At 42.1% G+C, this 72,089-nt stretch overlaps 1 protein-coding gene across 1 annotated transcript; it reads left to right on the forward strand.

Annotated features, from left to right (window-relative positions):
* The first annotated feature begins 10,667 nt into the window (after nt 1-10,667).
* tox3 (TOX high mobility group box family member 3) lies at nt 10,668-49,191 on the forward strand. Its single transcript, XM_047581332.1, has 7 exons — nt 10,668-11,511; nt 32,232-32,297; nt 39,050-39,301; nt 45,686-45,949; nt 46,078-46,308; nt 46,479-46,559; nt 46,779-49,191. Exons 1-7 carry the CDS (start codon nt 11,410-11,412, stop codon nt 47,634-47,636), a joined length of 1,854 nt encoding a protein of 617 aa, XP_047437288.1. The 5' UTR covers nt 10,668-11,409; the 3' UTR covers nt 47,637-49,191.
* Nucleotides 49,192-72,089: the final 22,898 nt, after the last annotated feature.

The following is a 72,089-nucleotide window of genomic DNA, read 5'->3' on the forward strand; positions in this document are numbered from 1 at the left end:
AACTCATCAACCAAGTCACCTTGCCAGGTCGTCTTGCATTTCCATCGCTGCTTTTCCCTCTTGCACGGTGCTGATGTGTGTAAATCCAACACAAATTAAATAGAAAACTAAAAAAAAAAAAAAAAAAAACCTGAGGAAATCTGAAATTATTAAAAGAAAACTGAAGCATATAATGTAATTACTTCCCGGGTTTAAGGGAACGTCAATCAAGGGCATATCTTGGAATCGCTTAATGGGATATTGAAATATCCTCTTCCAGCATGTGGCATGGAAGGCAAGTGCTAATTAGTATGAATGACGAGTGCTAAGATGACTAATGCTGCTGAGGACAGGTTTTAATTGAGAATAATATAATGAAGTGTCCTGCAGATTTGTCAGTGTGCAGTCTTTCTTCCTTACTAGTGCACACAAGGCACTAACTGTAATAAAATACACAAATTTAGCAAATTAAGACTGCTTTTCCTGCACGTGTCATTCATTAGTTTGTTCAGGATACATGTCAGTACATTTAGGTTTTGTGCAAATCTTAATACGTTCAAAACATATTTAAAATACTTATGTAAATAAACATGTGCATTTTATGATTAGGAATTAGGAATCTAACTACACAGCATGCAAGAATAAAAACAACGCTTCTTTTAATACCTTTTAATACCTTCATCATTACAGATGACCATAATGTATACGGTGTTGGCAAAAGGCCCCAAGGGCTCAGCATAAAAGAGACTCACAGGGGTTGGAGGAAGGGGTACGAGATGCTCAGATCCAGCACGGTTGTTTTCCTTCCAAGACAGCATTAATACACCGTGATCACTTAAGGGACAAGTGGAACAAACTGTAAATGCAATAGAGATTATGCCCACATTATACAGCTGGTGAAAGGAAGACAAGTTACTTAATTACACAGAAAAATTTGTGTTTATTTTAATAGATGTTTTAGGTTGCAGAATAAAAGGAACCCAAATCCAGATGGCAAGTGCAACCAGCTAGTGGCTACGTTTTTTCAGCACTGCTGTCGTGGTAAAATCAAAAACTTTATTATCCCCGCTGACATTGTTGTTAAAAATTATATGAATGACTTTTGTGCTTTGCTTATTTTCTCAATTTAAAATCTGAAGTTTAAAACGTTTGATTAAAATGTTTTGTTTTACTCTTCAGATACTAAGTGGAGTATTTGGGCAAAGCAATATTTAAAGTAAATCAAGTTGGAGAGCAAGGCATTAAACCTTTTAATACAAAGGTCAGACTGTAAATGACCATTTTCCATAATTCTGTGAACAATAGGGCACAGTGAACGGTGTTGATTTCATCGCTGAGAAGTTAGAGGTGTGCCGTCAGTTGTTTGCAGCTCCTCATCTAATAGATAACTGTAGTGACATCTTCTTGTTCCATTACTCCCTGCAATATTTTAATCTTATCCACTGTAAATAATTGTTTTATAGACAAATATTTGACAAGCAGTAGCTTTTGCACACTAGCAACATTTCCATTTCCATTCCATTTATATTTAACTAAAGATCAATGTAGTGATTGTTCTAAAAAACAATCAGTTGCTAAAGGATGAGTAGCACTGCAGCTTGTGATTCTACACCTCAGTGAGTTTGACCTCTTTAATTTTACATATTACTTATTTAAAGTGTTTATTGCTGCAGCTTTAAAGACTGGTTCACCACCCGTGCTTAAGTTTGGGCTGATGTGGCACATTAAAACTGCTCTGAATGAGCTGATTGATCACTGCACTCTGGCTTCAATGTTATATTTTCAGCAGTAAAAAAAAAGCTACATGGTGTATTAAAGCCAGACCTTATCTTGGTGCGAACCTCTCTTCATAAAAAGCAGACCTCCTCTTCATGATCATGTTGTAGCTATTATCATTACTTAAAGACTCGATCCAAGAGGGCAACAGAAGGATAAGGCGGATGTGTAATGACTTAAGGCCTAAAACCCATTCTCTACAAAGAGACATGTTCTCTGACCTACTAAACAGATTATCACTGCTGTAACACCATTGATTAGGTTTTATTGCTTTTTTCCCCTTTCAACCCTCGCAGCCTTTTAATATTTCTCATAAAACGTGGATTGTAACCGAAGAGCATAATTATTATCATATTTTATATGGGACGTGTATTCAGAGCAGTAATGAAAGTTGTAAGTGAGTTTCATATTGATTCGCTGTGAGGTTTAGAGTATGTTATCTCCTCCTGTATTCAGTGTCTAGCTGCAGGCCACTGTCTATCTCCGAGAGGGTGTCAGACTGAAATTTGTCAGTGATGAGTGTGAGTGTGTTTTTAAGTCTTAGCGGAGTGGCTGTTCAGTAACACTCCACAGAAGCGGGCGTGCAGTCTTGCTGCCATTTCACTCTTGTAATGGCACGTATGATGTTTGTCCAAGACGAGAGCACTCTGAATTCTGTCACATCTTTATCTGCCTAGGGTGTGCCGTGCTTCTTGTATGACAAGCTGCCAATTACTTCCTCATAAAAAAAAAAAGACCTTTTAATACCAGTCACAAGGAATAGATAGTAGCAATATTTTCTCTGGAACAAAACGTGTTGTTGTAGAAGACGTTAATTAAGCCTGCTTGACTCAACAGGGAATATGCAACGTTGCTGCATATCAGGGTTATGTAACAGCAGAACTCTTCATGTTTTCAGTGCAGCTCAAGTGCAGTAAAAGTGGTGCATTTCAGTGTAATTTTGAGTCAGGACAGTGTCCGTTTTGACAAAACCCCATAAATTGCATATTAAAAAGCAGATTTATAAAAATGGTTTAATCAAACCGGAATATCCTCATGTGCAATTTAGACTCCTGTCTTTCATTTGTTCATAATTTAACACATTTTAACTGCTCTCATTGCAACAATTCAACAGAAAACTCTCACTCTCAGGTTAATGGTTTAACTGCTTTCAGCCCCAGCGGACATATGAATTCATGTTAAACCGAACGCCGCTCATACATCCCAACCCTCGACATTCAAGTGACATTTCAGTTGCTTCCAGTGGTACGCTGACGTTCCACTGCTTTCATGTCGTATTGTTTTACTACGAGCATGGGAAGCTTAATTTATATCTCAGTCTTTCTCAAAGATTAAGGTCTTAGCTCCCTTCACCGTTTCCAGTTCAACTTCACTCAGCAATTCTTAGCTTGCTGGCATTTTTACACTTATCTTTTATATAATATCTTATAATATGTTAGATCTTAAAATGCTCCTAATAAGCGTATGGCACACTAAAATGTTAAAAGAAATCCACCAGGTGATCCAACTCAATCTTCAATTCTCATATATTTCTGATAAAAATCTGACCAATAATTATTCAGTCTGAATAAAATGATTTGCTGAGCTTCCTGTCGCCATGTCCCTTCTTGTTGACTACCGCTGTCACCTCTCTGGCAGACACAGAGTGTATACTTTGTGACTATATAAGAAAAAGTTAAGAGAAAAAAAATGTTGAAGCTAAATGTCTGACAGTTAGGCAAAGTTAGTTCAGCTACCGTTAGCTGTGCAAACAAAACAGCTGAAACCACTCCTAATTTAATGACGAACGTTACTAGGACACTTCTGGCAAGGTAAGATGTTACGCTGCAGCATTTTTGAAATAAAATATGTTTGAATTCTGCCGAAAAATTATGCATTTGACTGTAAATAAACAGATGCTGAAATGCTATAATTACAATATGGTAGTTGGTCAGATTATTGAGGTAACTGAAGTTTATGAGGGTATTTATTATTTTATATTTTTGAATTTGATTTAATTACTGTTTTTCCTTGCCTCTGAATCTGACTCCATTGACTCGCCCTGTTCCTCCACCTCTACCTTCACTTTCCCACCAGAAGGGGAGGTCAAAGGTCAGGCAGGGGGAAGCAGGTGGGACTTTGGAGGCAGGCCGAGTTGTTCATGTTCAAATTTGTAAGTGCTGTGAAACACGCTAGAAAGATAAGAATTGTTTTAATGAAAAGTTTAGTGACTTTTTGAAATGTCAACTTCTTTCAGCACCATTTTTATTGCTAATTTAATCCATCTGACCAATGCCAAAAGCCCAGTGCTCTCAAGTCTCACGCATTGACACATGCATTTCAATAAGTTCACGCACTCTTGCGTCACATTTGACATTTTGCAAGCTGAAAAATGATAAAATTCGCTGCACATAGACTTTAAAAGAGATTGGTAATCCATGAATAGATGAGGCGAAGGCAGCTGTTTAATCAGCGACCAATCAGCCAACCAGAAAATAGTATTTGCTGTTGCCAGGTGAAACAGGAGCGCCCTAACCACGCCTTCCACAAATGCAGGAAATTTGTGCACTCGTCAAAGAAGTCCGTAATCTGGTAATCACTTCATCACTTAATTTATTAATTATAATTATTAATATTTTTCTACAATAGTTTCTTATTGTAGTCTATGAACTAGGAACTATGAATAATGGTAGGTAGTTTCAGTATTTACGTGACTGACGTGCACCTCCCTAGAAACGTAACTATGCGCTGCTGGTGACGCAGACCGCCAGAGCTGTGATTGGTAAACTTGGTAGTAGCGTGTTTCCGCTTTAATTTCTTGCCGCTTTTGCATCTCCGCGATTTGCAAACTGATCGCTTTGATCAGTAAAGATGGAACGCATTGAGGGAAGGTTAACCGAGGAGGTTCAGGGATACAAACATTTGTATTTGTATCATTAAAATTTCACTGAAAGTTTCAGTTGCCATTGTTGAAAGTGGAGCAGGAAGTGGAAACAAAAACCAGTGAGTGACTATGAACGCCCAAGTAATCAACACACGGTTAAGGCAGTTCATGAAATAATTGCAGCACTTAATCAGTTGATTTGTGGATGCTAATTTCCTATACCCGACCACATATTTATGCGTATGTAATGGATAGAAAGTGGGAGATGTATATCCAAAGTCACAAATTCAATTTTTATGGTGCTCATCTACTGATCTCTCCTTATATGTTTGCTGTTTAGTTTTTTTCTGCTTAACTGATAACTGGATATTGCCTGTTGCATTCATGTCTCTGTAAGTGTCTTCCTGTAAATTAAACACCTTTTTTTAGCTGCATGGGTGACGTTATTAGAGCTATTGTGAAAAATCACAATAGCTCTTAGCATGACAAGTACTTCAGGCTGACTTTAAACATGACTTCAAACGACAAAAGTGAGACAGAAAATGTGTTTTTGTATAACACATGGGGGAAAAAACTGTCTTCATTCGAACTTCAGTGACAAACATCAGCACTTATTTTGGAAGGTGTCACACGTTGATGGAATCACACACTTAATATGAGGGGGGTTGTGCATTAAATAAAGACTATTGGGTTAATTAATTATTTTGCATTTATTACTCTTTTGTATCTCCATATAATTACTGTGCACCGCTTTAATTGAATCTGAGAAGGAGCCAGCAGAAGATAATTTGCTTTCACGTTACCAAATGGTTCCAGTGTTGCCAGGCTGAAAGGAAATGACATATAGTAGAAAAGCATAATTCATCTGGCTGAGACACTGATACCCAACCATCAGAAAGGAAATTAATTCCGCTCCCTGGCTGCACAGCCAAACAACATTAAAAACAGGAATAAATAACAACAGCCACCAGGCTGAATTGGGAAATGTAGTAGAGCTTTCTTATCTGATGTGTGGTGTGTGGGAGACTGCGTGGGTTTTCTTTATGTGTCTGTAACGTGCAGGAGTGAATGAGATTTGATTGGTGGGCGTATCAGTGTGTGTAGTATGTGAAGGCATTGCTTCGTTATGCATGCAGGAGCCGCTATCAAACAGGAACACGACGAAAATGCAGTTTGCATATGCATCAATGTGTCCATAATTACAAAGTAGATTTCCTGGCGACTATCATGGATTGTTGACCATCTCCAGGCAGGCACTGGAGAGTGTTCAAATGAGGATTATCTCCTCCAGCACAGCACAGCAGAGTTTAGCACTGTATGTCATTGATTAAGCGTGCGCATATTACATGCCAGCACACATCCCACTTGCGTAGTGTTTTCCCTCTGTCTCATAATAGTGCTTAAAAGCACCACCATCTAGGAAAGACAAACCCACATCTCGCATGAAAAAGAAATCCGGTATGATTTATTGTATATACAATGAAAATATTGAATGTATTTCATAGCTATAATGTACACATAATTTAAATAACATTGCTCGCTGATATTTAAACTTTGCTTGTCTCTTTTTCGAAGCAGCAAAATGATGAATTACCCTCTGATTGAGATCAGGCATGTTCCTGACCAGTTCCATCTCCTCAGATGACATGGCCAGGGCGCTCAGACCTTCCAAATCCATTTACAGGAATGTCTTGATCACCAGTTAACTGTCCCACAACTTAAGCCTGGTCAGACTATTTTCAGAAGCACATTACCAGTCTACAACAGTGACAGTCACTGAGAGCTATTCTTATACTGCGCTTGAATGAGACGGCGAAAAATTCCTTTGTTTCTCCCTTTGGCGGTGCTTTGTGCGATCACCACCCGCGACTTAGATTAATGTTTGCCAGAGTAATTTCACCCAAAACACGCACAAAGAATTTTGGAAATAAGAAGTAGAAGTTATGTCTACTCATTTTAAACCCTCACAGAGTGGTGTTAGACGGTGTTACTAAACACACACAGGATCACACATTACATGATGGAGAATGCTTTCCATACTCGACAGTAGTGGATGTTCACCTGAAAATCCCAAACAAGGAATTTCTGAAACAAGTAGTCACGTGTGCTCATTTGAACCTCCACATTTGAATCTTTCAGAAGGTGTAGCAGTGTTATTAAGCGTACACCAGGATCACTAATAACATCATTGGAGAGTGTTTTATTATACTGAAAAAATGTTCCCTTGAACAAAACTAACTGCTGACCGGCAAAATCTGACATTTGCAGACAAATTAGACACAACAGTAGAACTTGGCTTGTGTACTCTCATAGCCAGTAGCATTGATTGTGATTTCCTTTTCTCTCTGGAGAGCTGAATGTGTCAGTTGAACAGAAAGACTTTATGTACTAAACTTGTGTGCACTACTCAGCTACTTACATCCCTTAGTTCTCTATTTACTTATTTTGTGTATGCTGATATTTGATATCTTTTCATTTAGACACGTCTTAGCAGGAAAGGTGTAATTGAAAACAACAACATTAGTTATGCCTGCATCTCTTCCAAAATATTGATATTGTGCATGATAACCAAACTTACAAGGACAATTGTCCTGCTATGATGCGTCCAGTGAAAACAGTTTGCTTTAGAAAGTTCAACTGATGTACATCTGTTGTAACATTCCTCACAACACCACCTTTTTATTTACTGCACCCAGCCCCACTTACAGGACTTTGCTTTCTATTTCTGTATGACATTCCTTTTACACAAACCTTTCAGCCGTTTCACTGGTAAACAATAAACTATTTTTACGTCTTCTCACAAATGCACTACAGCCACCCATAAAACTGCTCACATCATCTTATAGGTGGTGGGCTTCTATGCATCCCTCGTGTGCATATAGGCTGCCCCAATAATGTGTTTCTACTCAAAAGTATTCTCTCTGATCCAAATAACAGTTTGAAAAGGACCACTTGCAAAATCTTGTCTTGTCTCTGACGTAGAAACCGAGAAGCGTATTGGGAGAACTGTACTGTACACTAACTGCAAACACACTGTTGAAAGAACATTAAAAGTGGTGAAGTGCACATGATTGTGCTCGGCGGTTCAGTTTTTTTGTATAGACAGTAAGGAAAATAAATTAATTGCAGTTATTATAATAAGACAAGATCCTCTCTCTTAAAAAGAATCAAAGGCACCAGCAAAATGATCTTTGACAAAGTCACATTTTATATTGTTGCTTATTGTCATATCTCTTGTAATCTGTTCACGATTAAGTACAGTAGTTTAAACCGTCTCATTCAACCTCTTTCTTTGTTTATTTCTCTTAAATGTTATGGATGTCCAATTAAATGTAGAGTTAATAAAAACTCTCTCATTCTCCATTCAGGCCATTCTCCCATTGTCTTTTTTATTCATTTTGGTGTACAGTGGATTTAATCAGTTTTTCTTTTGCTAGTGCTGTTAAACTAATTTTCAATCAAAGTCAGCATCAAACACACTGGCATTACATGTTGGCCATCTGGTACTGCATTTATGTTTGCCTGAAATGAATAATACATCAGTAATAGGACTGACAGAAACCACTCAAATTGTTTTGCAAGTGTCATGTTGGTAGGGAGATTCCAAAACACAAGTGTTCATGTTGGAGAAGTTCAAATAGGGGTTTCTATTACCACAGTTAGCACAAGTATAGGGTGTGTAGTGTTTTCTGCTCTGCACCACCACCTCCACCCTTTCCATTAGCTGTGGTGCTGTGTCATATTTTCCCTTTTTTTTTTTTTTTATTCATAATTACTAGATAGCCTATTGCTATAGCATTTGAACAGTGTTTATACATGGTGTTTGAAACACGTCTGTAGATGGGGCAAATGTCTAACTCATGTCTGGTTTGTGTCTGTACACTTGAAGCAGTGGGCAGCACAGATACATGTATGTGTGCATGTAGAGTAGTGCAGACATGAAGTGGCAAGTGCAGCGAAGGTGAGATGAGAGACAGGACACCAGGCAATAAATGAAAGTTTGCAAGCCAAACGATAAAAACACAGACAATTAATAGCGATGATGCTAATGTAACTTAGCAACAGTTCAAACAACTGAATGTATTCAGTAGCTCCAATCCAGGTTTCTCATAGCAAAGCCCTGGGAAGAAGCTACAGTTTTATGGAGGTGGTGCTCTTACATTTCCAGTTTCTCGAACAAGGCTATGTAATCACAAGGAAAAGCCACAGAATGATGTGACTCCCCTTTTTTTCAATTTTCAAAAAAACAATCAATCAACCGAGTAAATAAACTGTAGTGGTAGTCCAAAAACATAGGATACCATTCTGGAAAGCACTAGAGTTGATTATTTTTTTTTCTTTGCATAACTGGTTTCCCCCAAATTGCTGTTCCCATGTATTTGTGCAGACCAAGACATAAAGAAATACAGGCTGTGGAAAAACGATGTCTAGACTCTGAGGTGCAGCTGCTAGTGGTCTGAAAATAAAGGTGTGTTCAGAGGGAACATAAAGCAGCAACCGGAGGTAAACAACAGAAAGGAGTGGAACTTTGAGTTGGAGTGTGATCCATCACGTCAACACAAAGAGACACAGGGATGCTGTAGCACAGCAGCCAACATCCAGGAAGCTGTCAGTTTCAAATCAAGTTAATTTATATAGCACCTTTAAAAACAACCAAAACGGACCAAAGTGCTGAATAATCGAGAAAGAAGAAAAATATGTGAAAAGAACTGGAGAGGATAAAAGCACACAAGAACAATTTGTATAATAAAATAGTAAAACATTAAAGCCACTAAGGGCAACAAAAGGCCATTGAAAAAGTGTAGTATATCTTGAGATGTATGTTTCGAGGACACTTCAGTGAAAGAAGAAAGCTGTGTGAAAGCTTTGGGGCCACCTTAGCCTTAATGACTAGGCTCAGTCATTTTTGGTGGATAAATAGACATTGGAAACACTGCAGTGGTAAAACTGAACTGAAGAAGCGATGTTCAAATTTGAGGAAGAAAATGTGAAAACAAAAAGCTCAGGAACAACATTCAAAAACACTGTTATAAGACAAAACTGGCAACAGCAAACTATGAACATTAGCATTGGTGATATAGTGTTGCATTTACCATACTTACAAGCAAGTCACAATGAATGGGTCTCTTTTGTGGTATACACAACTTTGTAGGTACAAATATCCAAAAAGGTCAGTTCCCAATTCATGATGTGCTTGCTGCCAATTTTAGAATTGATGGCAGTTAATAAACTGTAATTTATGGACATCAAAGACAGTGGCAAAGCTAAAGTGAAATAGCAATGTCAAAATGCGGAAACAAACAGGACAGTAACACAAATCAAAAACGGCACTGTTCTTAGTCAAATGCAACAGCTCCGTGTTAGCATTAGCACTGGTAATATAAGGTATAGTCAGCTGTTAAGCTGATTACTAGCCTTATCATTATCATTGGATAAAAATGGACATAAAAAACATCATGTGGCAATACCAAACTGAAAAAGTTATGCTAAAGTTAGTGAGTAAAAAGACAATATTCACAGACATAAAGTGACATGAACAGCTCCCCCTTGTGGTATAGATGAAGTGGCAAGGGCAAATTTCCGAAAAGGAGTTGCGAAGTCTTTACTGATATATCTGGAAATGGTGGAGGTGAATGGTAAATTAATATATTGTAAATTAGTTGTAGGCTTAAATGTATTTTTTAATGAATCATATTTTTATAATATGTCTGAAGAAAATGTTGTTCGCAAGACCCTCATACTTTTGTTGTACCTAAACATTTCCTACATTAAATCACCCAGGCCTTAGCTTGTTATTAAATATGAAGGCAACACTATGCTCCGCTATAGCCTGCCATTGACTTTGTAATAATCATAATAATAATAATAACAGTTTGATGGGAGATAAGATATGATGATGTAGCACAAAATAATTACACACACATAAACACACAGACGTGCTAAAAAAAAAAGACTCCTAATTGTGATTAATTATCATATGCCAACATGTCACATGGACTTAAATGCAGTGTTTTCATGGGAGTGGCTTCGCGTGTTTGGGGAGTGGCTGGCTTGTTCACACATTTCGCCTTGTTCATCAGTACGACAGGCAGAGCCGAGGGCTGACCGGGGGGATACTCAGTGTACTACATCGGTCGCTAATTGCTCCATCTGTGGACGGGTAGTAAATTCTGCTCCTGCGCACCGACGCCGTGTGTTCGGGCAGAGCGGACATCTCGCTACTCCTGCTCCAACTGCCTCACCAACTAGTTTCCTAAGTTGGAGAAATTAAACTTGCGAGGGACAACTCTGAGGATACGCGCGCACTCTTTCGGCTCATTTTACGCGGCGGTTATTACCACCGCCACTTTGTTAAATATTTTATTTCTTTTCTCGTTTTTTTTTTTTTTTTTTTTTTTTTTTCACCCTGCGCGTAAAGGAGGAGGAACAGGAGGTGGACCCACGCTCAGTCGCCGGTCTCGTGTCTTCTTTGTATACAGCAGCAGCTGTGTGTAAATGCATGGGCGCAGCGCGTCTGCTGCTCTGTGAGGGACAGCTTCCTGGGCTCAGTCCAACCTTCATGCGGGGAGGAGAGGAATATCAAAACTTTACCTGTTCCCCGCTACCTTAGAGTACATCGCAAAGCTTTGGGTCACTTCCACCGCCTCTTTCTCTCCCACTCGTCCCCCCTCGCTCTCTCTCTCTCTCCCTCTGTGTGTTTGTGTGCGCTTGGATTGTAAACGGCAGAAACAAATTGAGCTCCGTGCAGAGCAGGCTACAAGCTACAGCTGCGCGACTCCCCTCCACACATCATGGATGTAAGATTTTATCCGACTGCTGGAGGGAATTCTATTCCCGGAGACCCTCCGAACCTGGATTTTGCCCACTGTTTGGGCTACTACAACTTCAATAAGGTGAGGGGGTCTGTTTTCTGTCTTAGCCTTGTTTTGTGCTGTGAGACCGTCGGGAGGGCTGATCTAACCCTAATGAGGTGAAACTCCAACAACATTAAGCCAACTGCATCCACTTACTTCCTCCCCTCCTCCAGTCACATCTGTCTTTCTAAAGTTGCCTGATTAGAATCCACACTCCCCTCCCTTGCCACAAGCCTGTGTGTTAGCGCCGAGAAGAAGAGAAAGGGGGGAAGCGCAGGACAAGTGTGGCTACTTTTTGTCCAGCTCAGACCAGCCTCGGCACTGGTGAACTCCTCTCACCGGTGTGGTGTGATCCACAGTCACGGGGGGGCTCTGTAGCCCTCATCATGCTCCTCAACGTCACTGCATCAGCACCTTACATTGCGTTTACAATGTGATGAAAATAGGATACAGTGGATCAAGTGTCAGATGAACTGCTCTTCCTCCCGGTGCAATCAAATAGCACGTTGTAGAAATGGCTGTTTGCCCTTTGCTAAATTGCAGGGTGTTAAACTTTATTTAGAGTGTTTAACTAGCTGCGAGACATTCTTTTGATGGCCTTTGCAGACTGTGCTTAAAGCTAACTCTGTGATTATCAGCGATCAAGTTTAATTAGAAAAACATGCACACGCCGAAGGAGGCAGCTCGCTGTATGTCTGTGCAGTATGAATGCGTTCATTGTCGACTCCACGCTGGGTTGTGCACTTATCTCACACATGGCCATCGTTTACGTCCTCGGAGGTGTCACGCCGTGAAAACACAGTCCCGTCCACTCGCTGCCCGATTGAATAGTGCGTTTTCCCGCATTGTTCAGTTGCTCTAGTCGCTCCGGCGTATCTGTAAACATGAAAGTCTGTGTCAGAGCTGCAAGTTTATGAACTCTTAAAGATGAGGCAGCGCTCGTGTGGAGCACAGTTTGTGATATTGTGTCGGTGATGTAACACTTGAGCTATTAGGCCTGTGATCCATCAGCAGTTTGACTCGCATGTTCCCCGGCAAGAGGGAACATTATTATGACAGATAAAAATCACACAACTCCCGCCTGCAGTTTTTTCGAAAGTCAAAGCAATGATACATCCTTCATTTCAAACCCCCCACCACCACCCACCCCCCACTCACACACATGCACACAAATTATTCAGCCTTCTAGTGCGGCTCTGTTTGCAATCTGATGCCGCTCAAAACAGTTACTGGGTTTGTCTCACTGTTTCATCAGCTCTTTTGTCATGTGGCCAAGTTGTCATATGTGCCCAATTTCATCATGTCTTCATCAGCCTTGAGAAACTTTAACTACATTGCTTTGAATCGGTGTAATAGTCGAAGTGTGATTTTATTCCTGCTATTAAATTCCCCGGGTCAAGTGAAATTTTCCATCTGTAACAGTAATTGGCCGCAATGCAAAAGGAGGCAGAGGGCGAGAGGGAGGGTGGTGAGAAGGTGCTTATCCAGTATCTCTGGTTGTGCTGGAGAGAAAGGAGAGAGGGAGAGAAAGAGAAGGAGGGGGGGAGGATAATACAAAGCATGCATTTCATGCTAATTACAATGCCTTTCCACGGTGAACAAATACGCTCTTTTGCATGCATCTTTCAAATAAGCCTTCAATTTATTTGAATCAGCTCGCTGAAAGGTTGCACAATGCAGAGCGGTTAGTCATCCAGAAGATGTGGCATGCTTACAAGTCACAGGGAACTGAGGCTTTGCTTCTTTAATCTGTTCATAAGCTGTCACAGCACCTTTTGCAAACGGCGAAACTCTCACCAGATTCACAGTTTTGAATTAAAAAACGGGGCGATACAAACTCAAAGCGCCGGCGCAGTAAACGCTCAGTTTTAATGACAACAGAGACAGACGGGCCCAGAGGCACTTTGAAAAATCAGAGATTCTTTTTAAATTTACAGAAAAATCCAAACGAGTTGCACAAACTTAATTATGTGCTGCAGTCATGACTAATGAAGCTGCCTGGTATTTTGGCACCGAGATGAAGGAGAAACAGAGGTGCCGGGGAGAAACTTCCCACAACTTCATACAGCTGAATAATGCACGTGAAATCTGTTTGGTTAGAGACAAATCTTTCTGTAATCTGGTGAAATTAAACACAGCTCGTTTATCTAAATGCAAAGGTTTACTTCTGTGAGGTTTGAACATGTGCTGCAGAGTGTTTGGGTGGGTGACAGGGCTGTCACAGCGGAGTCCATTTCTCTTAAACTACCTTGACTTGAGGTTGAACACGGATCAGCTATGCCCAGGGGCAAACCACCGAGGCTCCTGCTTTTACTGATTGGTTGTTACTTCAGTTTGCGTTGTTTTCAATTTATCTCATAATGACTCTTGGTTTTCCTGCCTCCTTGGCTTCTGCTGAGAAACACCTGGTTGTAGTCAGCAACATTTATAAAAGCTGCCTTTTAAAGTTTGGAAAACTTTAAACCAATACACGGGGTTTTATGCATATGTACATCTAGTTCTCATTTGTCTAACTTTTTATTTTTAGAGATGCCAGCGGTGTGGGACGGATTAAGTTACGTCATGCTCAGTGTCAACCAAAGACAAGGAGCTGTTTGGATTTGACTGCTTTTGCTATTTGTAAAACTCATATGTGATTGACTTTAATGGCTTCATGAAAGAGACCCAGTGTTATTTCCATATTTATGGCCATCTGGTCTCTTTTTGTCAGGGTTTAATAATGTTTCAGATACAGTATCCATTTAGTGTGGGCTTTCATTGCCTCCAGGCGCAAAGAAATCACCAACAGATGTTAAGACAAACTCTTCACCTGCAGTGGTGCTAACACTTGAAGTTTATTTGCAAAACTAATCCAGACCCACTGAGATGTCATACTTTAGTTGGGAATGGAGAATGAATTGGAGTATTTCAATGGCCCCACTGCAGATGTAGGCAAACATATTGACAAATAGCCTCATATCTTAACTGAAGATGTGAATGTGGAGACTGTAATTGCCTTTTAGGACTACTTTCTGGGCTTGGCAAAGAGTTATGTAGTACACGGTAGGTTATATTAACTGCATTGGAGTCTACTTATGAACAAAACCAAACAATGGTCATGTTATACCATTTTAAAAGTATCTGATTTAGCTGTGTAATTGTTGTTGACAGACGTCCTGATTAAAACATGTTCATTTGTCTGCCTGCTTGCACTGTAAACAGTTGCAGCAATCTGTGGCTCTGTTAGTTGTTGTGTAAAACCACCGTGGCTGTTACCACTAGTGACCACAAGTCACCAAATCACAAGTCAACCGGACTAAACTATTAAAGACTGCGGCTTTAAGTACTGCAGTAAAAGTCTTTTCTGAGTATCTATCTCTCACAAATTTAGACACAGAACATTGATCGCCTCCTCCGTATTTTGACGTGCACTCACCTATGAAGTGAAAGCCTAGCTGCGCTGGGGAACCAGTGATTATAAAGTTCAAAACTTGACAAGATGACGTAGCTGTAATTTACCAAAGGGTGTGATTAAGTCTGTGCAGGAGGTGAAACAGGACCATGTTTCTGGTTCACGTGGGCCCCTGCTAACTTATACACTGCGTGCAGTATGTGAGGAACAAAGATTTAAGCGCCGTGGTTACAGGATAGGTGGAAGTCTGTGTTCTCACAGAAACAAACTCGAACTGCGCGAACTTTCCTTGTTATTTCCAAACCATCTTTTGTCTGCCTCTTCTGCTTTATTGGGAGGGAAGGGGTTAACACTCTGCTCAACCAGGAGGCCTTGTGCATCCCTCCAGTGTACACAGCTGGTGCCATTTCATCACACACATTCTAAACATATCCAAACACAACTTTAAATGTGCATGTGTGCGGTAATGCTGCGTGTGTGTTTGGTGGGGGGTAAGACCGTCTGCTTTGTCAAACTCAACAGTAGATGGATATGACTCAAAGGTGCATGTTAAATGTTTAAATGTCCAAAACGTGAATGGCTGGTGTGTGTTTTTGCCCAGGCTTTTAATTGCAGCTTGTCAGGAGATGTTGTTCAGCAGATTTATTAAACACCTAATTTTCCCACTGAGACCACAGAGTGTTATTTTTAGTCAGCCTGGCTAGAAGATGCTCTCCAAACTCAGGGCTGCTGCCTCTAAGAATGACTGCTCTGTGTGACAGACCGCACTACGTCTACATGGAGCAGATGTTCACGTTTTGTTAATGCACAGCTCACCACTTCCTGCACGGTGTTCCTTCGGAGCTGATTGATGATTGTTGCTATGATCCTACCAGGATGCAGCAGCGGTTTAGACATTTATGAGCGAGAGGAGGCCCAAACTAGAGTTTGAACAGCCTCTTGTCAAACTAAGAGCTTGATAGTTTCTGATCTCCGTGGCACAACGTTATCACAGCTGTCACTCTGTTTACTCTGTTGATCACAGTGAGACGTTGACATAGGGCGCGAGCTCAAAGCGCGTGCACGTCCAGCTTGTCCTCGTGGAATAATGGGACGATCAGAACCAACAGTCTGAACCTGTGGGTAACGTAAGACCAGGCTGGCTGTTTTGTTTATGAGGTGGATATGACAAACGCTCTGAAAACTTAGACAGACATAGACCATTACCCAGATCAGCACTCGTAAAGGCCTTCTGTAATCCTGCCATCACTGCTCATAAATCCACTTCATTACATCTCCCCGTGCATTACTCACCGTGGTTCATTTGGGCAGACCTCACACTGCTTGTCAAACGATGGCTTGAGGACCCACAGTGCACCACGTGTCGCCCTGACATGGCAGCAGACAAAGACCACGTCGGTGCACTGACTTTGCATCAGTGTGTGATCTCATGACCAGTTACAAACAAGAGCTCCTCTGTAAAACCAGTAAACTAATCCGCGCTCGCATGTTGAATGTGTTTACACACTACGCCTGCTATGCGCACATAATGCCATGTTTTCCCTCAAGGATTAACCCTGGAAGTGTTCGTTTCCCACCGAACTAAAACAACATTGTCTCTCTGGACTATTTGTAGCTACGTGGCTGAGTCAAAAACATCTCTCAGAGCAATACAAAGAGGACAGATGTACAGGAGAGTCACATTTGCTGCCATGTACGCGACGTCACTTCACCATCCATCAAACCCTATGAGTATCTAAAAAAAAAAAAACCCTATGAGTATCTGAGAAAAAATAGCTTATGTGTCACCCAAAGTCATGAAAAAGGAGGGTTTTCAATTTATGTTTCAATTGCTGGAATAATTCCTGAGCACTACATTACGATCATTTGCTCGAGCAGAACTTGTTTCTTGCTTTGCTACTTTTCTCCCAAATATGTATTTATTTGGTGCTTCATTAACCTGTAAATTGAACATGGCATTAAACAAATAAAATAAAGATCTATTCCCCTGACCTCCAAGTGTAGAGCTGTGTAAAAAAGAAAAACACACACACACACACAAACATGTTTCATAGCGTGGTTGTTCTATTCTGTAATCACTTAAAGTGGAGCATTTTCTTTTTGTGAGAACATCCACAAAGCCATAAAAGCCGAGCCCACTGCAGGAACACCCATAAATCACAGTTCCACACAGACACTGAACTCATCTACGAGACAGTTGTTAACCTTATCTACAGTTCCCTAAACCTGGAAGGAGAGATGACATCGTCCAGGTCAGCGATGGTGTGGGGTTTTAGCTTCAGGATTTGCTGATTTTTAGATAAGATGGAGATTCTACTGAACTGAAAAACCAAAAGCACTTGGCCATCAAGACTTAAAGTTAAGAGAGACATACGTATATATATGTGCGTGTATATATATGTTTTGGGAGTCATTTCGAAGGAGTCATCTCATATTTCTATGTGCCTGTCCGCCCCCACAAGAGGTATTTTTCCACTGTGATCAACAGTTTTTATCTGGTTTTGGCTCGCTACGTCTTCGACAACCTCAACCTTGCTGACTTATTAAGAGGACGGGGGCAAAACTCCCTCAGAAACCTGCTTTCACTGTAGTTTCAAAAGGACCAGTCAATCTCTTCTGATTGGCTGATTCGATAAGTGTTGTGTCCCTTTGGTGGTTAGCCTCGCTGTTAAGACACATTCATTTTTAAAGCTTTCCAGAGAAGCCCGCAATGCCATGTTTCATAGATCTAATGTCCAATTCTCTTAATGGGCTCACAGGCTGTATCCAAACATTCAGCCTTGTTCCTTTTAACTTCACTTGCTTGACTTAAGCCCTTGGCTCTTTTCAAGGAGCACAGGCCACTGATGGATGTCCTCCATCTCGCACAGTTATGGGTAATGTTTTCTACTTGGGACCAGTTGAATTCATGGGACTTCTTTCCTCCAGCAGTTCCTGATATTTACTCCTAGTTGGGTAAAGTCTGAAAGAACAATTTTGAAAATGAAAGCGTTATTCCTTAAATGCACAACTTACTTTTTCTACCTTTGAGTTATTGTCTGTGGTGGTGTTTCTGTCTTTAATGTAGCTGCAACCACTCACTCTAAAGCAGCCCGCTCATAGAAATATTACTAACACGTGTTTGTGTATCAGCGTGAATGTCTTTCTCATTATAGGAGCACGGGCTGCAGGTGTGTAGTATTGCATGTTCCACAGTGTGATTAATCCTCCCTTTTTTTTCCCCCTGTCCCACTTACATCACACATTCCCATAATGCAGCGTGTTGCCAGGTTGCACTAAAAGGACCGACAATAGTAGCAGGTGTGCAAATAACCCTCAGACCCGTTGGACAAAGAGCTTAAATAATGCGGGCAAATAAAACTTTTATTTGAATGGTCAAATAGATGGCATGTCGGCGCAAACTGCCCAAGGTTCACGGCAGGCTAACTTTAAACAGAACCTGTTTATTACTCAGGGAACATGTGCACGCGTAATTTTAACCACATCTTTTTAAAAATAAAGCTAGCATTTTCTAGTTTAAACAATAACCTCGGTCACAGTCTTCAATTGTGATTTACTCCTTCTCAAATATAAAGTCTACTAGCTGATGATGTCTATTATACAGTTAACAGAAATGACCACAGCAGCAATACTTCATGTTATAAACCTGATCCGTTCTCTGAATAAGCTTTAATAGTTTCCCAGAATTGGAAAACTGCCATTCCACCCAGCAACAGTTTGAGTTAATCTTTTACACAAGAGTATAGGACTGATAAGAATTTTCTGACATGCCATTTATGCCGTAATTGTTCCGTTTCATTGATATCCAGATTTCACTACAGAGCACTGATAGAACGTTGTTTAGTTCTTCTGTTAAGTCCCAAAGGAGAATGTTTTCGTTATTCTATCTTTCATACTTTATCAGAATTGTCTTTGTACCAATCTTGTGAGCAAGAGGCATTTGAACCTTTCTCACCAAAGAACTCTAATGTTTGTGCATATCTGAAGCATGAGACATGATGCACTGAACTTTCTTCTGTATTGATCTTGGATCCTAATCTTTTCCTAACCCTCAACCAATAGCTTTATAATAGCCGCCTAAAACAGCCATGAAAGAATTAATCATGCTTTAGCTGTCAGGGCCGTTGGGAAGACAAATGAAAGATGTTCTTCATTAAAAAAGCTCAAAATAAATGTTGACTCATCACTCTCACACATTCCTTTGGCTGTTATTGCCCATCAGTTGTCTTCATTTGAGCACATCTTTCAACACGTTAGTGAAATATCACTACTTTTAGAAGTCTCCCGAGACATTTTCCATGTGGCATAAATCATGCGGCGTTCATGAATCCATCGACCGAGTTTTTTTTTTTTTTTTTTAACTTTTTTATTCTGTTACACAACCAATAAGGAACAATGGACACAGCCTCGGCCACATAATAAAGGACCGTTCCCTAAAACCTCAACCGGGACCATGAATGGGGTCCATGAAAGTTTTGAGCCAACTTAAAATATTTTCTTGGGTTGAAGTGGAGGCTCATTCACAGCATGTTCTTGTTTACGGTGATTTGTGTGCATGTGTGTGTGCGTGCTTGTGCTGGCTCGTGAGCTCATGTGGTCATGGTGTGGGATGGCAGAAGTAGAAACAAGATCAAGGTCTGCGAGGCCTCGGCATTGGCAGGGCTCCCCTCCCTGGATAGCCACTGACGGTTCTTTCAAATGGCATTCCTTCCATGGAAACTGATCTAGTTTCTCGTCTTTGCAGGTTCTGACTCTCGGTGTTACTGTTCAAATACCTGCACAACCTTGGGAAACTGATCCTTTCTTTCTCTCTCGCTCTTGAAATAAGCTCAGCTACATTTTTTTTCCTCCTCTCCTGCTGATAAACAAGAACAGAAACTGAACGATTACACTGTTTCAAAGGCTGTTACAGGCAGCTGATTAAAGTGTTAGGTTGGAGTTAGCCAAGGTTAACCGTCCATAATGAAACACTTTGAAAATAATGATACGCTGCGTGGTTTTATGAAGGCTTGTGGCTGCTCAGCTCAGCAGTTGTGACCTTCAACAGTTCCACGAGCTAATCGTTGTGATCCCGCGGCACCCCTGTAGTTTTGAGACTCCATTAGCTTCTTGATATGCATCCGGGGCTCGCGCAAGGTCTTCCTTCGCAACCGTCCCCGTGTCACTGAGGTGACTGGCCATCCTCACTTTCAAGCCTAATCATGCGACATGTCTTCAGCGACTGCTTTGATTAGCGACTCCGGATACGCGGGAGCCGCAGCAGGCTAAGACGAAGTTGTCAGAAGTGAGCGATGTGTGCATCACGTTCTACGTTGGAGCTGACATTGAAACTTAAATGGCTTAAAAAAGTGGAAGGAACCCATCGTGTCATTGTAAAAACAGCCACATACTGTTTATATGTGGGTTGTCGGTATTACACTCTACAACCATCTATAAAGAGAAACAACATTATTAGCTTTGGTTTACATGTGTAATAGCTTTGGGATGTTACGGAACACACGTAGACTTCCTGGTATACACTGAACACAGTTCATCTATTTGGAATGTGCTGGGTTCCTCATTAGTGCACAATAATAATGTTCAGTTTTCTCCTGTGAACCATGTATAATACTAATACATTAATGTACTTAGTGGAATTTATTGTTTAGCCCTGCGTTTTAATAGATAAAGTCATAAAATAGTTTTTCTAGATGTGCATCAGACTCAGAAGTCGGAGAGACGTATCAATAATTGACAAATATGTACTCTTGCGCTTATGAAATTCTCTCGAGCTGCTACAGTGTTTGCTGTTAATTACGGATTTAACAGCCAGTAAATTCTGTTTGAATACCGCCGCTATTGAAATAACACTCCAAATAAGTATTTTTGCTGATCTGCGCTATTCCTGTGACGCATGGGTGGGGTGGGCAGAGGGCGATGCATGTAAATTGCCGTATTATCCTGCCGGCATGCTCAACACACACACAGACAAATTCCTATCAGCCTTTAGTTGATTTAGCAGTGAATTTCCATCAGTTGTAGTCGGAACATGTATGAACGCGCACCCGGCTTAGATGAAGTCCGTTGTCTCCTAACATAGTTGTTGACATAGGTGACACGTAAAGGCGCTCAACTCTGTGTTCGCCTTCGGAAAGCTGTTGATATTTTTCTGGAGAACACATCCCCGACAAGAACTAATTATCAAATAAGAGTAATTGCCCGTTTCTTTGATTCATCACCACATTCTCTCTCATAACAGGCAAGCTTCAAGCAGGAACAACAAAGTAGTGCATAAATCAAAGTAGTTTCCTTTGCCAGGCCAAAACCCCCTGGGAGGTACCTTGGTGCTTAATTAAAATCCAGAAGGATCATGTTTTAAGTGTAGGTGAGCGAGCACTGAATAACAATGACAAATCATGCCCCAGAGCATTAGTGGTGTGTTTTGGAAAAAGAATAACAGCTACTGTCTTTCTTTCTTTCTTTCTTTCTTTTTTTAACCTCCAAGTTTATATGAAAAAGAAGAGGAAGCTGTTTTTAGTGCATTGTGGCACAAAGGCCGTTGTAAATATAACCATTCCTGGCTCCACCACCTGCCAAAACCGGGATTGACATATTAATCTCATAATTACCCGTACGGGATTAGAATGAAATGGCTCATTATTAGACATTGTTCGATGGCTTACCCTTTCAGTGTACTGTTTATCATCTCCTTCTAAGCTCTGCAATCTCTCACGTGTATAAGCCGGCAGCAGTATATAACTTTACTTTTGTTAAAATGCCACGGGCCGTGACCTGCATCGATGTGTGTATTTGTCTCACAGGTCCAATAACTGGAGTTCGAGAGAGATTTTCATTAAAATGTTGCCTTTACCCAAGTGTGGAAACATTCGCAACATAATGTTTAAACATACCATAAAATAAATAGAAGAGTTGCGGAGCTCTGTGATATAAATTAAAAAATATTAAAGCTCGCTAATATTAGCTGCCGCGGTCATGCTAGACAAAGCAAGGCTGTTTCAGCAAAACCCCTGAGTGCATTAAATTGTGCAGCGATGCATTTAATTACTTGTGAGTTTAACTTTCGCTGGCAAGGAGGAGAATGTGTTATTTCTCATTTCAGTCATTAAATAGTCACTCTTGCACTAAAGGAGATTTTAGGATAATGAACCCTAAGGATCCACTTCACCAAAAAGACTACATCTACGGTGGCGTACGGTGAAATTTAGAAAATGGTTTTGTAATATAGATATTTGGATCTCCTTGGTCACAGTGTAAGGCTTTGGCTGTCCCTGATCTTTGAGTTTCCAGATGACGTTTCTGCACTGACTGGTCTCTGGGCTGCAGCCAATGATACAGCGGGAAATGATCGGATGAAACATGATGTGGAATCACATTTTCTAGGGGCAGCGGTCGGAATATAAACTGTCCTACTTACTGCTGTTTCTGCACGCGTCATAATTCTGATGTGCAGTGGCTCTTAGGAAAAATCTAAAAATGGAACAAGTACATTAAAAAGTGAATGTGTGTAGTTATCAGTGGCAAAAAAAAAAAAAAAAAAAAAAAAATCCTCGAGTCAAATCCGCTCAATTACAGAGGTCTGAAGAGCTATCCCCAAGCAAGCCCTCCACTGGCCAATCAGTCACAGCAAATTGCAGTGGTGAATATTTCAGACTCGACAGATTTGAATAAAGACATCATGATTATTTCTCTGTTGTACGGTACCCTCGAATACTTTTCGAGGTCTTCAGCTGGAGAGTAAACTGCGCAACTCCTGGTTTAAGACGGGGAGCGGAAAAAGTCCAGGGAGCAAAGCAAACACAAGGGCTGTCAGTCAATGTGGCAAGCTAATTGGGTCGATCTCTTTAGCGAAGATGAATGAAGAGATTAACTCTCCCTATGTGTCCAGTGAATCTCCCCCTCTGGCTCCAGGTAAATTAGCCGATGACAAGTTGACAGTGGGAATTCTGTTCCTCACTCAGACTTAAAGCTGCATCCAGTTATTTTCCAGTTATCCCTCCCCTCCCCGTTCAAATCACATTTTCTCATTACGAGATTTGTTTATACGTGGATTTGTGGCATTCATCTAACAGGGTTTGTTTCGCTAAATGGACCTGACTGACTAGAAAAACCCTTTAACGTGGATTTCAGCTAACAAAATGCACTCACCCCTGCAAAAAAGCATGAAAACAAAATCAAGATCTATCAACATATTGAACATACTCTCTGCACACTCTCTACTATATAGATGCGCGCACACACACACACACACACACACACATATATATATATATATATATATATAGGCAGAGAATTGTAGAAGCAGGTCAAATGGATGTGATGAAGACAGATGAAGAGTGACTGGAGAACATGTGCGCAGGAAGGTGTGAATACAGAGCACGCTGTGCCCTGCTCTCATTTATTTTAGTAAAGATCCTCACAGCATGGTCCTAAAATAGAGGTCAAGGCTCAAATACGGAAAATGTCAGTGACCGCCCCCCCTCCCTTTTTTTTTTTTTCTTAAATCTACCTGGGCTGGAGAGATGGTATAAAAGTGCTCAAAGAGTCGCCGTGGTCAGGGCAGCAATCGATAGAGCTGTAAAGGGGGCATGTTCAGATACAAAATAAATGTATTATTTTCACTTGTAAAACGGGGCGTCCGACTCAAGGTTATTTGCTTGTACGCTCTCCCATGCTGGCTTTTTTTAAACTCCAGTACCAGGGTAAGATATATATGACTCTTGGATGTTTGGTTTCCTGATAGGACTGATAGGAAAATTCGGTCTGGAAACGGTCACACACTGACCAGTGTTGTCAAACTGAAATGTGTTTTACATGCAAGTTTCGTTTCTTTTTTTTTTCTCCCACACGTGCGAGCACTTTGCCAAATATACCTACATTGCTCCATCCGCACACACACACACCACACACACCACACTTCAGCTCTTTGCTCGCCTTTGATCCCCGAAACCTGTCATTTTACACCGAGGAAAGAAACTGTTTTTTTTTCTTTTTTTTCTTGCGTTACAACTAAAAGACGTGTAATGCGTCTTTGTTCCGAATCTTTATAAATGTCAGCGCGATGATATGGAATCAAAGTTGAAGCTTAGTGTTTGTAATTATTCAAAGCCGGTATCTTAATCTCACGCTGCTTTTGAAGTAGGGAAATGTTAAAGTGACATTTTGAGTTTAAATACTGTTAAAAACACTAGTGAAGCACTTAGCCTGATGGTGGCTGTCAGGAGAAAAACAATGTCTGCGACTCAACAGCTGTCAGGTTTGCTAATGATGTCCTGGTGTGCTGTCAATCTAACAGATGAACGGACAATAGTATGCCAAGGAGAAAATGCTCGAAACAGCTAATTGCTTCTTAGAGCTCACTCAACCATTCTGTAACTACTATGTGTTCACAGATGTCTTTTCCAGCTGCTGTTTCTTTATAAAACTCAAACACATTACAGGAGCAGCGCACTGACTTTCTTTATGAGTCTGTTTTGTTGCACATCAGGCCTTAATGATTATGGAGACATTATTACCGTAGGAGGAAGAAGACAAAGGGGCCGCGTGCAGGAACGACACAGCACCCATATATCTCCACCTTCAATATTCTTCACCTAATGTGCCCCCGCCATTTTGTTAATCTCTGCCAACTTGTTGATTGTCAGTTTTGAGACACATTTCTGGAGAGGAGCCCGAGAGTATTTGCAGCCGGACCTCTGTCAGTAGCGCCAAGCAACACAGCCACAAATTGGAATGTGGTACAGTTCTGGGAAAGTAGCCAAGATTTAAATTAGACAATAACCTCTGCTCTCTCTATATTGCCTCTCTTTTCCAGCTGCAGGCCTAGCCATTTGTTTAATACAGTCAGCCCTGTAGTATATAATAGACTGATATATGAGTCACCGCTCAGCAGTTTGTGCTCTTCAGATTTATAGAGATTGAACAACTGGCTGGTTTGTGCTTACTGTGGTCTTCGGTTAAGAATAACAGAAAAGACGCAGGTTGCTCACAAACTTGGAAAGGATTTAAAAATCTGTGTCTGGGCCCAAGAAATTTTATTTGAAAGTGCTTCCAAGAGGTAAAGAAACTCATTCTATACAGCCACACAAAGGCTAGCTACAAGTGAGATTCAGTTGGCTGCAGAACTTGATTTTTTTTTTTTTTGTGTGGACATTTTTAAAAGAAAGAAACATGTTTGTTATCAGTTGGGCCAAGCAAGTCACTTTGACAGCATTGTTGCTCTAGTCCAGTTATCACGTGGTTGAATATCTTTTACATGGTTAAATGTCATGCAGGAGAGCAACGCCTCCTTTGTGGCTTTTGTACCTGCGCTATAAATGTATTGTTTTTAATCCGCAAAATCAAATATATTATTTTCTGGCATTAGCAGATAAGAAACAGAAGACTGTCGCGTCCAGCACTAAAAGCTCTTGACTGTGCACATTCCCAGAGCCATTTATAATGAGAGTATTAGCCAGTAGCGGCACACGGGGAATAGAAAAATGCATTTGTGCTGGTAGAGCAATAAGAGAGGACTCCGCTCCCAGCAGCTCTCAATAGAGCTTTATGCGAATTCAAGTCCCAGGGCTCATAGCCATCTGACAAACCAAAAGAAACAGCTCAGCCATCACCATTATTGCCACCAAAAACAAGCCTGTTTCCAGTGGCAGAAAGCTGCTCTTCTCCTGTGTGACATTTAAACATGTACCTCTTAGTTATTAGCTTCCTTAACCCCACAGCAGCCTCTTGCTCCGTAGCAGAAGAATGGCAGGCGGAGCAGAGTGAGCTCTGGTTAAAATCCACACCTCTGATACCATCTTGAGTTGGAGTTGCATCAAAGATGCTGAGAGTAAACAGCCCTGAGACATGGCTTAGCAGTAAAAGCAAGACAACACCAGCGAGCCAAGCCTTTCTCATGTTGCTTCCTCAAGAGCTATGTGTGCATGCGGCACGGCCATTGTGAGAAAGCTACACCATGTTTCTGAGGCCCTCTCCATCTCCTAAGCTCCTTTGTGGCTGTGGGCCAATGGCTTTGCACCCCGCCAGATCAAAGATGGAACCCCATTTAGCTTGGGCTTTCTTTTAGGATTTGCTCTTGAGAGTACAGAGCGGGCTCAACGGCTAGGAAAAAAAAAACCTGATGTTGGATGTTGACCTGCTCAGTATTGAGACTGCTGGGCTCATACTAGTGGTCCATTATGACAAATGCCGACACCATCTTTGTTTTGGCAGCATTTGTGAGCCTGAAGCCTCAGAGAGAGAAAACCAGTAGCTATGGTGATGAACGGCCACGTATTTAAATCATATTGTGCAACGTGGTGGCGTTTGTTGTGGCTTTGGTGCAAAATTGGGGTGTTAATGTGAAGTCATGTGACTAGAGTTTACCCTTAAAATCTGCATTTATACATAAAACTGGATAATAAAGAAGACTTAGACATAGAGGTATTATTTTAAGAGAATGCGTATGTACTTAAAAATCAATTTAAATTCTGTTTAAAATGAGAATTATCCTATTTTTTTTTTTTTTATCTCTGTTGAAGAGTCGGTTCTCTCCTTTAGTCAAGACTTAACCAGCTTAGTGTTGCAATTGTATAGATACGTCCATGGTCCCTAGAGGACGAATGCCGGTGATTGAGATGTCTCTACGACTGTTGGATAGCTTATACACCTTGCACATATCAACTCAGTGTGTGGCAGGAGTTTACTTTTCACTTACTGACCGTTTCTCGGCCGTAACAAACGTATGAACCGATGCAGCAAACTCATCTTATCTCATTCACAAATACTTAAGAAACCCAAAGATCTTGCAAATGCTTTCTTCACCCTGGTCTGTTTGTGCCTCCATGTTATCGCTCCCTCACACCGTGTCTGTGCTGAATATAAATTTAGCCCGAGGAGCACGCTGAACGCACCAACCATAGTTTGCCTTTTACTGTCTTTCAACACTGCCATAATGACTGGGGAGCTTAAAAAAACATAATACATATTTGGTGAGCTGTGAAATCGCTTGTAAGTTTTTCCTTTATTTTGATAGTTAAGCTTGTCATTTTGGTTGGGTAGGCAAACTTAGTTTTATGCACCGTGACAGAATTATAATGTTCCTGTACCATGGTCTGAGTAATCTGAAGAACAGCGGCTCTGCTTTTCGCTTTGCTCCTGACAACCCCATCTGGGACGCATTGCTCTTACATTTTACTGACTTTAGTGAGGGCATTTAAAAAAGGTAACAAAAATGCGATTGTTGAATCTTAAATACATGTTAAACGTTCTGTTGTTCTGTCCACTGTTGGAGGCGAGCAGGAAACAGTCATTTTGTGGGAAGTTTGATATCCCTGCGAGGGTTTAAACAGTTCTTTCAGGTCAGTGTTTACTAAAGTAACACAAGCCACGATGACACTAGTTGAGGCCACAGTGGTTTCTGGGGGTGTGAGCGGGGAGATAATCACCGCACGGTCTGAACAACACCATCATCGGCTTGATCCAAATCTCACAAAAGACTTTTTCTCACGCTGGATCCTCTGCCCGTCTGCATATGTCCCACACTGAGAGGCGAAGGAAGAGGGAGCTGCTCGCAGTGAACTTCCCCTCGGTGCTACCTTACGTAGTTGAGAACTAGCAATCTTAATAGTGGAAGACAGTGCTGGGCTGAGGGAGTAATGATTTTAGCTTTAAACTGAATTACCAATCGATTCGGCCTGCAGATCAGAACACAGCTTGCGCGCCGACTGTGCGGACATGCTGTGTTGTGGAGTCGCTTTACAAATTGACTGCTGCACACATAGGAGGAAATATATCTATATATGTCAGCTCTGCGCCGCATGCGCAGCGGCCCGCTGGGCGTGAATAGGGCTTGTGATCACCAGAGAGGCAGCTGCAGAGTGTTTATGCTGAATTGGGTTGTAAATGAGAACGCGTTTGGTGAGGAGGACCTCGGGAATCAGAAGACGACTCTCTCAGATGCTACAAATAAGCCCGAGCAGGACGGCTAGAGAGGAAACAGAGCTGCTCTTTTTAGTGGTCCAGTCTGCTTCACTCAGTGAGAAACTCAAAGCTGGCGTTGGGCCAAGCTTTTAAGGAAATTGCATAAAATAATACACAGCAAATTACAGCGGGTTTCTCAGCACTGGAGGTTGGGTCTTAACTGTGGTGTTTTTCGCCGTCTTTTACGGGGACCACTGGAGAACATATTAGCACAAGTGTCATGTTCCAGAGAACACATGCTAGGCTGTGATTACTGGGCTCAGGCTGAACTGTAAAATCACTTGTCAGCAGTTGATTTGTCTCTGGAAAAGCCGGGGCTCCTGATTGAATTAGTTTGGTGGTTTTCAGTGGGGAGCAAGAATGTGTCCAATTTAGTTACCTGCTGACTGACAGCACCGATATTGTGACTTTTTGATCGTACTGTAAAACCAGACAGCTGAGTCTGCTGAAGCTGATTTGCAAGCACGGAGTGAAAGTAAGCACTCTTTCAATTTTGTGCTTGTTTTATATAATACTAAAAAATGTTTTTAAAAAAAAATGGTCACATTTTCCCAGTCATGCCTTCATTTAATCACCAAGCAGTGTTCGATATTTGGATAAAAAAATGTACGCACATTTATTTTTTCCCCCCTTTGAGATGGCAGCTGTGCTATCGGAGGCTCTTCAGTCTGTGGATTTTGCTCGTCCAGTTCATGTTTACTGATAAGATCTGTGTGGTTACTCCATCATAGTGGGTGTGAGAGGGGGTCATGTTGGTGCAATATTGTGTTCACCCTGAGGTTGAAATAATTTTGTTTGCTGTAATAGCTGTAAAACACCTTATTTCCCACTGGACATTCTTCCATACAAATATTCCTGCTCTGGGATTTAGAAGGCGCGGGGAGGGGCGTGGGGGGGAGAATCTAGCATCAAAATTACACTGGCTTTAGTTGGAAAAAATAAACCCATGATTGTTGCCTTTCTGCCTGATAATGAATAATCAAAACCATTCACGGGGATTCAAAGGAAAATCTCAGAAGTGTTATATTGACTGAAAAGAAAAGCCGTACTGTACATTTGATGGAAAAAACCCCTAGAAATCCATATCCATCTCATTCGCTGCAAGGCTGCTTGGTGTTTCTGTTCCGTCCGCCTGCGATCGCGCAGTAGACAGTAGAGTCTTTTCACGTCGGGATCGGGGTCCATGTAAGCTCTTAATTCTCTCCTGTTAAACAGTTATTGAAGAAATGTGCTGGTGGTGCAGAAGGGGAAATAAAAACACAGAGTGCCCGGCGCTTGCTCTGCCATGTAGCCATGTCTGACTCTTAGCGTGGCTCATGTTACGGAGCACCTTTAGCCGCGAATTCATTCTGTTAATAAAAGCCTCCAACCCCACAGCTATTTTAAAGCACCTCTTTATATGCCTTGCCAATAGTTCCCCTCTGCCAGAAGAGGCGAAGCCCTGAGTGTATGACTGATTCCTTTTTTTTCTTCCAGAAATGGGTTTAAGTGAGATGGTGGTTTCTTGAATGCATGTAACACCGCTACCCGGGCTGTGCCTATAGTGCTTTACCAGCAATTTAAGTCCACTGTGATGTGTTTCTTGTGTCCCTGTAGCATTTATCTACTGATGCCACTGGTCAGATTTCCCCAACTTTTCATCTGTGTCCATTTCCAAAATGGTTGTGCATGTGGGCACACACACGCACACACACACTTACTTGTTTGGCCCTTCACATGGCAGCCGCAGCCCTCGTCTAGCTCGTCACATCATTTTAATTACAGAGCCTTCATTGTCTGCACTGACCCATTTTAGCGTGCTCCCTTACCGTCAGCTGCACGGACCCTCCAATCACACTTAATTTCATCTGGCATTTGACTCAATCGGCACTGCCGCAAACATGAGCGCCGAACGCCACCCCCCGCCCCCCCACCTCCAACCCCCAGAAATGAATTGGGAATCACAATAACAATCTCCACTGCTCCCTGCTCCCGTCGTCCGCCGAGGCCTCCGGCCCCCGACGCGGCGCAGCTTTTAATGGCGAAGATTGATACCGGTGGCTGGGGACGTTTCTTGGGATGTTAGTCACAGTTCTCTGAGGAGATTTGAAACTGCTCTTAAAGGGCTCAGGAAACACTATAAAACATGACTCATGGAGACAGGGCCCGGGGACTTTTGCGCCGCTAATTGGCACTTGGGCTTAACTTGATTGTGTTTTCGCTAATGAAGCTAATGTGATTCAGATCAATGTCCGCGGTTCAGCCATACCTCGCCCGGTGATGTTTGTGCTAATGACACACCGCTTCCTGATTCGCAAACACTTGCAGTCCTGCGAAGTTGTCGTCCGCGTTACCCAGCGATGTGCAGCGTGGCGAGTAATTGAGCGGGGCGCGATTATTAATGACGGCAAGAAGTTTCGTGTGGAATCCAAAACCAGAGCTTCTGCAGAAAGCTCCTCACAGCTCGTTTTCCTTTGGTCAGATTTTACCGAGCAAATTCTCAGGGAGCTATTTAGAATGAAGAGTATTTGTCAGCTCACCCTTAAAGTCTTATTCCCATCCTGGGAGACACGGGGACAGAAGAAGCAGAGAGACAGCCCTGCATGAAGCCCTATCTGCCCCCACAATCAGAACAATGTTCCTGGTGCTTGAATAGAGAGGGATATCTCTGAGACTTCAATTTATTATCTAAGAGAAAACGGGGGATGGAGTAACACTTTTGAGATAAGCCCGCATAAGGTTAATTACTAGCTGAGTGGTTGACATAACCCAGACATGTCATGTCTAGGAGTTACACACAGCTGGGAAGTGAAGGAGCTCAAGCAATTGACAGTTGTTTTTCACCGGAGGCCCATGAGTCTCCGCGCTCCCGCGTCTTCATACATTTGTATTAGCATGTGTGCAAACATGCAAACCCCAGCGCTCGAGTCAGATGTAGTTTAGTGGGGCAGCTCCAGGTAACGTGGCACCGGAGAACGAGACAGCTCGAAACCACCTGCTCAGGCGACTGCTAGCAGAGTTCCCTCCTCATTGGTGCGTAACACTGTTAACATTGCTGCTGACTCCCCACTCTCTCTCCAGGGCATAGACTAATTAATGGATACCATTCGCAGTTGATTAGCGGCAGTTCTTTCGGTAATTACATTCGCATACTAACCGCACAGAAGAAAAGGAGAGCGGATAAAAAAAAACACAAAGGCCTAGAAAATATATTAATGCACTTCTCAGTTCACTCTGATCTTAATTTGTTTCCACTATTGTTTGGCTTCTGCTCTGATAGGGAGCCCCCCCCCCCCTCCGTGTCTCACTCTCTTCCCATCTGTTGGACTTATTCGTCAACCGCGGCATTTTAAGAGAGAGACTTTGTAATAAACACACAAAAGAGATCACCGCAGAGCTTTGTTGAAAATAGGTAAAGCGCTCTCAGCGGAACCTCGCGAAGACGCAAACGCATCGCGATTCTTTCTCCTCCGCGCTGTGTAGGCTGGCTTTTGCTCTCTCTCTCTCTCTCTCTCTCCCTCCGCTCACTCACACAGAGGTGCATTGTGCTCCTGGGCCCAGCTGCTAGCCCATAATTCTTCATTCTATGTCCCATTGTTCCTACCTGTCAGTGTGGTTGTGTCTCTGAAGAAAGGAAGTGGCTGCCATTTTGCCAGCAGGCTATGTGTGGGTTGGGAGGGGCAAGCAGTGGGAGGAGGAGGGGGTGATGTTGTGAAAACATGTTATTTCTTAGCAAAGTACAGGGTTTTAATAGCTCATCAGCTGCCAATGTGTCTGCACAGTCTGGCAACCACAAATTCACCTTTGTCCACATTGTTCTTCGCAGTCATTCATTTCCTATGAACTTGTAAACACTGCACAATAATGAACTTCCATGTGTTGCGGTAGAATGAAAGTGATTCTTAATTATCTTGCATACATTGTGTCGCATGTGGATAAATGTGTTTGAATTGTATCACCCACTTGCCATTGAGCCATAATGTACTCCACCCATATAATAGCACCCTCCACCTCCTTATTTCCCCTCAGTATCACCCCTTTCCCATAGGTTATTTGAAGTTAATAACCTGCCACTGCATCTTGATACTCGGCTTTGTGATGCAAACATATCCTTAATTGCCATCCCATAAGAGCTGAATAGCCAGAGCGGATTCTCATTACTCGGGTCTGAATCGGCCAGGGACTCTCACGTGCCTCTCGTCATGTCACAGCAATAATGGCAGAGTGGCAGAATGCGCACTGTGCGCGTAGAGAAAGGGGTTAAAGCAGTGTGCAAACATTCACAGCCGAGTGCGACCGTCTGTTTGTGTGACAGGTGTCCGTTACGAAAGTTGAGGGTGGGGTGGGGTTTTGGGGGGGGTGGGCTCGAGTTGCAAAGAATGCTGCCTGGACACAAGTGGACTGATTGTGTTTGTTTTTCCTTCACTTGCAGTTCCAGAACAACAACAACTACATGAACATGGCCGAGGCGAACGGCGCCCTGCTTGCAGCTGGGGATGTAAGTACGCTGTTTCCCATATTCAAATTTCCCATTTGAATGCGGAAAATCTAGTTAATGCAGGTAACATATTAAAGCTGACTTAAAAGGCTCTTTTAGATGCTGTGACCCGTTCATGCTTGTGCCAGTCAGGTCGATTTTTTTGTTCCTACTTCCTGCTTCACTTTCAACAATGGCGGCCGAAACTTCTGCCGAAATTTCGACGAGTCACACAAGTAAACAATGAAGCCGCTGGAAATACTAAACCGGAAACACGGCACTACCAAGTGGACAGGTCTGCGTCGCCACAGCGCTTACTTACGTGCGTCAGGCCACAGCACGAGGGTGCGTGCAGAGTCTACGCCGTCGCCGTACATGCCGTGCATCAACTTATCACAGAAGTCTAAACCATCTATCAGTGTGTCTCTTTTTATGACATCGTAAAACCAAAATAAAGTTTGCATCAGGCAGGCATTTTTTATATGTGTCCTCCATATACATTTTATTGCTGCCTTAGGTGGTTGAGGCATTATTTAATAAAAAATGGATCAAATGAGCAATATGAGCAACCGATGCCACAGACAATAAGCTCTATATTTGATAAGAAATATTCATGAGGATCAATTGTCTCGATCACTGGCAACATACTTTTGCTGTCGGGGGTGTTCGTCTTTGTTTTAGAACCCCCGACTTCACGGTTATAGAAAGACGGTCTCGGCTCACCCCAGGTTGTCTCATAGCTCCATCTGAGAGCTGATGTTAATGCGATCTGTCTGACTGCGCTCCGAGATGAAGTGATATCTCGCAGAGGCTGAGAGCATAAACACCTGTATTCTTCCTCTTTTCAAAGACATAATGAAAGAGCATAAGGAGATCCTATAGTGGTGTCTCTCTGATCCGCTCCATCTGTTTGCACTAAGAAAAAGTGAAATGTCACCCACAGTGTTCGGCGGCGGTGGCGGAGCTGCTGGAATAACTGCGTACCGTACTGTCACATTTAAAGAAAGAAGGGGGTAGTTGTTTCTCCGGAGGTATATAACCGCCTCTGTGAGCCATAGTGCTCCTAACAGTGTGCTAAATTTACCCATTTTAGTCCCCCTCCACCCACTCGGCTGCCCTGTCATTAGAGACAAGTGCACCAAAAATACCCGTCATCCTCTGTGGTTCAAACTGTCCAATCTCATCCAGAGATTGATCTGGCTTCAAAACCCGCAGCAAGGCATTATTGCACGACTCTAAAGTACTGAGATAGATGTCATTGTTAACCTTATTGTTTTCATTCATGTCAGCTGGGCAGCAGGGATGCAACTGTGACATTCAAGCTCCGGCAGCTACCCAGAAGTGTCTGGAGCGCGTGACCTCATGTTCATAAAGTGGCCGTTCCACAAAGCCGCAGAGTATTACAGAACGAGTCTAATTTTCCCCCACATTTGCGCTGAGTGGGCGCATCCCTCTGTATCCACGGGCTGCCGGGGCCCACTGCAGCAGAGAGCATTCAGCCCCCAGCTGTGAGGGCCCACTGTGGCAGTGAGGGGGAGAGGGGGGGGTGGGCTCTGGGGCTTCTTGATAAAAAAAATAAATAAATAAAAAAAAATAAAACAGCCCAGCTCATTTGCATTTTATCAAAAGAAACAACTGTTTCCAGTGTTGGGGCACAGATGGCATTGTGCTTAGAAGGAAAGAAAGACAGAGGAGAAGTCTTAGGCATAGATTTCTCTTTTTAAGCGTAGGAGTGCCCCAAGTATTGTTTGCTGCAACCTGAGCTAAAGTGAGATTAAAGTGACTTCCGCTTTGAGTTGTGAGGTTTCACACGATCACTATAACGCTATATTAATCTACTTAACATGTTGGGAGTTGTGTTGTGGGCAGAGAAGGAATAGAGTCTCTTTTTTGTGAGGATACATTTACGCTACCGCACTTGATCAGCTATTGTTTTCAAGGCGAGCGTGTAAAAATACACATCCTCTATTTTTACGATCATACATCTTACCCATGAAAGCTCGGTTTAAAACGTCCTTCAATTTGTAAGAGTAATCATGGGTTATTTCTTTCTTTAAAAGTCACCATATGTACGAACAGTTACCGCAGATATGTCAAAGCGAAATGTAAACCTGTTTGCATGTATACAGGGGGGAAAAAATACACGCGGGCAGCATGTATTGAGGTAAAAGGCCGTGTGTTTTTAATTCAGAGGAGCGTATCTGTGTTTGCTGTTTGGATGGCCTGTGTATCATTTACCTTATGCACTTAGAGGATGAGATAAGATGACCTTGGTGTGCCTGGTAAAGCATACATCCTAGCAGGGAAAGCTTGACTGCTTCCCTCAGGAAAAAGGATACTGTACACTGAGATTGTGTTCCACTCAGCTGTATCGCTTTACCCTCCCAATCAAATTAGAGTCATGTAATGAACTATAAATATGTAGAAATGGACTACAAATGATCCAAATTTGAAATAATGCTGATTAGGGGTGCCATGGTTGATGTTGTCATTTGAGTAGGTGCACTCTGGCTGTCTAGATATTTGAAACTGGATCCTCAATCCAGCCTCTATTGATTCGGAGCCCTATTATGGGCAGTAATTGCATACTGCTGCCTTTAACAAGTCTTGGTTATTGCATCTGTGAATTGCATTACTAGGTTTATTGAAGGACTGAGACTGTTGCCTGAAAAGCCTTTTCTTGCTCTTTGTCCTGATATTGAAAGAACGCCGTGGCGTCACAAGGATGCAATACTAGACGGGAGAATGAACTGGTAATTCACATCGCACCTCTTTGTAGGTGAACATTATTATAAGGACAGTTTAAATAAGGTTCTTTATAAATCGCCATTATACTAATTCATGCTAGAAGCAGGACTCTAACGATGCATCTTGATCATTGGTTCCTCCATTATTGCCCATGAAATTTTGTACAGATATCCTCAATAGTCTCTTGAGGATAAACCCTCATACCTTTGGCGATCCTAGAAAGCCCGAGTATCACTTCTAGTACTCTGCATTAATTCGATTTTGATTCAAAAGGTCCCGCTTAGTTATTAAAGAGTTTTTACAAAACTAATGTTGTCATTGGTTTCAGAGATGTGGGGTATTTCCACAATATTCCAGCATATGGCTTTGCTTTCGTCCAGCTCTTCTCTGTGGTCACAGTTTGGAAACCCAAAGCTGCCGCCTCACATCGCACATTCATTTTCCCTAATCCACTGAAATATCTCGACATCTGCGAAATGGATTGCACAAAAAGTTGGTGGAGAAAGAAAGTGAATAAATACCTAATGATCCAGGACACTCATTATTTCAAGTCACACAATGCAAACTTGAAAGCGATAAATTAACATACACAGTAACAAAAGAAAAGTTTATTTAAAGTAACGTATTTGCATTGTCATTGTGAGCATGGTAGTGCGCGGGAGTTAATGTTAAGCTCAAAACTGCGCTGTGCTGCCTAATAGTGTGTGAGGAAGTAATTATGGTGTATATGTGTGTGATAGACAACTTATTTGACTACATTTAACCGTCTCAAACGCTTCCATTTCACCTGGTATAATGCAGCAACTCTTGGTACAGGCTATTCCAGATTTACCGCCCCTCGTCAACATGAGGGGATTTCCCACACACCTGCCCAGGATGCTCATGATGCGTACATCAGGCCTCTTTGTTACAAGCCCTCCTCTTCCCCCATACCACTGAACCCTGCGGTTGCCAACGGAAAGACACACACACACACTACCCCCCACCCCCCACCCCTCTCTGTGTTGTGTTGTCCCTTTCCCACCTCGTAACATGTACATGCCTGCACATCCCAAGCCAGCATCTGGCTTGGCACTTGGCTCTGCTGAGCCTTTCAGAACAATTTAAATGGATAATCAGGCTGGTGATGTGAAGAAAGTGGATTGTGCATCTCCTAATCTCCGATCAGAGCCCCCTAAGCTGCTCCTGGTGCAGAATTAGACTGGCTTTATGTGAAATGACACCAGACAGTGTGCAACACTGTAACCCTCTCCGGGTTCCAGTAAAACCTGGCACCTCTTCCCCAGGGAGGGGGCCTTTTCTGCACAGATGGATGACATCTTCCAATATGAGACCCAAACTGCATGTCTCCATTATCTGCCCCCCTGGTGTAGATGTTAATTTGTATTATCACTAACAAAGAGAGGCGATGCACATTCTCTGATAGCAATCTCGTTTCATCTTCCCTCCCCCACAGTCAGATTTTGTTTTCTCTATCCTCCGCTTCAGTGCTGTTTTTGCAGATACCAAACGACTTCCCTTCTCCGAGAACTGTATATGTCTGTGTTTTGCTTAAAGGACAAAGTGAGGCTTGTGCTGTTCTCCTACAAAAGTGGAGCTGACCTCAGCCAACCTCCCTCTTTGACATTTGTCTCACACTTCTGGCTTAGCTCTGTAATTCAGGCCACGATGCACCAGGACGAAGGATCCAGTGGCCTACATAGTTGCGTCCTGATTTACCTTACACAATGTAACACCGCGGGAAACCTACTAACATCAGCAAATAGCATCCACAGTGGAGCAAGAGTAAGAAATGTAACTTAAGTTTGTTCCTGAAAAGATTCCCTGCTAGGGCTTATGTTGCAAGTATTGCAGTCTGAGCAGCGCATTTGACTGTAGTGGACAGGATCAAGACTTTTGTGTCGGGAGATTTTAATGTGTGCCAGTGTCTTCAGATACATGCTACATGATATGATCCAGATGACACGGGGAGCGTATATCTGAAGGCTGCCGTGGCGACTGACCCTGCTCCACAGGGGAAGTGGAATAAGATGGATGAAGACTGTGATGATGAACTATCTCCGATCCTTTCCATGTGCTACTGGAACTTTCTGTCCGTGACTTACGACAGTTTTGTTTTATTAAGCTTATAAACAGACACAGGGTTTCGATTCACATGCCGCCGAACGGGCATTATTCTGAATTCTCAACTTGTAGAGGTTTGTTTTAAAATGTATTTACTTTTGAGTGGACCGAGGTATAATATGACAGCGGAGGACTGCTAGTAAATGGTTCCTAGTGAGGGTGCTTGTGATTTATTTTTGCACTCTGCAAGCCAGAGACCTGGGCTGTGATGAATATGACCTTAGCTCCTTCTGAAAGGAGAACTGATTCTCTGAAAAGTGAAACAGTGTTAGGCAGCAGGAAGAGAGGAATAAAAGGGTAGAATAAAAACTCTATTAGCTTCCCCTGCCAGTGGAATTCATCAGCGCTTGTCGGGACAGCTGCCCTGAGTAGGCAATGAATTAGTTTCAAGTGTCTGTGTGCTAAAGCAAGCAAGGGGAACATTAATACTCCCTAATCAAGGTCTGTGTTGGCATATTCCCTCCGTTGTCTCCCTTCTGTTATTCCATCCTCTACCAGAAACAGAGCGCAGGGTTGTTAGCTTTTATGTTGACCAGCGTTAGCTCTGCCGACCGATCTTAGGGCTGTTAATATCAGGTTTATAGGTAACTTCACCCCTGCTCGGTTAGAAGTTTTATTCCTATGTTCAAACTGCCTGTAACAGTATGACGCTTTACATGTAAGCAAAATGCTATAATGTTGTCCATTTTGATAAGGATGGGAGAACTGGGACAGTGAGAAAGTACACTTTCAGGGAGGCTTATTTTCAGACAGCAATGCATAATCATCTCCAGGACTCACTATCCCGCTGAGAATTAAATGCGCTGTGCGAAAAGGTGAATCGGCATATTGGAGATTCATCTGTGCCCGTTGGAATGGGCACAAACATCATTTTGCACCTGTTTTTGTCCAATTATTTTCATGCCAGGATTGCCTGGGAAATATCAAATAGCCGATGAGGAAGCTGGAGGCAGCTGAACATGCAAACAGGGCCGTAAAAGTGACCCAAGGCCACGGAAGTGGTGCTGGATATCAACGTGAAGCTCCTTTTCTTTTTTTTTGTCGCCTTCAAACATCGACTTCTCCAATAGCGCTGGTAGTTTAACGCGTTTTTAGCCGCAGCACCGCTCGGTGCTGAAGCAGTTAAAACCATGTCACTTTAAGCAAGAGAGCTTTGAAGAGGTTTCAGTAACTTAGCAGCAGCAGCAGAAGCAGCAGCCAAGCCCAGCACCTCAGACAGCATGCTGCTTGGCCCCGCCGAGTGGTCATTGTGAGGGTAAGAATATTTTGGCTTTCCAGAGAGAAGCTTAATGCAATGTGCAGATGAAAACAAGACCCAAGTAGGTGAACAGTCCCATATCCAAGAAGGCACATAAGCAAATTAAGTGTGACCAAAAGCTTTAATTCGAAAGGCAGAAGGATTAAGCTGTTTGATGAGCAGATTTAAGGGTGCAGGCAAGGGGAACAAAAAGAAACACTTCTGGCCAAGCGTAATAATCTTTGAAAATGTTCTTTAAACCCATCTCCCTGTGACGTGTATTTTCACTGCACTTCAACCCAACATCTTCCATCCCCAAGATTAAGGGCTTTTATCATGTATCCTCTCTCTCCCGTGATTGCTGCTTGATATTTTTGCTTTTGACGTCTTCTTCGCCACTCGCCTTTTTTTCCCTTCTTTTTTTTTTCTTCCACAAAGTGGACTTTAATAGGTTTAGGAAATGTTACATCTTGGTGCACTTACAGACAAGTGTATTACCACTCTACTGAAACACTTCCTCACTTAAACAAAGTCTTCTGATTTAATCCCTGAAGGTTTCCTTCCCTCACGTTAGACGAGGCCTCACCTCAGCAAATGCTTCCTGGCTGTTTTGCGTTGCTGGATTTCACTACATTCTTTTTCTTTTTTCTTTTTTTCTCCACAGACCTTTCATACGCCCAGCTTGGGAGACGAGGAGTTCGAGATTCCTCCCATTACACCTCCACCTGAGACGGAGTCCGGTCTTGGGCTGTCGGAAGTGGACTCGCCGTTCCCGGCGATGCCGGAGCCCCCAGCTCCGCACAGGGGTCACTTAATCCCCCAGTTCCCCCCACAGAGCCTAGACCTGCCCTCGATCACCATCTCGCGCAACATGATGGACCAAGAAGGACTGTCTGTCAACAACGGCCAGCCTGTGGTGAGCACTGCTTTGCACGTACACCGATAAGCCTCAACATTAACACCGCTGACAGGAGAAGTAAATAAAATCACCTAAACCAGACCACCCCACAGCAATGACACACCAACATTCTGTTACCAGACACCACAGGACGCCCTCAGAAGGCCCGCGTCCATCCTCTGATGAGTCACAACTGTTTTTAAGGCACAAGACAGACCTATCAGGGAGGTGCATATCACGAGTAAATCAAGCCCCTTATCCTCATTCTTCTAATCTACACCAGTGCTTCTCTTGTCCCTCCCATGAAGCTGCAGCTCCAGATGTGATTAGTCACAGTGTATCCAAAGTGAAAGATATGATTTAGAAGCATGTACCGCTGAAGACCCCTGATATCAGTTTTTAAATGAGCCTTTTTATTGAACCATAATGTCACCTTCACAGTTTTCGTGCACCTCCCGTTGTCAGCGCATCTGGCACAGCATCTGGCCTTGTTTACAACACAGGAGGTATATGATCACATTGAGTAAATGTCATGATATTATGTTACTTACTGTGCGGATTTTCCCTTTTAAAAAGCCAGCGCATGGATGATCCCCCTCTGTAAGGTGAACAGATGTGAATAGATCACAGGTGTTCGAGTACAAAGCGCATTCATCCCCGGAAGGACGGCAAAAAATGGAACCCAAAAGTGCCACAGTTTCACATGCTCATATTTAATTCATGTTACCTCCAGAAGCCCTTTCTGCCTTCCCACCGCTGCAAAATGCTGGAATCGCCTCAGCCTAATGTCACGCGAGGTCCCCCACAAACGGCGCGGCGCGTTCGGACAGTGGCAGCGTAGTGTGGAGAATTACCCTCCCAGTACAGTCTTGATGAGCGGACTTTTAGCTCGGCCTTCCATTCAGACGGTACGGATGGCCAAACATGGAAGAGCAGAGTGAAATAATGACGTTCTTTATGTTGATACTGTTATGTGCTGCAGATTGTCAGATTGTTGTCTCGGGGTGGAAAAAGGCATTTTCAAATGCCACAATCATAGAAGCACTGAGGAGGAAAAATGGAAATGTCACTGGCTGACTAGTTGTCTCACGGACCTATTACAAAAATGGAAGATTCATTTAGGAGGGAAGAAATGAAAGGACAGAGGCATGCGGGGAGAGGTGATGATATTGATGCGGAATTTGCTTCGTGAGTCACAAATCACGTCGCTCCGAGAAGAGCTACCATTATCGTTATTATTAACTGCGTGAATAAATGAATGTGCTTTAGCCCCTTTGCCCCTCCTTCCCTCTGACACATTTGTTGAATCACACTGATATTACAGATATTTATTTACATTCCATATGGGAAGGGGCTATAAAATTTTACAGCTCTTTTTCCTGCTCCCATGCTTCTGGCATGTGAAATAATTGCAGCTTTTAAAATATCTCTGCCGCATACAGTAAGTGAACCCCAGAAGGCTTTTTGCCTAAAGAATTTTCATTTCATGGTCAGTTAAGCTTTCTGCATCTGGAAGAAACGGAACCTTGACACAATTACATTCCTGACTGTTCTCGCGACTTGCTGGAGGATTAGATTTGATTCTCAAACATTATTCCTCTTTAACACCATTTGCATGGCTCATGTCTCTGATTGTGCGGAGACTCTATTAAAAAGTGAACGGGGGAATGTGGGTTTCTGCTCCTTGCCTCGTGGCATTGTCGCCCGGCACACTACTCACTCGTTATCAGTCATCGCACATTGTACCGCAGGAAGGCTCGTGGTGGCCCTTCATTTTTCCTGTAAATGGGATTGATCCCCAGAAGTCCTGTGACAATGCCTATAGAAATTCTATTCATCTGTGGTTTTATCTTTGCTTTGAAAGGAGAACTCTTAAATGAGATAAGTAACAGCGCTGTTTGCGGCGCATCCCATATACAGAGACAATGATTTACGAAGGCCCTAAGAGGGGTGTTTTGTCATTTTGTCAGCGCGCTGATAAAGGAATGACAACCTTATATACATGATTACATTCTGTGTTATTTGTTATGGCTGCAGGGGCAAACAAATAAACCGTGCACTATTGCAATTACATTTTTCATCAAGCCACTATGCTCATATTTCCCAAACACTTGCCTTGGTTTTCCCCCTCTGTGTTAGCTCACTGGTGGAGAATACTTATGTGTGTGAAAGCCTGTCTCTTATCAGAACTTAATGAGAAACCCAACCGGCGAATATACCTGGGCTATTTTCAAAAGCTTCTTCCATGTCATTGCGTTGCCAAGTGTTCTGCTAATTCCTCTCCCCTTAATGTTCAGCGTATGTCTTGCAAATTGGCCGCAGATGCCGGGCTCGTACAAAGAGAAATACATTTTTTCTCAGCTGCAGTGTGCCTGGCAAGCCCTGAATCTGAAGTCATTATTTATTTAATCTGCTCTCCTAACAAGCTTCTGACTCTCATTTTTGTCTCCCAGCATGTGTCCTCCTGATTTGTGATTGAGTCTCAATAGTGCCAAATAGTACTGGAGTCAGAGCTGCCAGTGTTGCTTTATTCACAATTTCTTCTCGATTTTCTCCCTGCCGCACAGCGAGGGTCTCTGGGTTCCATTTCAAAAAACACCTGGTGCCTCTGCCACATTTGAGTTTTTTTTTTCTTTTTCTTGACACATGTAAGCATGTCCTGAAATTGGGCTCTGTGTCCTCGGTGATTGGATTCGAAGCCAACAGTAGTCAACTGGTTGTAGTAGATGTTAAAATCAATATTTAAGAGATGTGAGCGCTGCCGTCTTGTTGCGTTTACCACTATGCAGCGACGCATTGTGTATACACATATATATATTTTTTTTATTTCCAGCTAGCTGTTTCACATGTCATTAGCTTTACAGCAGCAAAGATATGCTGATGTCTAACAGTGCGTTCCGGCCTCGTGCATCAAGCAGAATGAAATTGAAGCTACAGTTTATAGTCTGTTGTGCAGATGATTTGATATGTGTCGATACTGTGTACCAGTATAATACCCTGAGCTCTGACTGGTCAAAAACCACTATACCCCCGAATCAAATGGAAAGTGTGAGCGCTGTTGCAGAAAGCATGTTTTTCTGCACTTCCCTCTTATCTCCCTTCCAAGCCAAGAAGCAATGACATGAGTTGTACATCAATTTAAGAGAGTGTTTTTTTTTTTTTCCCTGCTCTCTTTTTTTTTCTCTTTTCTTTCTCGACAGACAGCTATTGTGACATATTGGGTCAGTCAGAAATGAAAGATATTCATGCAGGCATGCAATACTTGTAATGAAGTCTCAGCTTGACCTTCTGCATGATTGATTCTGTAATTTACTTTTCTCGGGCGGCTCTCAAACTGAAATGATGTCATGTTGGACAAGTTTTAAATACCCATAATGCATCGGGAGAAATGGTGGAAAAGGGCGTGTGAGGTGTGTGTGTGTGGGGTGGGGGGTGTCAGCGGCCGTTCCAAACCAGGGGGAGGGAATCTATTGGCCTCGCAGTCCGAGAGGGGAGGAGAACGTGGGGGGCGGAGGGTGGGGGTGGGCGGAGAGAGATTTGTTTTTAAGTGGGGGGTTAGAGGTCGGCGGGGATGATGGACTGAGTTTGTACACCACAGGGGGAGAAAGAGAGCGAAGTGTGTTTGACTGAGACAGGGCAGGGGAAAGAAAAACAATTTATCTTCGTGCTATTATAGCCTTTACCGGCATTCAGAATTCCATTTTTCTCATTTGGCTTAAGCGCAGACTTCGGCAGGTTGCTGGAAAATGGAGGAGAAAAAAAAAATAAAGCGATGTACCCGTTTAGAAGCCGAGTAAAGGAATATGTGCAGAGCGCTGATAAACTATCTTTAATAGGACTGACCTTTCATGCTGGCGAAAGTTACTGGGGGATTCATCCTTATAATTACCATATAGATGATTTTACCCCTCTCCTGCCATGGAACATTTCCAAGAGCTCTGGCATTGATTGAATGGAAATTGAACTTGTTAACATTCTTTTCAGCCTGTTACAGCTTGGTGCCACTGTTCATAAATTCTCCACAAATTCTGATTTTCCAATATCTTTAAAAACAGACCGGGGCCTGTTTTCATTGACATCGGTGTTGAGATTTTTATCACTCGGCGAATGCATAATGTTGCGTTTAGAGTCCCGCTGCTGTGTTTATTGGCCTGCGTTTATTGTGGAAAGGGTTTCACACATTGTCAACAGTCTGTTATTTTTTTTTATTTTTTATTTTTTTCCCCTCATCTGCTAGTTTTCTGAATTCTTTATGTGGATCCGTGTGGAGTGTTTTCTGCGTTAGGAGCGGCTGAGGCCAACAATAATGTAACACACGCACGTGTACACACAAAAAAAAACAACAACATACAAAACAAGCCATTTCTTCTTCTTTTTTTTCTTTTTTTTTCCGGCACATTGTTGCCGGCGTTATGTTGTTGCCAGGTTCCACGCGAGGAGCAACACAATGGGGAATATTACAAACCGCATTTACATTGTAAAAACCTTCATTGATAAGAGAGTCCGATTTGTGTGTGCGTCGAGGTAAAACGTGCTAAGGGGAGCACATCTGGCCGCTGTGCACTACAAGATAAAGACTTTGACTATCAAAATATCTAGTTAGATGTGTGCTGACAATGCCGCAATCAAAATGCAAATGAGAAAGGCAGGGGGACATAAATAAACATACAAGTAGTACAAGATTCATATTCACAATCAAGGCAACTTAGGATGATTTCCTTGACTAGCTTGTTATTAGCCGCTATGTTTTCATTGAAATCAGACATGCTAACAGCTAAATTGCCGCTCAAATATGTGGTAAAAGACGATATTTAGCAGGCTGTTGAAAGCGATATAATGAAGTGTCTAACGGTGGTTATTAGCACATGTTTGTTTTTTATTTTTTTAATGAATAACAGTTCAGTTTGAAGCCATTTGGAAGAATTCACCATATTCCGAACAAATGGCAGGACGGGTCGTTGCTTGAAGTCAAAACTGCACCAGAAGGATTGGGCAAAATTGTTATTATACAGATGGCCAAGACTAATGAGCTCAGTGTGTGTATCTTTGATGTTCGCAGCGAGCAAGGAGCAAACGGCGAGCCACCGTGCTCTCCGTAATGAAGATGACAATAGCACTTGGAACGCGGCGCGTTGCAGATATGTAAATCACAGGCGTTTGGTCGCAGGCTTGTTTATTGCAGCTTTTATTTGCAAGGTTCCCGTGGCTGAAGAATCACAACAATGTGTCTTCCATTTCTTTCCCCCAACTTTGCCTCACCTTCTGCGGGAGCCCGCTTGCACATGTAAATATAAATCCACTCTCACTTCATAGATTGTATTTATGATAAGCAGCAGACATGGCATATGAGAAAGAAATGGATTGTAGATCCAATATGTTTCTGTCTGAAATGGTGTTACAATATTGTTTTTGAAGACGGGCATTCATAAGGTTCTTTCAATAAAGCCAGGTGCGTGGGTTTATGATGTGTTGATGTTGGGAGAGATTGAGTTTGTGCCGCTGAATACCAGATGGATGTACCCAGGGAGAACAAATCACCTTTTCTGCTGTGTTCACGTCCCCTCCACTGTTCCATGTCGGCTCCGCTGGCTCTCTGATCAGTCTTCCCTCTGGAGAGCTGGCAGGCCTGGTAATTTCACCCTCACTGCAATCGATGCAAACATGTTGCCTGTAACTTCTTTAAGACTCTTTCAAGAGCGGAATGTTGCGCGGGGAAAAAGTGGAAGAGAAAATGTTATTACATTATGCCCTGGGTAGTAGATGGGGGGGGGACTTGTCCAGAAGTCTTAGGATTCATACCTTTGGCTGGATGATTTATGGAGCTGATTGTGTAGAAGTAATTTTTCCCTCTTTGACAGTCAAACATGATGTATGAAAGGTTCCTCTTTCACAGAGGTATAACCTTATAAAACGCACACATGCTCAGGCATGTAAGTGCACGCACACAAACGGTGCCTCTTCTTTTTTTATTGTGGTATTTGAAGCTACATACCAAGGTGTGAGTCCGCTCTCCCCCCACGGGGACTGGCCAGTCTGAAGTCACACATTTCCATACAATTGAAATGAATCAACAGAGCTGTGCAGCCATCTATTGCTGCCTTGTGAAGTTGGCTCCTCGGGTGTCCAGATAATTTATCATGACGTGTAATAGAGACATTTAAGACCCGGGACATCGTGACATGTGATCTGCAACATAACAATCCACCGAATCCAGTGACACAGTTTCTGCCCTGGTGAAGGGTTCATGCAGGTTCATGTGTTCCGCACTGAGTAGATCTGTGCAGACAGACCCTCAAAGGCGGCGTCCAACCACAAGAAAATCTTAATAACTGATGAATAAAATGACATTAAATTCATATTTTCTTAACAAGCCCTATTGCTTTTGTGTCCGTTTCTGTTCAGAATGTGGGAGGGGCTCATCTACGTCAGTACCCACCCAACCCGGCCATGGTGATGAAGTCCATCATCAGCATGAACAGCCCCAACGGCATGATGTCGCGGAATCAGCTGACCACCATCAACCAGTCCCAGCTCAACACGCAGCTGAGCCTAAATATGGCCGGGCCCAACCTCACCCACACCTCCCCGTCACCGCCTGCCAGCAAGTCTGCCACGCCCTCTCCCTCCAGCTCCATCAACGAAGACGACCAGGACGACGGCAACAGGGTGAGACGGGCAACGGGGCTGGACTTCTGTTAAAAAAAAAAAAAAAAAAAGAAAAGAAAAGAAAAAAGCTTAACTGCAGGAAACTGACATGGGAGATTTTTGTATCTCAACTGTTTCCATTGTTTCAGGTCATTGGGGAGAAACGACCAGCCCCCATAGATCCCACAAAGAAGCCCAAGACTCCGAAGAAGAAGAAGAAGAAGGATCCCAATGAGCCCCAGAAGCCAGTGTCGGCTTATGCTCTGTTCTTCAGAGACACCCAGGCCGCTATCAAGGGTCAGAATCCTAACGCCACCTTTGGAGAAGTGTCCAAGATCGTGGCGTCCATGTGGGACGGTCTGGGAGAGGAGCAGAAGCAGGTACTAGAAATGTAGCATTCAGTCACCGGAGACCCAGGTTCAAATGTCTCTAGTGTTCTTTCAGTTTAATGTACTCCATATTGCTTTAAGTCATTCTCCTCAGCTCTGAATAAACTATTAAAAAGAGCTGTGCTTGTCCATTCACACATTCCTTTGTATCATCATCACAGGTTTACAAAAGCAAAACAGAAGCTGCCAAGAAAGAATATTTAAAAGCCCTGGCTGCATACCGTGCTAGCCTGGTTTCCAAGGTGAGAAACTGTTCTCTTCACCTGAAAAATGTGTCAGTTTAACAGAAACATGAATTAAAATAGAGCTCTGCGGTTCGTATCATGTACTGTGAACTTATAGGTGAAGTGTAATGACAGAAAACAACAGATGCAAGAAAACTGCCCAGTACGCCTATAGATGGAGGATCTGGTATTTTTCAGAGGTGAAAACTATAAATCATTTTTTTTTTCACCACCTAGGCTGCAGCAGAATCGGCTGAGGCTCAGACTATCCGCTCAGTGCAGCAGACCCTGGCCTCCACCAGCCTTTCCCCTGGCCTGGTGCTACCTTCACCCCTCAACCAGCACCCCTCCATGTCTTCAGCCTCGCAGGCCCTGCAACAAGCTCTGCCCCGGGCCATTGCCCCAAAACCTCTGCAGATGAGACTAGGGGGCAGTCAGATTGTGACCTCGGTCACGGTTTCCCACCAAAACATGTCCCCCGGGATGCCACCGCAGCTGCTCGGCCAGATGGGCGCCGGAGGAGCCATGGTGGCGGGTGCCCAGTCCACAGCGGTGTCTCAGATGAGTCCACCCATGCAACCGGCGCAGCAGCATGCGATGCAGCAGCTCCAGCAGCAGCAACAGCAGCAGATGCAGCAGCACCTCCAGCACCATCAGATGCAGCAGCAGCAGATGCATCACCAGCAGATCCAGCAGCAGATGCAACATCAGCATTTCCAGCACCACCTCCAGCAACAGCTGCAGCAACACCACATGCAGCAGCAACAGCAGCAGCAGCAGCAACAACAACAACAGCAGCAGCAGCAACAGCAGCAGCAGCAGCAGCAGCAACAGCAGCAACACATGCAGCTGCAGCACATGCAACTGCAGCATCAGCTGCATCAGCAGCAGATTCAACATCTCCAGCAGCAGCAGCAGCAGCAGCAGCAGCAGCACCAGTCACAGTGTTCCCCACCTCAGCACTCTCCTGGTACACCCCATTCAGTGGGAGGCTCTGCGTCACTCGGCAGCCCCCAGCCAGCCCCGCAGCAGCAACCACACCCCTCCCAAATCCAGGCCCATGCCCAGGTCCTGTCCCAAGTCAGCATTTACTGAGCCAAATGGAAATCCTATCTCAAAGAACAGGAATAGAATAAAAGCATCCTTTCACGTTGCTTTTCTAAGTTGCACTTAAGAAGTGTGTAAGAGTTAGAATGTTATACAAAGAACTTGTCCATTGTTATAGACAGATATGCACATGCGTGTACAGGAGGAAACGTGTTAGCTGGGTTTTTTTGTCTATAAAATAGGCTGAGCTGTGACAGAGGCCTGTTAGGGCGAGCACCCAGTGATTGTTTATTTGTTTGTTTGTGAGGTCTTTCAGTTGTCAATTTGAACTGAGCGGGCACACAATATGTTGAAAGACGTGTCTCTTTCACTGTTTTATTTAACAATAAAGCTTTATTTATGAGGCCAGAGTTGTCAGTTGAGCGCGGCGGACATTCGGACATTTTAAATGCGATTCAAAGGATTTTTATCAGCTCTAGCCTGGACTCAACGACTCGCAGGATCCTCGCTGGAAACCAGTAACCCACACATCAGTCTTTGTTCCCACACCGGCCAGTATATAGAAGACCTTCTCTACGCCCACTTTTCTGTTTCATTCTTGCAGATGTAACCGCTCAGATCATCACGTGGTGGAGGCCTGGTGATATTTGAACACATTTTAACCAGTGTCACAAATGCAGACGGCGTCTTTGAAGAACGAGGGGAACTGAAAATATAAGGTTCTGCGGATGAACAGACTGAGACAGAAACTGCCATAAATCATTCATGTCATCACATCATCAAGCTGTAGCTGTAATCTGCTGTACATGTTTTGTAGAGCGGGGAGAGAGGACTCCTCCTTTATCCAGTAATCTACCCTCCAGACAATTTGCCCAAAAGCGTGTAACTGGCGACACTCCCACCCGCAACCCAACCACCCCCCCCAAAAAATTCTTCTTTAATCTATTTGTTTTTACTCCAGATGTTTAACAGTTAAATTATGTTTTTATTTTGTGTAACAAAGGGGATATTTTATGGTAAATCCAAATTTCCCGATCAGGGCAGATGGTTTGGGGATTGGGGATGTATTTTTACTCTGCTCCTTGATACTGTCATTGTTTTAAAAAAAGAAAAAAAAAAGAAAACTAGCAGAGCCGGTTTGTTGCACTGCCAAAGCCAACTGAAAAGGCATCGGAGGTATTTTTGCCAGCTGTACAGAAGTCCCTGGGGAAAAAAAAAAAAAAATAGAAAATGTTGTACATTTTTCATATCACCTGTTGTAAAGTTTTAATATGTGAGGCTTTAATTAAAACATTGTTAAACGACCTGTGGATTGCTATATCACATAGTGCATTTCTGCTCTTTTATACTTTTTTATGAGTTACAATAGCAGCGATTCCTTTTGTTTGTATTTTGCTTACAAACCAACTGCATTTGAAATCTGTCCATGGAGTGAAAGCGTGTCGGTGTGGGGCTCCCGAAAGGTTGTTGTCGGCTCGCGACAGGAAAAAGGAATTTAATGTTGGAGACATTCCATCACTAATATGATAGTAGCCATAATTTTGTATGAAGTATTATATATTTCTTTGTGTCTGTTCAAAATTAAAACTATCAATCACAAATATTTATTTGGAGGAATGGGTTTCTTTCAGAAGTCATACCGGCCGTAGTTGTCGCGAGGCGCCTCTTCACGTCTCCTTGTTAGTGGCTGAAAATAATCACGCTTTTAAGTATTCGTAGCATTCGGTTCTTTACGAGCAATCAGAAGACACATTTGTAGTTTTTTTTTTTGTTTCTGTGGGGTGATTCTACGAGAGGTAAATAAAAGAAACACTGCGGGGATGTGTGAGCATTGGTGTCGTAGCGTGTGCTGTTTGTCAGCAATTTGAATGGAAGCCCATTGTAACTGCGTGTTTTAAAAAAAAAAAAGCGGTGTTGATGCCGGACAAGGTCAGAATGTAACTGGTACTTGTCTCAATAACAGTCCCCCTTCTCACACACCAGTGCATTGGATTCTGCCTCTTTCTTACTCCCTTCAAAATCGCTTCATTTCCAAGACGTCCCCAGGGGTTTGCTGAGCTCCCTTGAATAATATGGCGAGCGGGGGAGGGAAGGCAGGCAAACAATAATTATCATATCTTCACAATAGGCTGTGAATCCACTGGCCCAGAGAAGGGCCCTTTTCTCTTTTTCCTCCCTCTAACGGCAGCTGAGACTTTTTAAACGCGGGTTAACGTTAGTTACAAATTAGGAGCGAGAATCCGCTCCTGAGCTTACGTGATAGCGGCTTGACAGAATTTCCAGATTTCGGTTTGTTTTCAATTAGTTTTAGGAAGGCATTTGTAATTTGGAGCCGGGGCCTGCCTCCTCCTCCACCACCGCCGCCGCCGCTGAGGTGGTGATTGGTTCTCGAGCTCGCCGTGGCAACGATGCCCATTTCTCTGCCGTGATTAATTGCAGCATCTGTCCTGTCAGAAGCCCGAGTGAAGAGGTCTGCAGGAAAACTGCAAATAAGCGCTGGCAACAGTCTTAAAGTGCTTATGATGAAATGAAAATTAAAAACAGCAAGTGCCGTGCATGACCTGAATCTCAATGCAGGGAGAGAAGAGGAGAATGTGAGAGCGGGTGTCCATGGATACCAAACACATGCTTTAAAAACACACAGTAATGAGGCTCTGGGAAATCGCTGTTATTATTCTGAACAGATTCACAGCAGAGCCCATTAATAATGCATGGAGCTCCTTGTTATTCCATAACCCCTCAGTACTGCGGTCACTGTGTGTACAAATATCTCACAGCCAGGGTTGGAGTTATGGGACTGTGTAATAAAAAGGTTACAGATATTTTCAAAACACTGTTATGCACACACATAATTTACAAGAATAATACACTGCTCCTCCTATAATGGAGCCTGCTTTAATTTGAATAGGTGAATAAATAAATATCACCTGCTTTATGCTGTAGACTGTAAGATAAATCTTTTTTTTTTTCCTTCCTCTTCTCAGTGGAATATGATATGATCATGGAGGCATGAAGCAATCAACGAGCGCTCCTTTCTTCCTGTCCTCACCATTAACGTATGCTGATGAAACGCATGAAGGGCACTCTGACATTAATATGTCATTTGAGTAATGCAATCATGAGGTGACCTAATTGTCCCCCTCTTCCCCGCTGAGGTCAGTTGCTCGGCACAGTGCCGAGGATGACTAAGGAGTCAGATGTGGAAGCTGAGGGATTCTGCGTTTTAATGATTTAGTTGGCCCTTTTGTTGTTTTCCCGTTCAGTGCACAGATACAATGCGAGCGGGACAAAAGCCCTGCTGACACTGACCATCTGACCATCAGACCCACGCCGCGGCCACTCTCAACAACAGTCTGGTCGCAGATGCAGAACCTGCACTGATCCGACAACCTAAACTCTGCCTCCTTAGAAAAAAAAAAATCTAAACAAAAACCAGACTTCTTTTTTTTCCTGATCAGACCTAGTCCGGCAGGGTGCAGAGACGTCTGACCCTAGAAGTCCAACCCTGAGCCTTGTTTACAAGGAGGGACTAGACCTCCAGTCAAATGGCTGAGTACATTTAGAGAATTCTTGACCTTGTGTCGATGAGAGAACTATTGACCCCTGAGATGAATAGTGAACTTCGTTTATGGAGGGGGGTGGGGGGGTTCTGTTGGCTGCTCTGTTAGCTCTGTTAGCTGGCTGGACTGTTGACATCCCTAACCAATGGTAACGCTTGTTTAGAGGACTTTTGACCTGCCAGACTAAAGGAGCGCCACAGACCAGGCCTCCGAGCTAACTTAACAGCATATTCAGTGCTGCTAGTATAAATATTATGATGACCCTTTCTGAAAAGTCGCAGGGATGTTAATACTCTTATCCATCTCTAATTTGAAAGTTAATCAAGCACTTTCATTTGACTATAATCAAATGAAGACAGCGCTCAGTTTTATGAGTTAACAGGATGAAAATCCAATAATACAAATTTGCTACAGAAAACGGCGTCCTCCTAAGCATGAAACGGTCACATCTTCACCGCGTTTTTCACAACCACATGTTTGCACACGCAACACGCATGTGTGCACACATTTTTCCCCCCTCCTTGGATTTCTGCACAATGACGTTGCCTTGGAGACGGGAATGATTCAGCCATTAGGCTTATCCCCCTCCTTTTGTTGAATTCTGTTAAGGTAAGTCTGATCTGCCAGCGTTGCGACCTGCTACACTTCTGATTCATCCTCGTTAATGCGCAGCAGTCAAGGAACATGCGCCGCCCCGGTCCGTGCTCAAACGGTGCTGCCATTAATGACTAATCCCCCTTCCTCAAATTAGTAAATGATTAACACCGCGCAATCATGATCAATGGGGGATTGAAACAGATCGCGATCTGCTGTTATCTAATGTTAAAACATAGATCTCGCATGAGTCATTTAATACTTTTCGGTTCCAGTGATTGCTTTTTCATGCCAATGGCAATGACTTTTAAACATCTTTGAGGATGTATCGTGCCAGCGAGCACAAGCAAGAGTCGGAGCAGATAAGCAAACCACTATTATCCTGCTGTCAGCGTCATAAAGGTCATGGAATAAACATCTAAAGCCCAAAGAAAAACTGTTTATTGGAAGCAGTTGTCACCATAACAATAACACCAGTGAACATATGAGCGTGGAGCTGGTTTGTTTCATTTTATTATGGTTAGCCCAGTATGTTATTGTGCATTGTCAGTATTTTGCAGACCAAATGCAGCTGGAGCATTTGTTCTCGGTCGAGTTATACAGTTGCTCGAAAAATAAAATAAAACGAAATAAAATGAAAAGTGCTCAGCAAGCTGTCAGTGATTTGAGAATGCTTTCTTTATTGTGACAGATCATCATGCCCCAGAGGTTGACAGATGCCCCTGCATTGCACGGAGACGATAGCAGTTTTGTTTTTATTTGGACTTTGTTTGGTTTAAGAATGTAAAATCCAGCTTAGCCTCCCCCTGCGCCGCCACTTCCCGATTTATTTCATCAGTATTTTATAGGCTTTGTGTTCAGCAGAGGATCCCAACTCTGAAATTGCCTTTTATTGCAACTTACTTAGCCTGTTAATATAGGCTATTACAGAGCCAACATGTTTCTATGGCAACAAAACTGATAAAGTGTACCAGGAGACCGGAGTGATAGATTACACGTGCACGCTGTGTCACATCCAATTAACTCAAACTGACTGTACACCACATTATGCCACGACTTTGCAGGAAAATCAATAAATATGGACGGTGCCCAACAAGGTTCCCCCTCTGTTTCTTTCTTTCATCCCTTACGACGGAGGCGCAGCCAAGACAGATCATGCCACTAGGATGTCCCTGCTGCTACAAGAGGCAGGTGCTGTGTAGACACCATTCAAAACTTGGCCTATTCAGTCCAACTCCTCTAACGCTCCATTCATGCATAGCAAAACACCATCTGCTCCTGTTTTGCCCGGAGCAATCACAGCTGACCAAAAAAAAAAAAAAAAAGAGAAAAAAAGAAAAGAGAGAAAGAAATCCATGATAACAGCTGTTGCCAAACAAAAGCCAAACAAAAGGGGGTAGGAAAAGGTTAGAGACAAGTTCGACACCAAAAATTACTCGTTGGAGAGGGCGAAGAAAAACATTTACTCTCGGTAATAGTCAGGGAAATGGGATGCCTTCCAACTGAGAGAGAGACAGAGAAAGGGTTAAACGTGAGGCATTCGGTCTATTGGCCTGGAAGACTTGCAACAGTACAGGATCAGGTGATAATAGATTCAAGCTGAGGATGATTCTTTTACGCAGCCAGTTCTCGGGGTGCAGGAGCAGAGGCAAATGAGCCATAGAGTCTCCTCGCAGACATAGATACACACAGGACATCCGGGGACTGTTACCCTGGTCCACCAGTCCTCATGCTAAAGATACCCACCGACACTTTAAAAGCACTCAGAGATGGAACATTTATTTTCACAGCTGAGGGATCTGCTGACTTAATTTGTTAGTACTTGAATCCTAAAAACTCACATGTTCCCACTTTGAATTACTGGTTTAGTATTTCGCTTAAATTAACAACATGTAGCAACACATGATAGAAATACTATTCAAATAGCATAATATTACTCTGACCCCTGTCCTACTATTATATTTACCATATGAACTACCATTTATTTTAATAAATGTTATAAGAACACTCCATAATAATAGTAACGTTTCCATGCACATACATAATTCACTTTATTCATTTACTCAGAAAATCTCCTCATACCACCATCCATACCTGATCATTTTAATGACAATAATTAGAGATTAATTATGCATTGTGGAACATAACATAATCACCAGGGGATAAAGGGGAAGGCTTATAAATCCTCCGTCCGCTCTTGCTCCACCGCCGCATTGTGGTGTGATTGGCACCGGTTGCCCGACCCTGCGAGGCCTAGCTTGATCTAATGTATGGCTGCTGACCTGGGGGAGGGGCCGCGAGCGAAGGTGAAAGACCGAACAGCTTGCATGCCTCCAGACCTCAGCTGCCCATGCAGACAGCGCGCCGGAAAACCACCGCTTGAGCCACATGGATGTGTCACGGCAGCCGTACGCAATGTCTGACAGGAGCTCAAATGCACCTGATACACAATGCGGCCGTTAAACAGCGGTCTGAGGCGGAGCCACGTTAAGACGGAGGAAGGAGAAGGAAGAGGAGGGAGGCATCAGTAAATGATGATGATGTTACCGTGGTCCCCATGGGGATAATTAAGTTTTATCTTATCGTACCTTATGCTGACTATGAACAGACCTGGATCTAATTGCATTTGCACATAATTCATAACATTAAAATAATTCCTTAACCTCACAGTACCAGATGTCCGGGTGTGTTTTTGCGCCCATAAAACAAGCGAATATGTACAGGAAGGTTCAGACATGCACAGGAAAGCAGTTGGAAATAAATTCTTCATGTTTGTTTGATGTGATTTACAACCTGACAGATGGTATGAAACTCCAGGAAGAAGGAGTACAATAAATTCTGGAAATGATTTGCAAATTTTTTTTCTTTTTCTTTTCTTTTTTTTTTTTTTTTAACCAATTTGACTATGAAACATGCAAATGTCAGGGCTGAACTCTGACGCTGTGAGAGATGCCATAGGTGAGGCTTTTATTTATAAACACAAGCTCTTGTGGCAGTTGATCAGCGGATTTGCCTAACAAATAACTCCCCGACACATTTCCAGTCAACTGCATGTGATAGCATCCTCTTTGTTTGCGACGCCACTTCAGGCAACCTTGAATGAAAGAGCAAACTGAAATAAGCTAAATAGATAAGTAAAAATGAGCAATGCCTTAAGAAAGAGCGGACAGCTGCTCCTTGAGGTCACGTCCTGTGCTATGAACCCTGCCGAGCAGCTTAACGTGGCTTTGTGGATGCCTGGACAGTGTACAGTAGACTTGTAATGAAGAGGGGAGAGGCAGAACAGAAGACAGGCTCCAGCCTCACGCCATTAGAGGTGATTTGTCTGCCAAACTGATTCCAGTCCCAGTAGTTTTATCAGTTTAATGCCCAGGCAGCGTTCATTATTTCTCTGCCGGGAGGGTCAGCCTCTCTTCAGCAGAACAAGTGTGGGTTGTGTTTCTGTCAAAGAGAGAGGGGGGGCGGTTAGTGCTTGACCTGCAAAGCCATTCAGCTCTCAGAGTGATCCATTGTTTGGGTCTTCTCTTTGTTCAGTGCCTGCAGAGAGAGAGAAGGGGCCAGCTAAAGGGGAGGGAAGGAACAGAGCTGGGGTCTCTCTGGGTGCCAGGGGTCTGCACTTACCCTCGACACATTATCACCTACAGTCATTTTAGTCCTAAAAGGCCATGCTGCTTAATGTTTACTATGTGTACTATGTGTTTTGTCGCATTCACATACAGTCCGAACCCGCAGCGCTTCAGACTTACCTCACAGGTGATACATTTATTCATGTAGATGAAATATTTAAAATACCAACCCTTCCTGGACATCAAGTTTGCAGGCTAGACACTTTTTAGCTATTGTTTGTTTCAAATAAAGAACTCAAATCAGGGTTTCTGCTAAAAGTGATCAAAACTGTTTGATTCAGTAGGTAATACATCTACCATTTTAGAGTTGACAGACATATGTACACTCGACTGGAAAAGTGTAGCCCCCCTTCCTGATTTTTTCAATTTTTATTATTATTATTATTATTATTATTTTTGCATGTTTGTCACACGTCAGGTCATGAAACAAATTTAAATATTAGTCAAGGCTTTTATTATTAAGGGAAAACAAAATCCAAACCTACATGGCCCCGTATGAAAAAGTGATTGCCTCCTAAACCTGCAGTGAGTCTTTTCCAGCACTGTGGAGGAATTTTGGTCCACTCACTTTTGGAGAATTGTTGTAATTCAGCCATATTGGTGGGTTTTTGAGCATGAACCTCCTTGCTACAGCATCTCAATAGGATTCAGGTCAGACCACTCCAAAGTCTTCATTTAGTTTTTCTTCAGGCATTCACAGGTGAACTTGCTTGTGTATTTTGGATCATTGTCCTGCTGCAGAACCCAAATTCACTTCAGCTAGAGGTCACAAACAGATGACTGGACATTCTCTGTCAGGATGTTTTGTTAGACAGCCGAATTCATGGTTCCATTTATTTTTCAGGTCCTGAAGCAGCAAAACAGCCCCAGACCATCACACTACCTTACTGTTGGTCATACTGTTGCTGTGACGTTCTGTTTCTGAAGTGCAGTGTTACTTTTATGCCAGATGTAATGGGACTCACACCTTGCAAAATGTTCAACTTTTGTTACGTCAGTCCACAGAGCATTTTCCCAAAAGTCTTGGGGATCATCAAGATGTTTTCTGGCAAAACTGAGATGAGTCTTTATGTTCTTTTTGCTCAGCAGTGGTTTTTGTCTTTGAACACCATTATTGCCCAGTCTGTTTCTTATGTTGGGGTCATGAACACTGATCTTAAATGGAGCAAGTGAGGCCTACAGTTCTTTGGATGTTCTTGTAGGGTCTTTTGTGACCTCTTGGATGAGTTGTCGCTGGGGTAATTTTTGGTTGGCCGGCTGCTCCTGTGAAGTTTCACCACTGTTCCATGTTTTCTCCATTTGTGGATAATGGCTCTCTCTGTGGTTCACTGGAATCACAAAGCGACTTTAGAACCCTTTCCAGGCTGATAGATCTCAATTACTTTCTTTCTCATTTGTTCCTGAATGTCTCTGGATCTCTGCATGATTTGTAGCTTTTGAGGATCTTTTGGTGTACTTCACTTTGTCAGGCAGGTCCTATTGAAGTGATTTCTTGATTGAGAACAGGTGTGGCAGTAATCAGGCCTGGGTGTAGCTAGAGAAATTGAACTCAGTCTACAAGAGAGAATTAATAGAGAGGACATATCTTCTAAACAATGTGAGTAACTGTACCAAAGCTGATAGAAATCCATATGATAGTTGTTCAAATGTTTTATTTGAAATGGAAATATTATGGCAATGGTTGCCCTTTGGGAAATGTTAGTGCATCATCACAGCAGAATCACTGAGAATTTTCTATTTTCTGGGAGATCACAAACAGCTGTACAAAAATTCAAGGTAAGCCAACACTGAGATATTTCATATTTCCCAACTGAGTGACTCCAGACCAACTTTCCTCCTGAACCTGAAAGAGAAAGTAAATTGATGTGTTGGACAGTTTACTGGCTTTCAAGGTCACCCTTTTTTTATTTTATTTTATTTTTTTTAATATTATTTAAGACTGCACAATACATTTATATTTATGTGGTCAATCAATCCACAATGAATAAATTCACAGATAGAAGGAACCGGAACCAGCATGGGAATTGTAATAAAATCTGTCTATGAGCATTGTGGGATTCAAGTACGAGGCCAGAGAGAGAAGGCCAAACTTACATAAACATTATTTCAGTTTCATTTTGCAGGGTAGGCCTCAACATTACAGATAAAATTATTATTGTATACACACAAAAATGATTTTTTTTGTGTTATTTTTATCAGTTGTAGTTGTAAGATGTTTTGCTTTCCAAATCAGTTTACATCTGCAATTAGATTAAAAGAAACAGGTTACAAATAGGTCATGTCTGCATTTTGAAGTTTTCCTTTTCCAGTCTGTCTGATGTGTAGATGTGTAGCTAATATGCACACTGAGACATAGTGTTTTGAAAAGTTATGTGCTGCCATATTAACAACAACAGGTCAGGCAGGTGACTGATCATCTTGTCAGGTCAGACATCTGTGTCCTTCTACCGCCTACTCAAAAATCAATACAAAAGATTCTGCTTACTTTTGAATTTTGCTCATTTAAAATGGAAAAAAAAAAACTGCCCAACCTACTCAAGTGGATTTGGTGTTTGACAGGATTATTTGCCTTTGATGACAAAAGTTAACATTTAACCACCCTAAAATAACATGTGACGTGGATTTCCATTATTGCAGAGTTGGTTAATGGCAGCAGCACCACAGTGTTAATTTGTACTCTCTCAACCAAATTTTGATTTTCTGATTGAGGTGGAAAAAACATTCATGGGCAAAACATTCTGTAAATTGTCACTCCATCCAGTGATTACCTTTGTTCTAAGCCACTAGACTTAAAAGGAAATAATTTGGTTAAAACTTGACAGTGAGAGTTTACTGTAATTATCTCTGTTTAGTTAGGTCCTCACTTATGATTTTGATGTACAAATTAGTTAAGCAACTTCAATATCCTATAAAAGACACATTTTCAGCATGGCAAAATCATCTTTATTAGACCTAAAAATTAAGTTATGAAAAAATTGTCTGGCATTTTGAAATGGCTGGAAAATCAGTGGTGACTTGATTGATCCCCAGTGAGTGATGCAGAAATGAATGACAGACAGTCGATTTGTCGACTTCTCTCCTGTGCCATGATGCTTTAAGAACCTTGTCAACTGGTCACTGACCACGTGACAATAACAAAATGGACGTCTTCGAGAAGACAGGCTAGGGGCCCAGTGGATCGGTGTAGCAAAGTGTGGAAATACTTCACTGAAGATGAAGTCCATTCTACCATAACATGCAAAATATGTACTGTATGTCTCTCTTAAAATACAACAACTGTACTGTTGCAATGCACACTAATCTGAAAAGATATGCGCTAATGCTACCAGATAAAATCCTCTCGACAGCTATCAGTTAGCAACTATCTTACAACATGCTGTGAAGTACTATTACATGCTGGTGATGATGATGATGATTTATATAGGTTTTTGGTTCAGTTGTGTTCTATTAGTTGACATTGTTGCTGTGCCTGTAGAGTGTGTTTTTTGTCCTTGATGTCTCTGAAAGCACCATGAGAGACAGAAGTTATGCTAGTGTAGTTTGCTAAGTGAGAGTCGCTTCAGAAAACTTAGCTTCCTTTGTGAGACCCTACAATATGTGTAAGGCAAGAGTAGAGATTTCATTGTTGAGTTTATATTAGTGACGCCATTGGTGACTAGCCGACATAGACTCGACTTTCACCTCATAATAGTCGACTTTAAAAATTTGAAGAATACATTTACATGGAAGTCAGTGTGCAACCACGCCTTGCTTTCAGAATATGGACAAAGCAGCAGATAATGCACAAAAACTAAATACACATACAGTACATCTATGACTAAACAGGAAAATAGAGTGTATCCATGAGGTATTTATTATTATTATTTGTTTCCGTTTACTTGTTTCAAAATGTTTATTGTGGAAAACAGCTAATAAGCTATGATAGCTTCCTCCATTGTAGATTCTCCAGCTCTCTACTCCCTAAAAGGTCAGCACTGTCAAGAAAGTTTGCTAGTGGTCAAAAGACCATATCTGCATGTTGAATTTCACTGAATATTTCCACGGCCAACAAAATTCGCTGTTTGCAGCAGCTGCATTTCAACGGATCAGTTGTGTCTCATAATTTTCCCATTATAAATGCAGCTGTGACCAAATCCATGCAGCTCTGTCATCACCTTTAGGCTTCATCATTGCCTGACTTGACACGGACAGTAAGTTAACCCCAGCGAGAGTCTTTGTTCGAGCACACACTGGCCACTGAAATCAGCTTAAGCTGTGGGGGCAGTCAGTTTGTCTAGCAGCTCTTTGAGGTGATTTGGGGACTGGCTGGTGGTTGGTCTATTTATCATACAAGTCCTAATGTGCTAATTCTGTGTTCATAATCTGAGGCAGCACCATCGATCAACATTGGCTTGACAGGCCCCACCCCCGACTCCCCTCTCGGAGGCTGTTCACATGCGTAAGGGGGTCATTTCTTCACAATGTCCTAAATTCAGAATTGCACTCCGGAACAATACAAATGAGCTTGCTGTGCCATTGTTGATTAATGGAAAATCACATCCCCTCGTCCTTTTTTGGTTAGTAAAGGAGCGTCTGTGTATTGGATGAATGGGAACGGTGCAAGAGATGCACCACTCTGCAGTTCTTTTATGTCTCTTTTATCCACTGAAACAAGTGGAGAGGGGTGCAAAATGATTGTTTTTGATGCCCAGTCACTACGAGGCTGCCACATTAAATATCTCAATATTTGTGGGCTTTGATTCATTTTTGGCTGAAGTTCTTAAGAGAATCCTTCTTAAATTTAGCAGCTAAATAAAGATGTTTTTGTTTGCCACAGATTTACATTTTCTTCAAACAGTGCGCAACGCATTCTTAATACAGCATGAATACTGAACATATGCTCTCAAAAAAGAGATATTCTGAAGAAATTAAATGTGACACAGCTAATTCAGCAGGCAGACATCAGACATGAGTGCTTGCTTTGACCTTTTCTATGACTATAGAACAGAGTAACTCACAAGGGGAACTATATTAGAAAATAAATGAAAGGTCTTGGTGGAAAGGTCAGGACACATGTTTCTGTGATGTGGAATAAAGCCTGTTTATAGCAAGGTATGCTTGGCTGCACCTCCATACAAAGACTCCTCAACAAATGATGGTCTCAAAAATACCAAAATACCGTTTGTATATTGTTAGCCTAATAGCATAATTGCCTAAGTCATTTTTTGACTTACCAGTGTGCTTGGTAAAATTTGTGTTTCTTCTTTTTTTTCCCAAAAATTATCAAATGTGACTTGTGCTATTAGGCTATTATTATTGGTTGCCTTGTTGTTACAATGACGGAAGATATAATTGAAGATACCCCAATAGATAACCATTATAGCAATTCGGCTAGGACCAAATGCTAGTCTCATATGCAGCACAGTTATTTTACTATTCTATTTCAAAGACAAGAGCATATTTGACTTGTAAATGGGTATTAAAATACAAAATGGAAAAAGAAAAAAAAATGTTTCAAAATAAACCCATGGTTCCTAATCTGTGGTCTGAATGCTCCTGAGACCTGATCTGTGAAGAGGTCAAATTGTGCACTCGTATCTTAAACAAAATCATAATAACACACTTAATGGAAAAATCCATGGTATGCATTAAAATGTTTGGATGATGACATTCTCTCTGATTCTCTCTAAAATCCAGTAGACCTCTGTGACACAACAGTTTCATCAGGACAACCCGCAGCTAGCTGACAGACTCAACCCAGTTTATTTTGGTTTTCCCTACAGTCATAGCATCACTATCCTAGGAATTAAACCACATGTATGAGAAACATAAAAGGAGCGGATTATTAGCAAAAAAGACAGTAGGGCCATGCCTCAAGAAATCTCCCCTTAAGTTATTGTAACTTGACAAAACTTTTTAAAGACCAGGACCAGAATGTGTGATTTTGACCAACAGACCAATCACAATTTTGGGTTCAAAACACTAAATCAAATCGTGCAGTGTAAAGACACACCAGTAATGATTTTGTGAGCAGACTGGATTACAGATTTGTGTGTGTGTGCAAGTTCCGATTCACACCTTTATTTTGTTTGTTGATAAAAAACAAAAAACACATCTGACACTTCCTCAATAGTATGTGTTGTGATCGGTCATACTTTCCCAGCCAAGTGGCATTTTTCAAAATCTGAAAATAATTGAAACTGATACTTGGATTATAAAACATGAAAAATAGAAATATTGATATATGAAGTTTGAGACATGAGATAAGAAGCACATGTAACAATTCTTCCAATTATTCCACTATCACGTTAAGCACTGCTCAACCTTCAGCAGAAGTGATGTGCTGAAAATGAGTGCCTGAGGTGTGATAATAATAGAAGCACAGTAATAGACTGCCTTACCTAACTTCCTTTGGAGTTTGCACAAGGAAACTATCAATAAAGAGTGTGCATGGCCCTGGAGCTAGATACAGAGGAGAGTAGTGCAGACATGTCACTGAGCTGAAGGAAGCCTCATTCTTTTAACTACAGCAACTTACACAGAATCGATTCAGGATTGCTTCAATTGTTTCATATTTGTATAAATGACATATTTAGGTTTAGGGATAAAGGAAACTAGATGGAATAATAGTGCATTTCTAGTGTGTTATGTGGTAGTGATAAAGTATTAGACACCTAATATTCTTAGTCCCCCTGAGAGTTATGATGTATCCTGACATTTTTATGACAAAATAGTAATTAAAGTGGTGAAAAATACACATATAGTCTGGATGCTTAGGTGTGTGCGGTCAGGTTATCCTTGTTAAAAAATAAATGCTGTGTATAATCAGCCCTTGTGGGTAGAACACCTGTTTTGATCTTTATTTAATCACATCAAAATAATTTTACACTTAAAGGGGATTCGGGAGCCTGGATGTGTCATGAGTGAATCCTCGAACTGCCATTAACTGTACCCAAAAAATACAACCCTGAAATTCAGAAAAGGAGGCACTGTACGCCTGTCGAATGTGAGTCCATGTTGTAACTGTTGCACTAGTTTACGCCACTGCAACAGACTGTTAGGCACAAATGGAAATTGGAGCCTGTCCTATGTGCTGAGATCTAAAGGGAGGGGATTAAAATACCAGCCAAGGTTAGAAGCTATGAATCTAGGAAGACTGGAGTTCCAGAATATACCGTTTCAACATGGTTAAGTATTTTCACTCAATGCTTGAATCAAAGCATGCAATTTAGCTGCCTAATTAAGGGAAACATCTGACTCTTTAGCTGCTGAATGCTCCGCTGGCTAGTCACTAACTTTATCTCTCTGGCATTTGGTGCTTGACAAGTAGGACAGAGTGGCTTTTACAGGATTGAAATGACTGCCGGCTGCATGTGCACACAATGAGAGCTGTGGGAGTCGACCACAACAGTAAATATGCAAGCCCCAAAACAAAAACTAGAAGAGGCTACAAGGATTATTAGGATTGAATGATCATCACTACAAGGGACTGTACGTATGTCGTTTAGTTTGATTGTTTATTGTGAAATATTGATTATTAAGTACATCTCTTGGTATTTTACAGCTAAAATATTGCATCAGATGTAGTTTATGTGTATCAAAAGATGATATACTGTCAAGGTTCCATGTCTGTCCATGTCATGTTGTTTCCTGTTTTATTTTGTCATGTTTCCTAGTTTCCTGTCTTGTCTCTTGATTGTTAATCTGTGTCACCTGTGTCTTGTCATCCCTCAGTCCTTATGTGTATATATAGCCCTGCTTTTCTCTTTGTTCCTGGTCGCGTCGTTAATGTTAGTCTAACTTCTCCACGGCATGTTCCATGTTTCCTCGTCCTTGTTCCACGCCTTGTTACCACGTTTCCTTGCCGTGTTTGATGGTTCTTTTGTATTTTCCTGCTGTGCGCAGCGCTTTTTGTTAATTATTAAACACCTTTTGTTTTGGAGATCCTGCCTCATCAGTAGTCCTGCATCTGGGTCCTCACCTACAACCTCCTCCAACTCCTCTCCCAATCTGACAATCTACTGCCATCAAGGTATTGCTGTACTTTGACGATGTTGGTCCTTTGTGAAATTCTTTTAAACTTTTTTTTTTTTTGATTTACGTTAAATGAAATGTTGTATGTTTCTGAGCTGTAGCCTATGCCGTAGCATGATGTCAGTTTCTCAGGGGTCTTTTCAGGCCAAGAACCCACAAACTGATGGAGAGATTAAGTAGGCGAGGCCTACTGTATAGAGGGGGCTTAGCTCTGGGTGAAAGAGTGCACTGTTGAGACAGGTCCTGTATCGCTGATTGAAAGATAACATCTTCTGCCTCCGTTTATCCCTTTACTGAAATATGTTATGAATTCATGTTAATGTGTGTTTAAAGAAATTAAAATTTGTGGGGGAGAATTAAAAAATATAAAAATTCACATATAAAAATGTCTAATCAACCAAAGATTTTGCGACCCCCCTGCGGTACCTCCGTGGACTCTCTAGGGTTGCAGACTCCCTGGTGAAGACCTATGCTGAAGAAAGAGCGACTGCCAACTGCGAAATGCATTTCCTTGTCCACGTCTCTCAGACACTGGATAAGCACTGGAAAGTTAAATGGTCATACTTTGGCAGCGTCTTTCTTTTGCATTTATTAGCTCTCGCTCCAGCATGAGCTCCTTCCAGTCGCTGTTGTTTGAAGTTACATGGAGCATTTTAGCCCCACAAGGTGGGCTCTTGCATAAGCGACGAGTTTGGCTCTGTGTAGATCGGTTACATAAGTATGAACCAAACTATGTATGTGCATCTACTCATTTCTTTCTATTCATGAAAACTAGCAGAATTTTTGGGGGGCTGTTATGAAAACTGTCCAATTAAATATCCATGTTTATTCCATCCAAGATATATTAAAGACTATATTGACGTCATTTGAGCTCTAAACCCTATTCACTAACTTGCCAGGTCTACTCTCTAACCAAATAGAACCATACACTAACCTACTGTACCTTATGCTAAATTGGAAACATGATGGATGAAGGCATGGCAACAAATCTCTGGAGAGAAAAAGGTCATGTTGGCTATAAATCCACTGCCTCAGTGAAATGAGATGGCTTCCTTCAATTGTTGTCCAGTCCTTAATATATATTTTTTTCTCCCTCTCTTTCTCTCGCTAAGTCGTAAACAGTGATTCACAGCTCTGATTCTGACCGAGCTGATGATTTTAATTTTCTGTTTTCAGAGTAATAAACATTGACATGAGAATGAGCCTGAGGCAGAGACTTCTAATGAGAAAATGAAATTAGTTTTTCAGCTGACTGATCAGAAACATTTCATACGTTATAATCAAGCATTTATTTGACGTGATTTGTTTTGTGTGCCGTGGCGCGTGTGCGTGTAGGTGGCGCGTGTGCGCACATGTAAATACATTATTCATGCCTCTGTTTGTGCTTGTTATTGCTACACCGAGATGCAGCTTATGACATTTTCCAATCTTTTGTACCGGTACTGGCTGGCTGTCTCGGTATATGTAATGTTATGTCCCATCCTTTACTGCAACATCCATCACAGTCCATCTCAGATAAACTACACTGGTCAAATAACCAATTACACCTGACTCTCCTGTTACAGGCACTGGGGATGGGAGGCAGGGCTGCTCAATTCACTCTCATAATGGACAAAACTCTGACACTTTGCATCATATCAGGAAAACAAGATGGATCGATGTGAAGCCTTTCCTCGTGACTTGTGAGCTGATTAAAAGATTTTCGGCGTGATGGCGCAACAAATTAGTTTTTCTTTTTAAACGAGGGCTCCAGTTAAACGAGACTCATCATTTCATAGCAATTATTTCATATCTATAATGGGAGTTTACAGGCAACGTCCTACTGACGAACTCCTACTTGAAAGTCGGCGAGGCCTTAAACTCAATGTTTAATTTTCATTCCGTTTCATTTCTTTTCGTGTGTATTCACAGACTGACCTCAAAAGCTAATAGCTTGCAGGAGTTCTGACATATTTAGTGCAATTTAAATTATGGAAAAAAACTGTAACATAACATTTGAATTGGATCTTTGTAGCAATAAAATTATTCGACCTTTAATTTAATAGGAATAATCTTTTTTCGTGGTACAGCTAAGCAGGCCAAGTATGAATAATCACCACCAGTATTTTCACGTTCATCCTTGCTCGTTTGGATATCTTCTCTACCCTACTTCCTTTAAACGATTTGCCAGAGGCTTGTACTAGAACATCATGTTCATTAGCATCTGTTTGCTGTTCCTGCAGAGTTCAAAGTGTTTCCTTTTTCCTCTCCTTATATGTGGATAAAAGCTTGAATTACTGCAACAGTACCTTGAGTCTCCCTCGCTAGCTTTTGACAAAAGTAGGGCAGCAAGAAAAACAAAGGGTGGGCGACGCCTTTACTGTCACATTACATCACCCATTTGATCGTTTGCGAATCATTTTTTGTGCTGTGGTTAGTTTGATGAGGCCTCAGTTCGGCTCTGTAGTCCTTTTAGGAAGGGATTCAATTCACGAAAACCAACTAAATGCCAATTTAAAGGGTATTGTAGGACAACGTGTCATGTTTGCTTTAGTTTAAAGTTGCAGTCCTTGTTATTTTTGTTCACATAAACCCAATTCTTGATATTTACTCTGGAGCAACATCATTTTCATTGTTAATGGCAGGGTCTACCATTCCTCCCTGATCTTTCAGCAAGATCCACCTACTCACAAGAAATTCACAGGAAATCATACTCACACATGTTTCACCGTTGCTGTTTTATCTCATTAATATCAACCTAACTCTTTATTGTTACCTTCCTGCCTGCAAATGAAATCCACCAACTCTTCCTGCTGCTGTTGCTTTAAAACTGCCAAAACACACGGTGGTCTTTATTGTAAAGCAGTTACAGGAAACACAGTGAACATGTCAGGAAGGCTAGCTCTCGCAACCACCCTTCATCAACAATACGTTGACAAAACCGTCACCCCGGGCATCTTTTGACAGGGATCCGTTTGAAATATTGCGGGGAGTAATTAAACAAAATGAAGCAGCTACAATGAGCTGTTGAGCTGCAGGCGACAGGCTGCACTCCTCCAACTTCCAAAGTTCTTCCACTGTGCTCTGGGCCCTGTGCAGTAATTGACAGTTTTACGGCAGGCTGCAAAAACAATTAGTCAACTTCATAATTACAATATCAGTTTGTTTGGTTTAACTTGCAACACATACATAGTGTGAGGGTTACCAGGCTCACGTTCTGATAAGAAATGAATTTGGCTACGCCCCGGCAATATTAGCTTTGTGTGATTAAAACAAAGTTTAGTTTTATTTTGGCTGAAAAAAACAAAACAAAAAAAAACACTGATATGCAACCACCAAGTGCAGATGCATAGAACACATTCAATAAAGCAATTAGAGAGCAGCCTCCGGTCACACACATTTTGCATAAGTTCAAATACATGCTTATTTGCTGGGGCTTCTTGTTCCAGAGGTATATGTACTGCCTCAAATAGACCAGGTGCAATTTGAAAACCGTTTTAATAAATGCTGACATGCCTGCAAGGCGTACAAGTTGAGTAAACAATTTGTGTTTCCTAATAACTTTGCAATGTGTAAATAATGTGTGTAATTTTCCCTAATTCCATCTTCTTGTGGCCTGTAAACCTGACCTGAAAACCAGTCACACTGGTGTGTTGGCGAAAGTTGGGGGTTTTAGGTGCTGCCTGGTGTCTTTGTACCTGCCTTTGTGTGTGTTCTTCACCGGAACATAGTCCCCAAGTCTATATCTGCCCTAGGCAATCCCTTTCTGTTAATTACATTGGTATTAGTACTCAATGTGTTTTTACAGGTAACAAAAACTAATTAGAAATATTTTTGAGTTTATTTATTACTCTTTTGCGAACAACTGGCTAATTTGCAACACTTCGTTAGAGGCCTATTCTAAGCTGAAGCTAAATTAAAAATGCTTTTGAGTGACTAAATTTCACAACGGAGCGGCGTATCCCTTTAAGAAAATCTCCATTAATAAAGATGGAAACCGTTTTAATAAATGCTGACATGCCCGCAAGGCATAGGAGTTGACTAAACAATTTGTGTTTCCTAATAACTTTCCAATGTGTAATTTTTCAGTAATTTTTCCCACGTTCACCAACCACCTCTGTTAACCAAGGACCTTTCACTGTATTTTTTTTATTTTGTCTTTCCACTGAATCACATCTAATTTCATTTTATCAAATTGTACTTGATGCTATTTTACAAAATTCGATTTCATCTCACAATTTCATCTCACCTCTGTGCAAAGCTACCTGTTAGACCCTGGTCAGACCTGTCAGTTAGGATGTGTGATATTAACAAGCATCCTGAGAGATCAGAGTTTAGATGTGTTCACACCTGGGATTAAAACGCATGCATCTTCAGCGACCACTTGTCAACTGATCACACTTCCACTTCCTACATGAAAACAACAACAACATCTAGCCTACATCATTTGGTTTTCATTTGGTTGTGAGTAACATTGTAGAAAACGTGCAAAATAATGAGCTGTGAAGTTTTTCCTATTGACTGAAAGCACATACGTTAAGTCATTATTTATTCATTTATCTCCGACCTGACGTCAGTTATTTTCGAGACTGGCAAAAAGCTCGGACTATAACTAGAACCTTGGAGGCGTCCATAGGCACGGTAATCTCGCCAGTCTCCTCTCTTTGCTGCAGTTAAAGGGATACGCCACCCCTACATGAAATTTAGTCACTCACCATATTCCTCAGAGTTGGATAACTGAGAAAATGGGTTTTTAAATCGGTCTGGCAGCGCAGCTGCTAACTTTAGCTTAGCATAGGCGCTGTAATGTAGTGTTGCCAATTAGCAATAATTAGCAATAATATTCATAATTACTTCTTGTGACCTGTAAACCTGACCTGAAAACCAGTCACTCTGGTGTGTTGACGGTAGTTGGGGGTTTTCAGGTGCTGCCTGGTGTCCTTGCACCGGAATATAGTCCCCAAGTCTATATCTGCCCTAGGCTTTCCCTTTGTGTTAATTACATTGACATTTGTACTCAATGTCAATGTACAGGTCACAAGAAGTACTTTGGAAAATTCTTGAGTTTATTTATCTGTTTATCAGCGAATAACTGGCTAATTGGCAACACTACATTAAAGTGCCTATGCTAAGCTAAAGGTAACAGCTGTAACTGCTTTTTTTCATTTATCCAACTCTATACGGTGAGTGACTAAATTTCACATAGGGGGTGGTGGATCACTTTGAAGAAAATCTCCAGTAATAAAGACACCAGTGACTATTAAGGGAAACACGTGAACCAACTGCACACATGGCTTTACTTTACTTTGCGTAAGTTGAAATGAAACACGTGACTAATCATCCCCATGCTGATGGTTATTTTAATAACAATATTACACAAAGCCTTCTCATGTGGTAATTATTGTTTAGATCTATTTAGCCTATTTAGCATGTGCTCACAGGCTGCACAGGCCACCTCTAAATGTGGTTCGTGCGATCCGATCTAAAAAGTATGTGCATGCCCAAGAGTTTCTCTAATGTGGAGCAAAAGTCGACGTCAGAACAATAACAGTTAAAGGTCACAAAGGAAGTCTGACAAGGCTGAGCTGACAAACTAAATAAATGCAGCTTATTCCGTGAATTCAAATCTACAAAACATAAAGTATGCAATGTCAGTTCTCGAACTGACATTGCATTATAAGCCGGCCTGCAGTTATATAGACTTTTGTTTTTTTCTGTGTTGGGAACAAATGAACACCTTGTTGTTCTAACACAGAGGGTTTAGGTAAAACGCTGAGAGAGCAGGACTGCACATCTGGAGCAGAGAATAGCAGATCACGTGGTGAACCTGAGCCCTCTGTGCTCCTCTTTCTCTCTGCTGCATGTTCTCCTGAATGCTTCACTGGCTCTCTGTGGGCTCACTGTCCATCTGCTGTGGGGAAATCGCAGCATTTAGACGAAGGGACAGGTTGCTGTAGCTTTCAGGAAGCTGCAGGATGCTTGTTATTCCTTTATCTTAAGCCTAGTTGGGGGAAATAAAACTAGAGGCTGTTGTTCTAATATAATATTCTCTTTATCGCTGCTTTTCTCGTCTGTTTGTGAAGTATTTTTAGGACTCTTGAATTCACACCTTGCCCGTGAGCTGCTTCTACGGAGCTACTGTGTGCAACCAGTGTTTATGGAAACGCTTATTTCCATTGCTTTACTGGCTCCTGCTTTTTTCCCTTCACTGGATTGTAAATGAACACATGGCTTTTCATGAAGAATAAAAACCTGCTTGTAGAAGGAGTAAAAAAAAAGGGGGGGACCTATGAATGTTACAAGGAATTTTACTTACCAGTGTTTAAAAGTGGATGTAGTCGTTTAAGTGATCATTGCTTAGCTCAGCGACAAAGAACAAAGTGCCTGTCTGCTGAAAAGCAAAACAATGATCCATTCTTCTTAGTACATGTGAATAAGATGCAAATTAAAAATAAACAGATAAACAGTTAAATAATAAGCACATAAACACCTACTGTGTATCTGATCTAGTAGCTGAATTACAACTGAAAGTTGAAACTGAGAGTGTACTTCTTTGGAACTGCATGCTGCACCTGCTCCAGGTAACGTATGATTATCTTATGTGATTAGAGGTTTAAATAACTCAGGATTTTATCCAGATAGTAATTATGTCACATCCTGGTCTTGATATCTGGCTATAGTTGCGATCAGTGTGTGCGACTCTTTGGACGTATTTGCACAGGAGCAGTTGTGCTGTGACTCAGTCGTGTGCTGCTGACTGTGAAATGTACTTTTTGCCGTTCAGCTTTAAGATGTTTTCTCTTGTTGGGTTTAATGAATCCCCTTTGGTGCAGTTTTTACTTTCAATAGATGTAATCATAGCACCTGGAAATACATTAAGTCCAGCACACATGGTAGTGTACTTACGACTTTATGAGTGTGTCTGCTCCAGATAACATATGATTATCTTATTTAGTTAAAAGTTTAAATGGCACATTATTTCATCCATATAGTAATTATTTCACTTCCTGTTGATATTTGGCAACCACAGTCCCAGCCTCAGGCCTCAAACATGATGAATGTGTGCCACTCTTCCCATTTGTAAGTGTTTGGTGTCTGTTTCTAGTGCGGTCGTTGTGTAGTGCCAGTGTTTTTAGATGTTCCCCCCTGTTAGGTTTAGTGAATGTGATCTGCTTGTTTCACTTACAGGTACTGATCACTTGCTTTAGGAGGCAGATGTTTGTTGTTTTGGCTTTGGGTTCACTTAACGTCACTATTTTCACTTCTAAATAATAAATGAGTGAACTGTTTGTTGATAAGTCAAACTTTGGCTCTGGGTCTGGGGACTGGTGGTGAACACTGTTCACTTCTGCTCCTAGACAGGGCCATGAATATGTAGTATAAACCCTGTTCTTCTGCACACTTGCAGGTATGTGAATAAATTGCACAGTCGAACAGGATGTTTCTCCTGCCTCCAGTTATTTTCAGCTGCACTTTCTTTGCAATTATGTAAAACTCTGTCAAATTATAACTTGATCCTATCTGATGACAGAAGCCCACGTTATATGGTACTGTACCAATATTAGGTCTGCATATTCATCACTCCAGATAAGATTTTAGAGTATTATGTAGTGTACTGTTAGATCGCTATCAAACGTGACTGAAAACTAAACTGTGCGCTTGATTATTTCTGTGAAAAATAACCCCTTCATTCATTCATTTCCGGACTGGCTTTCTGCTTGCATGTTAAACAACTCAAGGTGTTTTAGGCCCCTTGGCTTTACTTTCACTTTGGAAACGCACTGAAAGGCTCCACCGCATGAAAATCAGTCTGAACTTGGACTTTCCAGCAGAGTGGACCGGCGTGTTATTCAGAAGTTAAATCGTGTCTGCGGTGAGAAATGCCAGCGCAAATCATTTTCATTAGGTCCCGACCCCGTCTGTGACTTTTTCACGAGCCTCTGTAACAGTCACAGTTGGTCAAATTAGATTTACTGGGACAAGTGAAGAAAGGAACAAAAGCACTTAATGAAAGCATGGCACATAACTTCAGAGGACAAACCCGCTCTGACCTCTTCTCAACACATTTTTTACCGAGTTGATGGACCTGCTCTTAACTCTTTTAAATCATTTTTAATACACAGCGCTTTTGTGTTTGTGTCATATATCTATCAAAGTGCGCTGGATTGCAAACCGTGAGCGGCTAAACATTTTTTTTTTTTTTTTTTTTTTTTTTTACTACAGTCACACTCTAAACGCCAGTGTTGTGTTGCCTGAGGTGTAAACAGAGAAATGAGCGCACTACATAACACCCTATTTGCAATACATTTAGCTCTGCCTGCTCCGCTTAAGGAAAGAACTTAAGGATGTAGCGCTGGGAGCCGGAGAGGCTGAGCTGATGTCATGCCAAGCTAGTCCCTCCATTTATAACAGTCTGTCTGGGTATGCTTAAAGCCATTGATACATGTGTCTGTTGCCTGGCAACACAGATCATGTTTGTTTGGGCCAGAGTTGATGCTCTTTAACAGCTAGAAAAGCTTAAAGCGGCCACGACTCTCCCATTAAATAACACTGCGGCAATACAATAGCTACAAAATAATTGCCGAACCGTTCACATCATGGACATATCCTGTAGGATCAAGTAAAGACATAAATTCGACATTAAGATTCTGAACGTGTTGTGGTGAAAGGAAGCTTTGTGTCCTCTTGGGAATGAGGAGATTTAGTAATTATTCTACATGTGCCCATTA

Source organism: Mugil cephalus, chromosome 3 (genome assembly GCF_022458985.1).
Source record: "Mugil cephalus isolate CIBA_MC_2020 chromosome 3, CIBA_Mcephalus_1.1, whole genome shotgun sequence".
NCBI lineage: Eukaryota > Metazoa > Chordata > Actinopteri > Mugiliformes > Mugilidae > Mugil > Mugil cephalus.

Excerpts from the sequence above, each read along its gene's own strand:
- tox3 (XM_047581332.1), top strand. The coding sequence starts at position 11,410 with ATGGATGTAAGATTTTATCCGACTGCTGGAGGGAATTCTATTCCCGGA. Across the intron at positions 32,298-39,049 it reads CCCTGCTTGCAGCTGGGGAT|ACCTTTCATACGCCCAGCTT; the intron begins GTAAGTACGCTG and ends TTTTCTCCACAG. Across the intron at positions 39,302-45,685 it reads TCAACAACGGCCAGCCTGTG|AATGTGGGAGGGGCTCATCT; the intron begins GTGAGCACTGCT and ends GTTTCTGTTCAG.